Source organism: Rhinopithecus bieti, unplaced genomic scaffold (assembly GCF_001698545.2).
Source record: "Rhinopithecus bieti isolate Rb0 unplaced genomic scaffold, ASM169854v2 scaffold_56806, whole genome shotgun sequence".
Lineage (NCBI taxonomy): Eukaryota > Metazoa > Chordata > Mammalia > Primates > Cercopithecidae > Rhinopithecus > Rhinopithecus bieti.
This window is the reverse complement of record NW_016823424.1, coordinates 900510-970548: the sequence shown is the minus strand read 5'-3', so window position 1 is coordinate 970548 and position 70039 is coordinate 900510. Positions and strand designations below refer to the sequence as shown.

Here is a 70039-nt window from a genome sequence, read left to right as displayed (position 1 = left end):
ACAGGTTCACATTACTGTTAACAGGTGTCAATTATGCCTAATCACAAGAAACACTGCGCTTGGGGTGTGACTGCCCTCAGCATTCCTTCTGGGTGGCAGATGCAGTTTGTCAGTTTGCCAACAACCTGCATTCATGAGACTAGTTTGCAGTTTACTCATATAGCCTCCAGTGGTACACTGAGTTGATCACGACCCTCACTCTTTCCGCCTACAACAATCCACCATTAAAGTATCGTACACAATAGTTTCATTGCTCTAAAAATCCTCCTGTTCCACTTACTCATCCCTTCTTCCCCCCTAACCATTGGCAGCCACTGGGCTTTTGATGGTCTCCATAGTTTTGCCTTTTTCAAAATGTCATATAGTTGGAATCATGCAGTATGTAGCCTTTTCAGATTGGCCGGTTTCACTTAGCAATATGCATTTAAGGCTCCTCTATGTCTGTTCATGGCTTGATAGCTCATTTCTTTTTAGCGCTGACTAATGAAATTCTATTGTATGGATGTACCACAAATTGTTTATTTATTCACCCAATTGTCTATTTAGCACCCATCTTGGTTGCTTCCAGGTTTTGAAAATTAGGAATAAAGTTGCTATTAATATATGTGTGCAAATGTCTATGTGGGCATTAGTTTTCCATTTCTTTGGGTAAATATGAAGGAGTGAAACTGCTGGATTGTATGGCAAAAGTATGTTTACTTTTTTGGGGTATTTTTTTTTTTTTGAGATGGAGTCTCACTCTGTCACCCAGGCTGGAGTGCAGTGGTGCGATCTCGTCTCACTGCAACCTCCGCCTTCTGGGTTCAAGTGGTTCTCCTGCCTCAGCCTCCTGAGTAGCTTGGATTACAGGCAAGTGCCACCATGCGCAGCTAATTTTTGTATTTTCGGTAGAGATGGGGTATCACCATGTTGGTCAGGCTGGTCTCTCACTCCTGATTTCGTGATCTGCCCGTCTCAGCCTCCCAAAGTGCTGGGATTACAGGTATGATCCACCATGCCTGGCCTTATTTGGGGATTTTTAAACTATCTTTCTGTTATTGATTTCTAACTTACTTCTATTGTGGTCTGAGAGCATGCATTGTATGATTTATATATTTTTTTAAAATTTTGAGGTATGTTTTATGGCCAGAATCTTGGTGAATGCTCTATGTGAGCTTGAGAAGAATGTGTAGTCTGCTCTTGTTTGATGAAGTATTCTAAAGATGTCAATTATATCGAGGTGATTGATGGTGTTTTTGAGTTCAACTATGTCTTTACTGATTTTCTAATAAAAAATCAATATAAATATGTTCTAATATAAAATAGTGTTGATGTCTCTGATTAGAATAGTGGATTCATCTGTTTTCTCCACCCCATTCTATTGGTTTTTGCTTCACATATTTTGATGCTCTGTTGTTAAGCATGTACACATTAAGGATAGTTATATCTTGGAATTAAGGATTGTTATTGACATCTTTATTGTTAGGTAATGCCCCTCTTTCGTACTGATAATTTTCCTTGCTATGAAGTCTGTCCTGTCCAAAATTAGTACAGCTACTTCAGCTTTCTTTTAATTAGCGTTAGCATGGTATGTTCTTTCTCCATCCCTTTACTTTTAATCATGTATGTCTTTATATTTAAAATGGGTTCCTTTTAGACAGCATACAGTTGGGTTTTGTTTTTTGATCCATTCTGACAATGTCTATATTTAAATTGGTGCATTTAGACCGTCACCATTTAAAGTTATTATTGATGTAGTTGGATTAATATCTACCATATTTCTTACTGTTTTCTAGGTTTTACGCTTGTTCTTTGGTTCTTTTTTGTCTCCCACTCTTTTTTCACCTTTTGTGGTTTTAACTGAGCATTTTATATGATTCCATTTTCTCTCCTTTTTAGTATATCTTTAGTTATACTTCTTTTTTTTTTTTTTTTTTTTTTTTTTTTTTTTTTTTTTTTACCTCTTTCAGTGGTTGCCCTAGAGTTTGCAATATACATTTACAACAAATCCAAGTCTACCTTCAAATACCACTATACTGCTTCATGGGTATTGCAAGTTCTTTGTAATAACCAAGTACAGTTTACCCTTGAACAACGTAGGTTTGAACTTCATGGATCCACATGTATGTAGAATTCACAAGATGCAATATCCAAGTTTCATGAAGGGCCAACTTTTCTTTTCATGTAGAGGATTCTACAGGGCTGACTGTGGGACTTGACTATGCCAGGATTTTGGTATATGTGCAGGATCCTAGAATCAATCCCTGGCATATACCAAGGGGTGACCGTATTTCTAATTCCATCCTTACGTCCTTTGTATCATTGCTGTCATTCATTTCACTTACCCATAAAGTACAAACATTGAAGACATTGTTGCTATTATTATTTTGAACAAACATTTATCTGTTAGATCTTATTTCTTCTCTAATGTTTTCCTTTCTTTATGTAGATCCGAGTTTCTGACCTATATAATTTTCCTTCTCTGTGAAGAGCTTCTTTTAACATTTCTTGCAAGGCAGGACTACTGGCAACAAATTCTCTTAATTTTGTTTGTCTTGAGAAAGTCTTTATTTTTTCTTCACTTTTGAAGGATAATTTAGCAAGATATAGAATTCTATGTTGGTGTTTTCTCACCCAACAGTGAATATTTCACTCCAGTCTTTTCTTGCTTGCGAGGTTTCTGTGAGGAAGTGAGATTTAATTCTTATCTTTGTTCCACTATAGATAAGCTGTTTCCCCCCACCCATGGGGAAAATCTTCTTTCAAGATTTTATGTTGTTTATCTTTCATTTTCTACAGTTTGAACATAATATACACAGGGTGTTTTTTTATGTCTGACACTAAGTTTTGGAAATTCTCAGTCATTACTGTCTCCAATATTTATTCTGTTCCTTTCTCTATTTCTTCTTCTAGTATTCCTTTTATGCAAGTTACGTCTTTTATAGTTTCCTCTACAGTTCTCACATATTCTCTTCTTTTTTCTCAGTCTTTTTTTATTTTGCTTTTCAGTTTCGAAAAGCAGTTCTATTGACATACCCTTAAGCTCAGATTCTAATATCAGCTGTGTCTAGTCTACTAATGAGCCCATCAAAGGCGTTTGTCATTTCTGTTATAATGTTTTTTTATCTCTAGCATTTTTTTTATTATTATTAGAATTTCTGTCTCTCTGCTTTCATTACCCATCTGTTCTTGCATGTTGTCTACTTTGTTCATTTGTGCTCTTAGCTTGTTAATCATGGCTGTTTAAATTCCCGATCTAATAATTCCACCCTCCCTGCCATATCTGAGTGTGGTTCTGGTATTTGCTCTGTCTTTTCAAACTGTGTTTTTTAAAATTATTATTATACTTTAAGTTCTAGGGTACATGTGCGCAATGTGCAGGTTTGTTACGTATGTATACATGTGCCCTGTTGGTGTGCTGCACCCATTAACTCATCATTTACATTAGGTATATCTCCTAATGCTATCCCTCCCCCCTCCCCCCACCTCACGACAGGCCCCGGTGTGTGATGTTCCGCTTCCTGTGTCCAAGTGTTCTCATTGTTCACTTCCCACCTATGAGTGAGAACATGAGGTGTTTGGTTTTTTGTCCTTGCGATAGTTTGCTGAGAATGATGGTTTCCAGCTTCATCCATGTCCCTACAAAGGACATGAACTCATCCTTTTTATGGCTGCATAGTATTCCATGGTGTATATGTGCCACATTTTCTTAATCCAGTCTATCACTGATGGACATTTGGGTTGGTTCCAAGTCTTTGCTATTGTGAATAGTGCCGCAATAAACATACATGTTTTCTACCTTTGAGTATGCTTNTTTTTTTTTTTTTTTTTTTTTTTTTTTTTTTTTTTTTTACCTCTTTCAGTGGTTGCCCTAGAGTTTGCAATATACATTTACAACAAATCCAAGTCTACCTTCAAATACCACTATACTGCTTCATGGGTATTGCAAGTTCTTTGTAATAACCAAGTACAGTTTACCCTTGAACAACGTAGGTTTGAACTTCATGGATCCACATGTATGTAGAATTCACAAGATGCAATATCCAAGTTTCATGAAGGGCCAACTTTTCTTTTCATGTAGAGGATTCTACAGGGCTGACTGTGGGACTTGACTATGCCAGGATTTTGGTATATGTGCAGGATCCTAGAATCAATCCCTGGCATATACCAAGGGGTGACCGTATTTCTAATTCCATCCTTACGTCCTTTGTATCATTGCTGTCATTCATTTCACTTACCCATAAAGTACAAACATTGAAGACATTGTTGCTATTATTATTTTGAACAAACATTTATCTGTTAGATCTTATTTCTTCTCTAATGTTTTTCCTTTCTTTATGTAGATCCGAGTTTCTGACCTATATAATTTTCCTTCTCTGTGAAGAGCTTCTTTTAACATTTCTTGCAAGGCAGGACTACTGGCAACAAATTCTCTTAATTTTTGTTTGTCTTGAGAAAGTCTTTATTTTTTCTTCACTTTTGAAGGATAATTTAGCAAGATATAGAATTCTATGTTGGTGTTTTCTCACCCAACAGTGAATATTTCACTCCAGTCTTTTCTTGCTTGCGAGGTTTCTGTGAGGAAGTGAGATTTAATTCTTATCTTTGTTCCACTATAGATAAGCTGTTTCCCCCCACCCATGGGGAAAATCTTCTTTCAAGATTTTATGTTGTTTATCTTTCATTTTCTACAGTTTGAACATAATATACACAGGGTGTTTTTTTATGTCTGACACTAAGTTTTGGAAATTCTCAGTCATTACTGTCTCCAATATTTATTCTGTTCCTTTCTCTATTTCTTCTTCTAGTATTCCTTTTATGCAAGTTACGTCTTTTATAGTTTCCTCTACAGTTCTCACATATTCTCTTCTTTTTTCTCAGTCTTTTTTTATTTTTGCTTTTCAGTTTCGAAAAAGCAGTTCTATTGACATACCCTTAAGCTCAGATTCTAATATCAGCTGTGTCTAGTCTACTAATGAGCCCATCAAAGGCGTTTGTCATTTCTGTTATAATGTTTTTTTATCTCTAGCATTTTTTTTATTATTATTAGAATTTCTGTCTCTCTGCTTTCATTACCCATCTGTTCTTGCATGTTGTCTACTTTGTTCATTTGTGCTCTTAGCTTGTTAATCATGGCTGTTTAAATTCCCGATCTAATAATTCCAACCTCCCTGCCATATCTGAGTGTGGTTCTGGTATTTGCTCTGTCTTTTCAAACTGTGTTTTTAAAAAATTATTATTATACTTTAAGTTCTAGGGTACATGTGCGCAATGTGCAGGTTTGTTACGTATGTATACATGTGCCCTGTTGGTGTGCTGCACCCATTAACTCATCATTTACATTAGGTATATCTCCTAATGCTATCCCTCCCCCCTCCCCCCACCTCACGACAGGCCCCGGTGTGTGATGTTCCGCTTCCTGTGTCCAAGTGTTCTCATTGTTCACTTCCCACCTATGAGTGAGAACATGAGGTGTTTGGTTTTTTGTCCTTGCGATAGTTTGCTGAGAATGATGGTTTCCTGCTTCATCCATGTCCCTACAAAGGACATGAACTCATCTTTTTATGGCTGCATAGTATTCCATGGTGTATATGTGCCACATTTTCTTAATCCAGTCTATCACTGATGGACATTTGGGTTGGTTCCAAGTCTTTGCTATTGTGAATAGTGCCGCAATAAACATACATGTTTTCTACCTTTGAGTATGCTTTGTAATTTTTTTGTTGAAAATGGGTGGAAGAAACTGGTAAATAAGGCTTTAGTAATGTAGTGATGAGGTATGAGGTGAGGGGAGGTATTCTATGATTAGGATTAGATCTCAGTCTTTTAGTGAGCCTGTGCCCCTTGGCTGTGAACTTCACAAGTGCTTCTGAGGTTTTTTTCACCTCTTTAAGTAGGGCCAGCATAGCTGGAGGGAGCTGGGGTTGGGTATGTCCCTTTCTCCAGTTAGACCAGGCTCTGATAAAACCTCAGCAGGGCTGGCTGTGGTTAAATAGTTTTTCCCGACCGCAGACTGCCTTAAGAACAGAATGCTCTGGCTATATCAAAATGATTCTTTGTCTGCTCCCTCTACTGGAAGCATGAGATTTTTCTCACATTTTCTCTGTGAGGACCTAGTGGAGCCTCTGGAGGTAAAACTAATGAGAAAGTATGCCCCTCTAAGACTGGGCTCCCCTGGAATTTTCAACACTCAGACTTATCCACCCGGAGCCTCCGGCAATTTACCAATTACAGCTCAGGGTTTTCTACCCAACTACTGGTTCCCGTGGCGATTTCTCCTCATGGGTTACTACTCTAGTAAGTTAGGATTCTCTGTAATTGCCTCTCTAACTCTCCAGTTGGAAGGCAGTGAGTGGTTTGCCCTGTAACCTCAGTTCTCTGACAGATAAAGAAGAGTTGTTGCTTTTCATTTGTTCAGTTTTTTACTTTCTGTTAGAATGCAGTGATGGCTTTCAACCTCCTGACGTGCCAGACCCCAAACTAAAAGTCCCTCTGGTCTCTCTTGCTCTTTAAGTCGGAGCTGAGGTTTTCTACTCTTTGTTTCCCCTCTTTGCTGATGCCTGCTCCACGGGGCTCCCCTTGATCACCATCAAAAGATCAACAGTTATTGTCACACAGACATGCAAACGTCCTTCTCATGCTTCCATCTTATTACAGATACATGAGTCTGCCATAATTCTGGGACGAAAATGACATATGCCCCCCACTAAAAACTGAAGCTCAATCCGGGTCCACCTGCAGAGGAGGAGTCCTCTCTTCAATTCCCAGTAGTCCTACCCATCATAACTACACTCTGGAGTTCCCATCAGACAAATAAGTTGTCCTTATCTTCCCTTGCAGTGTCCCTGAATGGTGTGTGACGTACCTTCTGATGCATTCTGCATTTCTGCACTGCTTTTCTTTGCTGTCTTTGCCTTCTTTTGTTCTGTTGAATAAAGCAGTTTGAGAATATGAACTTTTCTGTTAGATTGCCTTGCTGACCATGTGCTGGTTTAGAAACATTCTCATCCCACAAACATTCCTCATCTTCGAGGAACTGCCCCTCTCCACATCGACAACTCACCATGCTCCACACCCTCCTCTGTCAGTCAGAGATTCTGTAGGACACTCTGGGTGGATGATCACCAATGTTGTATAAGCCCCAAAAGCTGTTAGGACAAGTTTCCGGTGTGCCAAGCGAAGTCTGTTCTCCTTCCCCAACTGAAAAGCTCCAGGACAGCAGGCTACTGGAAAGGTACCTCACCAGCCTCGAGTGAAGGTCAGCTCTGAGAGGCCAACTAGATGCAAGCTGGCTTGAGACTTGGAGAAGGCATTGCCATCCCAGTCACTTGTGAATAGGGTTGTTCAGACAAAATAGAGAATGCCCAGTTAAATTTAAATTTCAGAAAAACAACAAGGAATATAGAGTAAGTATGTTCCACATGTTGCATGGAACATACTTATACTAAAAAATTATTTGTTGTTTATCTGAAATTCAATCTGAACTGCACATTCTATATTTTTGTTTGCTAAATCTGGCAACCCTGACTGTGAAGTCATCCTGCCTTTATGTGGAATCACAGACAAGGGCACAGGTTGTTGGGCTACTGCTTCGGATTTCTCCTGTAAGGGGCAGACAATAGACAAGGACCAAGCTTAAGACCCTTCCTCCAAATCATCCCCGTTAACTAACCCATAGGTTGCTTAAAAGTTTTGCTCAGTTTCTAACTATTTTTGAATTGTTGAGCTATATATCATTACTGATTTCTAATTTAATATGCCATAATCATGGAACATAGTCAATATGTTTGCAATATTTTGAAGTGTATTGAGACTGTTTTATGGCTTAGCATATTACTTATCTTTGTGTATGTCGTAAGTACACTTGAGAAGAATGTTGTTGTGGGTAGTGTTTTGTAGTTCTTTGTATATTCTGAATACAATTTCATATATATATAAATTATGTCTATATATAATATATTATTTTTATATATTCAAAATTTTCCAGGGCTGTGGCTTACTGTTTTGCTCTCTTCATGCTGTTTTATGAACAAAGTTTATCAATTTTTTAAGGTAAGCTTTTTTCTATCCTATGTAAGAAATTTTTGCCTATCCTCAGGGCATAAAGATATCTTCCGTTTTCTTCTGAATGAATTATTGTTTTACCTTTCACATATAGGATTATAATACAACTGGAATTGATTTTTATCTATGGGATGAAGTAGAAATCATAATACATTTTTCCCATCTAGACAGCCAACTAACCTTGCACCATTTATCAAAAAGACTATCCTTTCTCTATTGCACTGTAATAGTACCTTTGTTGTAAATCAATTGAGTCAATATGTAGTTTGCTTCTAAATACTATANTATATATAATATATTAATTTTATATATTCAAAATTTTCCAGGGCTGTGGCTTACTGTTTTGCTCTCTTCATGCTGTTTTATGAACAAAGTTTATCAATTTTTTAAGGTAAGCTTTTTTCTATCCTATGTAAGAAATTTTGCCTATCCTCAGGGCATAAAGATATCTTCCGTTTTCTTCTGAATGAATTATTGTTTTACCTTTCACATATAGGATTATAATACAACTGGAATTGATTTTATCTATGGGATGAAGTAGAAATCATAATACATTTTCCCATCTAGACAGCCAACTAACCTTGCACCATTTATCAAAAGACTATCCTTTCTCTATTGCACTGTAATAGTACCTTTGTTGTAAATCAATTGAGTCAATATGTAGTTTGCTTCTAAATACTATATACTATCTCATAGGTCCATTTGTCAATCATTTCCCAAGTACCATACTTTCTTAATTACTACAACTTTTTAATAAGTTTCAGTATCTGGAACTATAAGTCTTTCAACTTTATTCATCATTTTTTCTAATTTAATTTAAAGTTCTGGGATACATGTGCAGGATCTGCAAGTTTGTTACGTAGGTAAACATGTGCCATGGTGGTTTGCTGCATCTATCAACCCATCACCTAGGTGTTAATCCCCGCATGCATTAGCTGTTTATCCTGATGCTCTCGCTTCCCCCAACCCCTTTGAGAGGCCCCAGCATGTGTTGTTCCCCTCCCTGTCTCCATGTGTTCTCACTGTTCAGCTCCCACTTATAAGTGGGAACATGTGGTGTTTGGTTTTCTGTTCCTGCATTAGTTTGCTGAGGATAATGGCTTCCAGCTCCATCCATGTCCCTGCAAAGGACATGATTTCATTTCTTTTTATGGCTGCATAGTATTCTGTGGTGTATATGTATCACAGTTTCTTTTTCCTATCTATCATTGTTGGGCGTTTGTGTTGGTTTCATGTCTTTGCTATCGTGAATAGTGCTGCAGTAAACGTGCATGTGCATGTGTCTTTATAATAGAATAATTTCTATTCCTTTGGGTATATACCCAGTAATGGGATTCCTGCGACAAATGGTATTTTTGGTTCTAGGTCTTTGAAGACTCATCACACTGTCTTCCACAATGGCTGAACTAATTTACATTCTTACCAACAGTGTAAAAACTGTTCTTCTTTTTTAAGGTTGTTTTGACTAGTTTAGCTCCTTTTCATTTCCTGTCTTAATTCATTTTGTGCTGCTATAATGGAGTAGCTGAGACTGGGTAGTTTAAAAAACCAAAAATTTATTTCTCACAGTTCTGGAGGCTGGGAAGTCCAGGATCAAGACACTGACAGGTTTGGCTGTCTAATGAGTGCTACATTCTCTGGAGGGGAGGAATGCTATCTCCTCACATGGCAGAAAGCAGAAGAGCAACCTAACTGAACCCTGTGTGAAGCCTCTGAACTCTGAAAAGCCCCGTTTCTTAGTATCATCATGTTGCAATATCCAAATTTTGGAGGCAATACATTTAAATCATAGCATTTCAATACAAATTTTAGAATAGACTCATCAATTTCCACAAAACATCTGCTAAAATTTGATTGAAATTGCATTAAACCCAGAGTTCAATTGGGAGAAATTGATGTATTTACATTATTAAGTTTTCCAATCCATGAAGATATTATGTACCTTTGTTTATTAGGTCTTCTTTAATATTGTCAATGGATCATTTTAGTTTTTTGTTTTACACATCTTTGGTTAGGTTTATTTCTAGGTATTAGATTTTTTATGCTGATAAAAATATCTTTCAAATTTCATTTTCTAATTGTTATTTTCTAGAGTACAAAAACATAATTGATATTTGTATATTGATTTTCTGGTGACCCTGATAAATTCACTTATTAATTCTAGTAGTTTGTAGATTATTTTGATTTTCTATATATACAATTATGTCATATGTGAGCACCTGCAGTTTGCTTTTCTTCTGATCCTGAAGATGCTTATTTCTTTGTCTTGCCTTATTGCAATGGCTAAGATCTCCAGTATAAAGTTGAACAATTGTGGTGGTAATAGTTATCCTTACCCCCTTTTTGCTCAATGGAAAAGGTTCATTTACTATTAAGTATAATTTTTTTTTGTTTTTTGGGATGGCCATTTGATTTCTCTCCCTTTATTCTATTAGTTTTGTGTATTACGTGATTTTTAAAATATTAAACCATCTTGACTGCACTGATGTTTGATTGCTGACAACTTCTAAGCAAGTCCCTTGCTTCTCTTTCCTATTATGCTCATATCTGCGAAAAGCTGATATGAAAACCCAGGTGTTCCGTCCTTTGGCACTGATAGCAACTTCCACCTTCAAACCACATGCAGGCCCCACCCCTAATTACCATTAAAAAAAAACTGATGCCATAAAAATCCCTGCTCACTCAAGCAACTTTTGGACCAGCTTGGAAGTCCTGCCTTGCTTTCCTCAGAAAGCCTTATTATTTGAGTTAAATATCCATTCATCCCCTCTTGGAGTGTGTGTGTGTGTGTGTGTGTGTGTGTGTGTGTGTGTGTGTGTGATGCCATCAGTCTCAATAGCTAAACGAAATTTTGGGTGGCTGTCCATCTTGCCCCTGGAAGGTGGTCATGATGTGACAATCAGTACTGTGAGCCTGCTAGATGTCTAGACGATGACTGCTACCACCAGAGTCTTTTCTTCCTTGCTTTGGCTTCCAATCTAGCTCTGCTGTCTTGCTCTGGGCTGCTGTGTGCTGACTAGGAGGCTCTTTGAGTTGTGTTGCTGCCTGCTGGCAAACTTGCACTTTGAGCTGTGTTGCTTTGCACTGCATTTGCTGAGTTCTGCTGAGCCTCTGTTATAGATTTAACTGACCCAAATCAGAAGTTTCAAAAATTGGCATTTAAAGACAGGAGTATAGGATTGGGGGCCCTCTTAAGGAGGCCCTGGATCATGTTTATCAGCCCAGACCTATCTGTATGTCCCATATTGAATTGTATTTCTTGCTTCCAGCGCAAACTGGGACTGATGCTAAGCTCAGGGGAATGGAGACTGTTGATTGTGTGTCTCCAGCAGGTGCTGGCCCTCATTCTATGGAGTTCTCAGGGAAAAGACGGATATGTGGTCCCTTAAAGTGGTCACTCATGTGGAAGAAGAACAGTTACTATGTGGCATGCTGAAGCCACACTCCTAAAAACAGATGGTGGCCAGGTGCAATGGCTCACGCCTATAATCCCAGCACTTTGGGAGCCCAAGGCAGGAGGATCACCTGAGGTCAGGAGTTTGAGACCAGTCTGACCAGCATGGAGAAATCCCGTCTCTACTAAAAATACAAAATTAGCCGGGCATGGTGGTGCATACCTATAATCCCAGCTCCTAGGGAGGCTGAGACAGGAGAATCGCTTGAACCTGGGAGGTGGAGGTTGTGGTGAGTCGAGTTTGCGCCATTGCCCTCCAGCCTGGGCAACAAAAGCAAAACTCTGTAGGAAAAGAAAAAACAAAAAACCAGAGGGCTTACTAACCAGCGTCCTGTAAAATGTCTTGGCTGCCGTTGCTGCTGTTGCTCCTGTTGCCACCGCTGCCGCCGCCTATGCCTCTGTTACCAGAAAAGATCCTCATCCTCTGGGTTCTATGGAAAAACACGCATGGCACAGCCAAAGGGTTAATTCAACTATTTCCATGGGGGAGGCCTTGAACCCTGACAATACAGATTTGAGGCTCTTTGGAGGAATAAATATATAAATATGAGCAGAGTAGAGAGAATTCCTTGCCTGCCAAATTATATTCAGAAACCACAAGAAAGAGAGAGAGAGAGAGAGAGAGAGAGAGAGAGAGAGAGAGAGACTTGAAAACGGGGAGAAGAAACAAAAAATTAAAACAAAGGTCCATACTTTGATACAATTGGAAATCCGAAATTGGCTAAAATAATTTATACATCTAAAAGATAAAAAGGCATGCAGCTTGTCTTGGTGTCTCCACCACATAAATTCTTTCTTTCACATCTGCTGACATACAATAATTGACGATTCTTCATGGCCTTAATCCATACTGAAGCTCAAATTATACTTATACTTGGGGATCCTATCAAATTTAAACAAGGTACCCCTGTAATCTTGGGGAAGTTACTGAACACAAAATAGAGAACAAACAGGCATGCCTCACTTTAATTAGCAAAACTACTGACTTGCTTAAATTTCCCACGATCATAGCATCCTCTAAAGTATCCCACAGTGGGCATGGACAGTCTGACCCAATAAGTCATAAATTAAAATTAAATCAAATCCTTGGCATTTATAAGTTGGTTTGACAAAATGGAACACCATGGGCCTCCCCAACCCCTAGTTAAAATAGTTAATATGCCCCAGTGTGAATTAAAACAGGACCTTTAAGGAGTGAAGTCCATTAAATAGGATCTATTTAGAGAAGGGTTGTTTATGTCCATTGTTTTTTCCATCAACAAGCTAATTTGGCCTATTTTTAAACTTGGAAAAAATGAATGGTGCCTCACAGTGGATTACCACAACCATAATGTCATGGTCATGCCTACTAAGGCTCCATACCCAACATTATTGGAATTATTGACGTATCCAATCGGCAGCTGGTAGATATTTCCTTCTTATGGATTTGGCTGTCGAATATTCTGTTGAGTGCCCATTGCAACAGCCTCTCAGTGACAACTCGCTTCACCACCAAGGGCGCTTGATGCAGCTTTCCTAGATACTCAGGAAGTGCCTCAATGAGTCTGCCATGACATGCAATTTTTGCAGTCAAGCTCTTAAATGCATCTGACTTTCTCCAGGAGCACAGATATGATTTACATTGCTGAATCCTCCTCCAAAGAGATGCATTTGATACACTCATTCAGGACATATAGATACCAAGGAGCTCAGAAAAAAAGGGTGTGCCATTGTCCCACAGATCATGCAAAGTCCTGCCACCTCCATTAAATTTCAGAAATTATTTGGTAAACCAAGAGCTACTCTATCCCTGACACTGTCAAAAAATAGCTATCGAGCATCTTAGTGCCCACAATTTTTAGAATAGGCCCAACATCTTTTAGGTCTTTTGAGGTCCTGAAGGCAACGTATTCTTCATTTACAAACTTTACTTAAGGCCAAATATGCTGCTACTTGCAAATCATCTCACCTTGCATAGGCCCCTCTTTAACAAAAGGCTCTAAAATCTGTCTAAATTGCAGTACAATGCACACGCCCACTAATGCCCTCCAGAGACTCCTTCATTGTAGAGACTTTACAATCTCTGTGCTTCTTGGAGTCTCGGGGCCACCCCCGATAGCCACTTTCCCTTAAATGTTATTCCATTCTCCCTGTGAATCGTCAGAAGAACCAATCACATCTGGGTAGACTGACCCTCATGGTATCTCTAGGCTGATTGTAAACCTAGGAGAAAAACAATTCTGCACACCAGCTTATATTATAAAAGCATTTTATTGAACACACTCTGGAGGTAGTTAGAACCAGAACAAAATTTGGGATTGGGGTGGGGATTCTATTTTGACAATTTAGATTTGGGAATACTTTGGGTTCTTGTGTCAGCAGGGACCATGCTGTGGGAAACCTAAAGGCTGATTTGAAGCAGAATATAGAACTGTGGCAAGGAAGACCAGGGGCTGGGAATTGGGTTCTCCTGGGAACCAAAGAATGTGGTTCTGCAATGGGCTTGGTCTAGACTACTCTCCAGAAAAGGATAAAGCATGGCTTGAGCAACTGCCTAGAAGAGGCAGTCTCCGTGGGCTGGGTTGCTGCACGTGGAAGGCAGTGACTTGCAGCAGACTCTTAGCTCTTGAAGCTCTTCCGGGAGGAGGAGGTGGTGGAGACAAATTTGACGCTGGAGCTGCTACCCCCACCACTGCCAAAGCCCACCCCCATGCTTCGGCCACTGCCTGCACTGAAGCCAGAGCCCCCCACGCTGAGCCCACCGCCTAGGCCGACACCCCCACTGCTGCTGGAGTAGTAGCTTCCGCTGCCACCTCCGCCAAGACCTCCACCGAGGCCGCCGCCAAGACCTCCACCGAGACCACTGCCATAGCCACTGCCACCGCCATATCCAGAGGAGACACTGCTTGTGACAACAGCTGCAGGGAAAGGAGGGAGGACTCAGTGAGACCATCTGCCAGGCTGATCCTGCATGGCCCACTTATTTGATCTGCTAGTGCTGGAGCACTCTACAGGGCCCCCTTTATAGAGTAACAAGCAAGGCCCAGAAGAACTGTCATTTAGTTAAGGTCCCTAAAAAAGTGGGTGAGCATAAGAGGCAAGGTGCTAGGTACTGAGGGGAGCTAGGTACTGAGGGGAGTGAGGTACTATAGGGAGCTAGGTACTGAGGGGAGGGGAGCTAGGTACTGAGGGGAGGAGCTAGGTACTGGGGGGAGCTATGTACTGGGGGGAGCTAGGTACTAGGGTCAGGGCAGGGGATAGTGTCCAAGAAGCATAGGATGCATGGCTTACCCTTTAAGAGATAAGACATGAACCACATTGTTTCCTGTCCCAATCTGTCCTTCCCTTCCACCACCCATACCTTACTAAGTGTATTATTATAAATTACCATATGCTGAGATGGGAAAGATTTGGACCTAGAAACAGCAGAATTTTGAGTTGGCCCTAAATATATCCCATATTATTGTTGTTGTTAACGTCTGTTCAAAGCTACTTACAGATGTTGACTGGTCCAACTCCTTCTCCACTGAGTCTGAAAGGAGAAAAATTGAATTAAGGGTTAACAGCTCCCAAAAAGACAGCATTAGTCTATGTGGCTAACTCCCATCCTCATGATTCGAGTTCATTCCATAAGCCAGGAGTCTGTATGCCCAGAAGCTGCTTAAGTTAAAGGAAGGGAGAATTCTCCCAAGGGACTTTCCAATGAAGAGGGATTGACCTAGAAACAAGTTGTTAGGAAAGAATTATAATTCACGTTCTCCTACACCCACCATAGGGAAAGCATAAGAGATACGGGAAATATGATTATGTCAAAAGCAGTTTTTGCCTTGTAGGAGTTACATTCTGTGAGAGAACTTGGCATGGACAAAAATTCCTCAAACAGAAAGTAGTCAATGGGCAGTGTCAGAGGTTGAAGCAAACCATAGTTTGGCAATCCAAAGGTAGGTGAGTTTAACTCAGCTGGAGTAAACATGAAAGGCTTCCTGAAGGAAGGGGTACTGGAGGACAAGTGGGGATGGAGGTGGGCATGATGGATATTGAGGCTGAGCAAAGAACGTGGGCAAAAGCAGAAAAGACACAAGTGTCAAGACATGTTTGCTGAGTTGCTCAGGTGCCTGGAGGACAGGCAGCACCCAGGAACACTATATTCAGCCATATGGCCACGAGTCAGACTGAAATAGTATTGATGATGTGTCTTTATCAAGCACAAGTCACTGATCACGTGTGTGTGTTGTACACCCCACAGTGGAGCAGCTTCGCTTTATCAACTGAGGGCCATCTTGAATCTTGAGTTCATGCTGTCTGCTCACCTGCACTCCTCGCCCTCCAGCAGCTTGCGGTAAGTGGCGATCTCCACATCCAGGGCCAGCTTGGTGTTCATGAGCTCCTGGTACTCACGCAGCAGCCGGGCCATGTCCTGCTTGGCCTTCTGCAGGGCCTCCTCCAGCTCGGCCAGCTTGTTTCTGGCATCCTTAAGCGCCAGCTCCCCACGTTGCTCAGCATCCGCAATGGCGTTCTGCAGGTTGGCGCACTACAGACAGAAAGGAGGAGAGTGGGGTTGCTTGGGTAGCTGAGCTGGGCCTGAGGTGTCTCCTTCTGAGATTCTGGGTCAGGCAAACCAAACTATCATGAATCCCAGACAGAAACCAGTACATCATGGGTGGCAGGACATTGAAACACTGGTACTGGATCTGGCTCCGTGTGTTTAGCAAAAGTAAAACAAAATAAACAAAACAAAATAGATGTCCCTTTTAGAGCTCAGGCCCCCTCCTTGCCCTCTTTCAATAACACCTTACCTGTTTCTTGACATTGTCAATCTCGGCTCTCAGCCTCTGGATCATCCGGTTCATCTCAGAGATCTCATGCTTGGTGTTACGGAGGTCATCGCCATGCCGGCCAGCTGTCTGCTGCAGCTCCTCATACTGATGCGGCCAGGAAAGATAAAACATTCTGTTTATATGAGTGGGAAGAACTTTCCCAAAGTTCACAGGCAGTGAGTTCTAAGCAGTGGCAAGTAGTCTGGGGCTGGTTCAGGCTCTTCCAAGGTCGAGCCAGTCTGGTGCTTTTGTTCTCCTGGAGACACTGGTATGAGATTCAGAGTGAGATTCTTTCTCAGGTCCTTGGGTTTAGATGGAAATTGTCTACAGGGCCATTCCTATAAAACATCCCAATGGGCCTCAGCAGGTTCCAGGAACCCCATCCTTAGTGTCATCATGGCCTAGAATCCTAGACATGGGTGTGTCCCCTCACTCAGGAGACAGTCATCAAAGCACCCACCTTGGTCTGGTACCAAGATTCAGCTTCAGTCCGGCTGCGGTTGGCGATCTCTTCATACTGGGCCTTGACCTCGGCGATGATGCTGTCCAGGTCCAGGTTGCGGTTGTTGTCCATGGAGAGGACCACGGAGGTGTCAGAGACGTGCGTCTGCATCTGGGACAGCTCCTGCAGGGAGTTTTGGAGTCAGTCATCTGGTTCTGTGTTATGTTATTTAAGGTCAGTTCCATTCAAATCTTCCACTCATTGTGATTTGACAACTTGAGGAAAAAAACCCACCCATGTGAAAAATTTAGATAAGTTTCTTACCGCATCAAAGAACATCTTCATGAAGTTAATCTCATCCATCAGTGCATCGACCCTGGCCTCTAGCTCCACCTTGTTCATGTAGGCAGCATCTACATCCTGGGGAAACAGGGATGGTTGGCACCGCACACACCCTACTTAAGTGAGCACCATGCTTAGAGAGCATAGCTGCAGGCTGCTGGTTCTCTCCCACCCACACGCACCTTCTTCAGCATCACAAACTCATTCTCAGCAGTGGTACGCTTGTTGATTTCATCCTCATACCTGTTGGTGAAAGGGATGGAAAGTGTTTGTCAGAGAATAAGCAACAGGTAAGGAGTCTTTATTTCACAGTCAACTGTAAGCCTACTTTTGCAGTGGGAAGGGGCTTCTCCTCATAGGCGGAGAGGGAGGGGACACTGGTAGCATGGGCCTCTGGCCAAGGTCCTTCCCCATTTAAATACTGCTTTCTCTGTAACTGCCTACTATACAGTTCTATTATTGCTCTAATTCAGTTGTTTCAAGCAGATTCCTGCAGAAAAGCTGCGCTGTTTCTCCCCCGCTGCATTACCTAGTCAATTTCTCTAGTGTTCTTTTTTGAGCTTTCAGAGGCTTAAAAAAACAAATAAACAAACAAAACTAAATCTAGCAGCCTAGTTGCTGGTTCATAAGACTAAAGAAATTATTTGAGCCACCAAGCTGGGTTGTGTCACCAGCTCCTGCTTTGAGACAAATCTATCCAAAGGCCCATGTACCGGAGAGGAAAGCCCCAGAGAGCAAGCCTTACATCAGGGCAGATTTCACCAGGTAGTGCCAAGGGCACAGAGCATGTTGCTCTGGCTGTTGGCTAAGTTCCTTGCAGAGGGCCTGAGCCTGGGGCTGGAACTTTCTAAACATGAGCCTGGCTTGTGTTTTTGTTTGTTTGTTTTAGTACTGGAGGTGTCCATGGAAGGTATATCCTCCCAGTGCCCAAGGAAGGCATGGTAGTAGACTAGTAATGAAGCCTATCTGGTGCCAAAAAGACACCACCCTCCCCTGTGTCCACCCCCCACCCCAACTCACTTGTTCTTGAAGTCTTCCACCAGGTCCTGCATGTTTCTCAGCTCTGAGTCCAGGCGGCCCCGTTCCCCGACGATACTGTCCAGCTGCCTCCTGAGATTGTTGATGTACTGCTCGAACAACGGCTCCAGATTCTGCCTCACGGTCTTGGTGCCCTGCTCCTGCAGCAGGGTCCACTTGGTGTCCAGAACCTTGTTCTGCTGCTCCAGGAACCGCACCTGGAGGGGAGCAGAGTTAGAAGATAGAGAAACTTGGATTTCATGTTCTGTGATCAATTCACTAAGGTGCCTCCCATCTCTTTCTGTCCCTCTGAAGCTTTCCTGTGCACCGTGCCTGGCCCTGGGCCCCAGGAGGGGAGGAGCAGACTGAGACACCCAAAGTCACTTTGCCAAAGGGAGATAGGACACCTATCCAGGGCACAGAAAGCACTAGGAGTGCTGCTTGGAGTGTGTCCCAGCTCAGCGGTGGCTGCAAAGGCACTCAGGCTGTTGCCCATGCGCTTGTCTAACTTCCTGTCCAGTCAGCCCCGTTATATGTGGCATGGAATTCATCCCTCTGTCCAACAGTTGTCAAGAGGCCCTTGTGAGCTAACCTCTGAATGGGAAGAAATAACTCTCCCTTCCCAGCTGCCATTCTAATTCAGAATGCGTCCACAAATCCAGGGCACAGAAACAAATGAAAACACAGAACTGTGCAACTATAAAGGTATTTACACAAAGCCAAGACATCTTCCCTCTTCTCCCTTTGGCATTTACTTCAGACCCACAGTGATTTTTTACAAAAGATCGTAGCTCACCTTGTCGATGAAGGAGGCGAACTTGTTGTTGAGGGTCTTGATCTGCTCGCGCTCCTCGGTCCTCACCCTCTGGATGCTGGGGTCGATTTGCAGGTTGAGGGGAGTCAGGAGACTCTGGTTGACAGTGACCTCTTGGATGCCTCCAGGGGGGCAGACAGGAAAGCCAGGGCCACCGAAGCCACCTCCAAAGCCAGCTCCGCCACCGAGCCCAAAGCCACCACCAGCTCCACCGCCGAAACCAAATCCACTACCAGCACCACCTCCAAAGCCATAGCCGCCTCCAGCACCAGCACCAAATCGGTTCCTGAAGCTGCCACCGCTAGTGCTGATGGATATCCTTTTGGAGCCCCCCAGATTGTAGAGGCTCCGGCTGCCATAGCCACCCGCTCCATAAGCACCCCCAAGGCTGACCCTGCCGAAGCCACCACCGCCACCCCCGGACCGGGACACAGAGGTGAAGCTGGTACGGGAGACAGACGGGGTGATGGCAGAGGCGGTGCTGAAGCTACGACTGCCCCCACTCCGGAAGGACACACTTGACTGGCGAGACATGGTGGCTTGTTCCTGGTGGAGCAAAAGAACCGGGCACTAGTGGGCTGGGAGGTGCTGGAGAGAACAGAGCTCAGCAGGATGCAGAAGGTGGCTCTGTTACCCAGGAACGGCAATGCCCCCTTTTTATCTCCTCCAGAACTGGGCTGGGCGAGAGAGCTGTCGAGCTGTGAATGATTAAGTGGGCTGGGCATGCCTGGGGGGCAGCTGTGAGCTCACCCGTCACACCTGCACAGTGGTGTGGGGTGCAAACACTTTCTTCCTGGCAGGCTCTGCTCACTTAGAAATAACCTTGCCTTGCAGCACTGATCTCTTGGCAGCAAGTTGGTGATGCAGCCAGCAAGTATATCTTCACCATAGAGGCTGGGGGCTGTGAGCACCCTAAGAAGGATGCCAGGAAGTGAGGGGGCATTGGCATGGCCAGTGTCCTGAGGATTCTTACAGGACCAGAGGTATTGACAACCATCCCAGTACGGTACATGCTGAGCATCTGCCCTTCCAGTTTGGGGAAGCTGTCCATCAGTGGCGGGCAAACGATTCCCCATAGTGATCTGCTCTTACACTTTTCCAAGCAGCAGGTTGCTGCAGGGTTTTCCCCTCTGGGAAAGGCAATCTGTAGCCTTATATCTTGGTTATGTGCTAGAGGGAAAATAGAGTTTCATCCTTTTCTGCACAATTTCTTTCTTAGGGAAGGCACAGCTATCCCGGAGCCCACTGGGCAGATCTGCCTGCAAGGTTCAGGCCAGAGAATGTGGGAAGCCCTCAGCGCCCCTATAAACCACTTTGATCTCTTTAGGGCCAGGTTTATCCTTCCATAGCTCCTCCTAACTCAGCATTTGTTCTGCCCTTTGACCTTTTCCTTGCTCTTTGGCCTGGGCAGGACTCTGTGGGGGGCTTAGGAAACCCAGAGATCCCATGGAATCCCTTAAAAAAAAGTCTGAGACTCATGGGCTATAGCGTATCTTTTCGGGGATAGCTACTCTGCCGGCTCCCCAGCCCCCAAGGTGTGTTCCAGCAAGCTCTATTCTACTAGGGAAGAAATGAGTCATCGTATGTGTTGATACAGGCTGAAGGCCGCCACAAACACATACCTGCAGGAGCTTCTAATCTCATCAGGAACATGTTGAGAGTCTGACGGCCTGTTATAACGGCGAACCACCCTGTTCCAAGCAGCGGGACTTGCTCTGTTTTCTCTATGCTGCAGCCCAAAGTCTCCTTCAGGGCCAAGGCAATGGAAAACGGGATTCTAAGTCTATGGATTGTCCTGCCAGAAAGGCTAGCCAGAGCAGGCCTGTGGGCCCAGGCAGCTGGCATGACAATCTGCCAGTTGCTTTAGGGAGGGCCCTGTGAGATCCCCTCTGCAAAACTTGTCTGGGGGGTTGTGGCACCAGGTGGAGGTAAGGGGGTTTCTGATGAGGTTTTAACACACGTCTGTTCTAAACCACACCCACTCTTTTTGTCAGCAGATCTGAGTGGGGTCACCTCTCTGCCATCCCCCAAATAGAAGCAGGGCTCTCAGGCAGGACAGTGCTTGGGCCGTTCAGAGCTGCGGGGGGTAGGGGGGCCCTGTGGCCCGAGGCTGGAGGTAGGAATGCAATGGGGATGGGTTCAAAGCCTCAGGGAGGAGGGGCTATATTCTCAAGAGTAGAAGAACAGGACCTGATCCAGGCTCAGGAATCTCTCACCAGGGCCTGCGGTTGGCCACAAGGAAGCCAAGGCTGTGGGAAAATGATTCCCTGGTGCTGAGGATCAGCTGAAACAGTGACTTCTCACCAGAGAGCTGCGATGAGCAAGCAGCTGACAGGTCAATCCCGGCAGACAGACCAATGGCTGGAGCCGGTCTTACAGGTCTTGAGCAAAGTGGTTTGGGTGGCCTCCCTGGCTGGAGTGTTTCTGAGACCCTCAGAGATGAATTGTGCTGAGTTCACCATTTTCACATTTTGTTGCTTTTTGGAGAACAGATGTGAGTGTCCTGGAGGCCTGAGACATACCAGGGGACCCTTGGCTCCTGATAGAACAGAACAGGTCCAAGCTTGAAGCAAGTGTCTGAGGTCTCATAGTGGGATGCTCCCTCTCCACTCGAAGATCGCTGTCGGGGTATGTCCCCACCACCACATACACTCACAGGTCCCAGATACAGGCCTCACTGCCCTCAGGGAAGCCCCACCCCTCCTGAGACACTGGGACATTCTCTTCTCCCCATTCATTCTCCTCCCAGCTGTGTTGTGAAGAAAGAGGACTTGGCAGAGCAGGAATGCGTTCTGGCTAGTCTGAGGATTGCTAGAGTGTGCCAAGCTCAGATCCATGTGCCAGGGACCAACGGTGAGTGTGTGGCAAGTAACTGTGGCAGGGACTGTGTGGGTGCTCCACGGGAGAAGCAGCAGCACTCTTCTGTCTGAGCTTCATGGGAATCCTCCCGTGAGCGGGCAGAGCAGCCCCTCCCTCAATGCCAGACCTGGACAGGTATAAATAATGGAGCCGCTCCCGGTGGGGAGCCAGGCACCAGCACCACTGCAGCTTGGGAGAGTCCCACCCCAGCCTGGAATTTCACTGTGGCAGGAAGGGAGGGATTGTGTTAAGCTCACCAGGGAGCTTTTCTGCTGGGCACCCCACAGAGGCAGTTCCCAGGTTGGGTGGGACATGTTGCTCAGCTTCTCCTCTGGGTGCTGCTTTCCTCGTCAGCAGAAGACAGTGCAGGGCCCGCCCTGCTGCTCTCCCCATCAGAGAAGGGACAGTAAGCCGGCTGCCCTGGTCTGTCTCATAGAGCTGTGTGGGGAATGCAGGACCCGGTCAGCATTTCATACACGGAGAAGCCCTTCACAGACACCAGGGAGAGGGTGGTATCCATTCACGGAACAAGGGTTAGGCAAATCCTGCCATCCTAGCCCAGGATTCCTTCTCCTCAGAGCCTCCACTCCAATCTGTAGGACTCTAGTAGAAGATACATTGAATAGAGCATGATAAATAGAACATGTTCAATAGAACAGCATTTGTACATAACCTCTAAGTCTCCCCCAACAGGGCAGTCTCCAAGGTTAGGGAACACCTCTGCATGGCCCACACTCTCAACCCAGCCTTGGACACTGGAGGTGTTCCGCAGATATTTTTTGGGTTGAATTGACAGACAGAAAATCCTTTTCCTCCGCTCCTTCCCCAGATTGTTATGTGAAGCCCACAATGGCAAGAACCTCAACTGCTTTTGCACCAACCTACATCTACATATTATACGTAACAGAATGTATATACATTATATATATTCACATATATTTCTGTGAATCCCCCAGCCCTATGCTGAGTCCCAGAGTCCTGTCCATCTGCCTTTGTCTCTGGGTCCATGTCTACAGGATGAGTCTCTTGTCCCATTCACACTGGGTATGCTCTATGTTTAGGATTTAGGATTTAATCCAGCGTTTAGGATTCTTTATTCCTTAGGCTTCCCTCCATCCTTCTTCTCCCCTTGCCCTCATCCTGAGGCCGTTCTGCATCTGAGCCCACTAACAAGTAGCCTGCACATGCCACCCCAGCCCCCAGGCCCCTCCAGGAGAGAAAGAAAGCTTTAGTGGCCTCAACGTTGCAGCCCTTCCACCTCATGCTTGTTCAGCACAAACAGTGGGGAGCAATAGTTGAGGTGTGAGTCACCCTATTCACTGGGCTATGGTTGGCAGCCCCATCAGGGAGGCTGCAGCCAGATTCGCGGGTTAGGGAAGGGCGGATGGAAGAGCAGGCCAGCCCCAGATAACTCTTCACAAAGCCCTGGCCTCGGGGGGATTGAGGGAAGAATTTTCCTGCCTCCACCCAAAGTCAGTGGAATCTTGCCCCCATCCCAATCCTGGGTCCAAGCTCTGGTCCTAGCTAGATTCTCAGGATCATAGGGCCCCGAGGGGAGTGGCCACTCTGTGGATCTGCGGAGCTGGACACACCACCCCCTCCCTCATACAGACCAGTGTCTCTAGGACTTTCAGACCCCAGTCTGAAAACCAGCCTAGGTAGAAAGGTAAATGTCCAGAAGTAAAGCAACCGCTCAGCGCTGGCTCAGAGGGCCTTTGGAGGTGACTCCCTGCTGCCATTATTGAGGTCATAGTGACAAGTGACCCCCTGGAGTTGAGTTTTTCTTGTGCGCGGGCTTTGCACACATTGTAGGTCACAGCATAGGTGAAAAGCATGTGGCACCACTCCGGACCATGTCTTGGTCCTTACCCAGTCCTTGGATGGGTCTGGAACCCTGAACAAATTGCCCAACCTCTCACTACATAGTTTTGCCCTGTGGAGCTGGGAGAGAAGGGAGGGGCCTGGGCTCATTGGAGGGGCCATGCAAGCTGGAATTTTAATTTTAAGCTGGCAGGAGCTGAGCAGGAAGTGAGGGGCAGGCCTTCAGGGGGCTGTGGGGAGCTACCTTGGCCCCCATCCCTTAGATTCAGCAGCCTATTGGTCCTTGCAGGAGAGTGTGCAGAGCAGAGCCCTCCGCTTCCCTCCAGCAGGCCCCTGCAAGTCTGAGGAATGTTCTTCCCTTGTTTGAAGGGTGTTTTGCTCATGGCATAAAAACTCTTTGAAAATCCCCCTTGGTTGATTGAAACTATGGGCTGGAAATCAACAAATACTTTAATTAGTCAGAGGGACTAAAAAAGGATATACAGCAAAATCCTCTGCGCTTTGCTTTCTCATACAGGGTGGTTTTATTTTTTAAATAAACACATACATAGGAGTGACCATGTGCCGGGCACTGCCCTTCACACTTTACATATATGAATCTGAAACTGGAGCATGCAGAGAGGGCCTCTTAGCACTTCCTCAGCTTGGCCGTCCAAGGTAGGTGCGAGTATGTCCCATACTCTGGGGATGTGCAGCTTCCCTCTTCAGTGGAGAGGCAGAGACACGACTCATTTACACCAGGTTGTATCCCTGCAGGATCAGAGGCACAGAAGGAAGCTTGCTGACATCCCTAACTCACCCTCTGTTCCATTTCTTCCTGCTACTTTCTGTTCTCTCACCAGTAGCCACAACTGGGAACAGGGAGGCAGAGGAGACGCTGCAGCTGCCCACTCTCTGAGTTTGTGTTTGGCTCAGGGCTTCCTGGTCTTGGCAGGGACGGCAAGTGCCAGAGACAGAGGCTTATTCCCTCTGACTTTCCTGCTTTGGGTGAGCTCTGATCATGGGTGAGGGGCAAGTGGGGTGAATCACTACAGAGGTTGGTAATATGGTGGGGGAGAAAAGAAAGTAAATGACAGCATTGAGACTGGAGCTGTTGCCTCTCCCAGGGCCACCCTCAGGAAATGCGCTCAGCATCTGCACAGTCCTCAAGGCCAGGGGACACCTTGCTGGCCCCAGTCCCACCATCTATGTGAGACTGCGACCCTGTGTTCTTCCCCATTTCCTCCTTCAGACTCCGGGACACACTCACAGCTCCCGTCTCCATGTTCTGTGGGCACCTGTGAACACTGACCTGCTCACTGTCCACTTGGACCAACGATCGCTGTTGAGGGTTTGTGAAAACAGGTTAAGGCTTCTTCCAAGGGAGGCGCAATGTGAAAAGCAACTGAGAAAAGACATCGTGCAGGAGCGTTTCCATTCATACCAGTCATTGAATCAGGTCCTGTTCCACATGTGTGACTTGGCCAAGGCAGGTTCCGTGCACTGGACTTCTGGACTCTGGTTGTGTTACCCTGTGTCCTTCCCCATTTCCTCCCTCAGACTCCGGGACTGCAGACAGGGCTGGGTCTCCTCTAGGATGTCCTTGCCAGACCCAGGATCCACACCACTTGACAGTGACGGGTCACTGTGCAAGGGCTGGGTTAGGGAAGCTGGCCTGACTTGGTTTCAGAGAAAAAAATCAGTCTAGTGATCCATCCATAGAGGAACAGACTGAGTTCAGGGAGGTGGAGCCTAATGCCAAGCCCTCAGCAAGGTGAGGTGAGAGCCAAGCCTGGGTCCTGGTCCTGTCCCACTCGCTGTTGTTGCCCTGCACTGCCCATGTGGGCCTCAGCAAGAGGCTACTTGTCTCCCAATCCAAGGCTGATGTCTCAGTCCCCTTCAGAGAGCCATTTCCCGAGGGCTGTGTGCATGACAGGGCTGACAGGTGACTGTGATGGGTAAGGGTGGTTTTACTGCTCCCCATCCCTCCCCTGTCCAGAGCCCTCATATCCAGGTGCTGGTCTGGGTCTTTGCAGCGAGCAGACTGGCCTTCAAGCCTAAGTCAACACCGAAGCGCGTTCCTCTGAGGCATTTGCCTGCTCTAGGCCATGAGGTGCCACCAGTCTGCAGACGCTGATTGCCCCTACTCCACTGGCTGATGTAAGAAGTGAGAATTCACACATGACTCCTTCTGCCCGTGCCCAGAGCCCCACCGTGCTTGGCTGGGCCTCTAGTCAAACACATATCCTCTGAAACAGTTGTCAAGGACTCCCATTACTTCTTGTTCATTCACAAGTCCCTGGTCCCCAGGGCCTTTCAACCTCACCTCCACTCTCCCGCCAGGTGGATCCCTTCACAGCCTCAATCCCATGCCTACTGGTTCCCGATTTAATGTTAGAGGGTCAGTGGTCAGTGCTGGTTCTGCCTGCTCCCTCCCTCCCTACACTGTGCCTCCCCACTCCCATCTTCTCTGGCACAAAACATGAAACAAGGACCCAGATGCCTTCTCTGGCAGTCTCTTGCAAATGGGGGAGATGTGGAGATGTATCTGATGATTTCTAGACAACTTGTCTCTCTGAAGTTCTGGACTTTGATGACCCCAAAAAGCTCACAGCATGGGATGAGCCTGTGCCCCCAATATGCTCAGTGGCTTGGTGAAAGATGTCAGCAATCACCACACTTGGGTGGCACTGACTGTGAGCCAGGCATGGTTCTGGATGTATCAACTCATTTACTCCTTACAGACTCATGGGGTGCGCCTATTATGATCCATGTTTTGCAGATGAGAAAACTGATGCCCAGAGAGGGTAAGCAACTGGCAAGTGACAGAGCCTAGGTATGAGCCCAGGCAAGGGTGTCTCCAAAAGCCCTTGTCGTCACCATTGTGGACACTCGGATTCTCAGTGCAGGACTTGTGATGTGACTCTGAAGAGGACGACTTCAGCAGAGGCCTCAGTCTCCAGACAGCCTGTGAAGGCAGCAAACAGAGAGGGTCCCAGGTACCACTCAGCAGTCAGTGTACCTCAATATCTTCCAGCAACCCCAAGAGAGAGGAACCCTATCCTGGAGCATAGACAGGAGAGGAGCCCTTGGAGAGTCCCTCCCTTCTCTGGACTGCCAGAACCCAGGGCAGGGCCACTAAGACTCTGGGGCAACACTCAGGGGATTGGGGTTCCCTATAAAATCCTATATAGTGTCCTCAGGGGTGAAGCTTGGGGTTCGTCTGCCACCCATCTCCCTCCTACCCTAGCACCAGGCTCAAGGTAAAGCCCAGATGCCTCCTGGGGCAGTCCTTCCAGATGCCTGAGATGTGGCTAACAACTGCTGATACCTCCTAATACCTCGGGGGTAGCCTGGTGTCTTGGCCCAATCTTCAGCAATTCCCTCTATTCCTCACCTCTCCAAACCCCACAACCACTTATGGCCAAGACATTTAAACAGGGCCCTGCAACACTTTGTTCAGGATGAGCATAGGCCATGATCTGGAGGGTATGAAATGTAACGACCCAGCCTGAGTGTTATTTGGCATTTTGGATCCTTTGGGATGGGCCAAACCATCCTGTGGCCTCATGGAGCCTGACCAGCTCCTTGCATGAGGCTGCCCCACTTAGAAAAGAAATTAGCACCATTCACTGAGATATATAGCCTCGTTGCTTTTGGTGACACTGGACCTGATTTCCTCTAGCCCTTCTTTGAGGTGAATGGACACTGAGTGCTTAATGTGTGCCTGACATTGTGCCAAAATGTAGCATGCATTATCTTACTATTCAGGTTATCCACAGGTGATCAGTACTAGTTATTATTCCCATTTTCTGAACCTCAAAAAGGAACGTGTCTTACCTAAGTTCATATGGATAATACTTGTCAAAACTGGAATATGATCCCAGTTCTGGCTGCTCCTAGAGCTTATGCTCTCAACCAGCACATAAGGGGAAGTGCTGAGGGGACCCTGAAGAGCCAGTATCCCTATAAGCAACATCAGCAGCCCATATACTGAAGTCACGCAAATAGACATGCCTCTTAAACAAAATGATATGCTCCTCTGCAAACCAGCTTTGACACAGATCTGCCATGCCACCACCCCTCCTAACCAGATCGCCACCTCTAAGCCCCAAGCCCTACCCAGGAAGAAATTCTGGGGGTGCCCCTAGGGTCATCAATGCCACAATGCCCCCTGCAAGATGGAGCTGCGAGCTCTCTGGATCTGTGAGGCCCAAATGCTCTCCACCTACCCATCAGCCTTCCCAGGCAGGGCTGTGCCAAGGAGTGAACAAAAGCTCCATTCACCATGACCCTCTCCCCGCCCCCACCATGCCCTGCTTCCCTCCTCGCCTTGCTTCCCTCCTCAGCCACCTGCCCTGGGAGTCCCAGCCAGTTTCTCAGTCTGCTCTGAGGGCTTGACCCAGCCATCAGCCTCCTCATCCCCAGGCCATCCTGGAAGAGAGGGCCTCAGTGTCCAGGGCTGGGGAGACACTCTGCAACAACTGATGCCATGCAGCAGATGCCATGACCTGTCTAGGCCTCTCGGGCAGCTGACCCGGGCATCCCCGAGGGCTGGGCCCCCTCACTGTGGCGTCAGCCACGGCCTCCTGCAGGTTGGCACACTGCCCTCAGCAAAGAACAATAACATGTTATGGTCTGCAAGTCCTCAGGTACAACATGGCTCCATTGTTCTGAGTCTGGAAAATGATCTCACTCACCCTGAGAACCAAGGTTCGCCCCAGTCCTTCAGTGAAGTGGGGCCCTCCTTTGCCCAGGAATGCACAGTAGCTTCCTATTGGCCTTATCCTCAACAATGTGTTCTTCTGGGACCCCTTCCTCATCATCCCTCCTACTATCTATGATAGGCAGAATAATGGCCCCCAAAGATGTCCCCATCTTAATCCCCAGGAACTGTACATCTGTTATGTTACATGGCAAAGGGAGATTAAGGCTGAAGATAGTATGAAGGTTGCTAACCACCTGACCTTAAAATAGGAAGATTATTCTGAATTATCTGGGTGGGCCTAATACAATCCCAAGGGTCCTTAAATGTGGAAGAGGGAAGCAGGAGATTGGAGTGACACTGTCTGGGGTGAACTTGATTCCCTGTTGCTGGCTGTGATGAAGGGAGGAGGGCAATGAGCCAGGGAATGCAGGCAACTTCTAGAAGCTGGATATGCAGGGAAGCAGACTCTATCCCAGGGTATCCAGGGGAAGTCAGCGCTGCCAGCACCTTGATTTTTGCCCAGAGAGACTCTGACCTCCAGATCCATCACATCTTAAATATGTGCCGTCTTACCAGAGTTTAGGGTAACTTTATTACAGCAAGAACAAGAAACCATGTCTAGACACATCATCTCTATCTAGATTCCGCTGCGGCCAAGGGAGCCTTCTCTTTCTCCGCAACACTCAGGAGACCCTCTTTCACCTTCCCGGTCTCCTCCCCTGGCCCTGCCTCCCAGCCTTGCCTGCCCTTCCTTCATTGTGAATTCTGCTCCTGGAAGCTCCCTCCAAAAGGTGGCCTCCTCCTGAAGACCGCTTTTCATCTCACTTACTTGCCCACTCCACAGACCTCGCTGACCACCACTGTGTAGCTGCAGGCATTGGATTAGGTCTATGGAACAAGTGAGCAGGCAGCCTTCACTATCTGCTGGGAAATCCGCCAGGATCCTCTGCGGGACGTGCGCTTTACTGCCCCAGGGCTCTCTATGCATTTGAGGGTTTTGTCCACTCAGATCGAGAGCTCACTGTGGATTGGGGCCCTGAGTCCACCTTCCTCAGTACCGACTTTCCCTCCTCATCCCTCCACATTCCCTTGCCCCGAGGCTCAGCAGGAGCTGTGCCCTGTGCTGACTGCCAGGCTCAGGTGCTCACTCTCTGGCTGAGGGGAAGAAGAACTGGGGCTGGAATTACACCCACCCTTTGGCTACTCTTTGATAGCAGTGAGCCCTCAAATCCATGGCTGCTCCACCCTGTGGTCTGGTGAAGCACACCCCACCTTCCCAGCCTTCTGGTTTCTGGAGGGGATTGGTCTGCCAGCAGCTCAGTGGCCTCATTTCCCAGGCAACTGGCTCCGCCTATTGCTGCTTTTGTCCACTTTTGGTTCTTCTCCCATCCATGGCTGCTAGATACAGGTTCTCACTCTGGAAAGGCCAAGGAAGGCAAGATGGCAGCTTGCAGGGAAGAGTCTGGTTGGTGAGGCATGTGTCTGTCCTAGAATATGACACCATAACTGGGATTTCTCTGAGGTCATTGCCCTGGCAGACAAATGTAGACATTTCCTGAGAGGCCCAGCTCCTGTGGGGAGGCAGTGGAAACCAGCCAGATGCACACCTTCCCTCCAGATAGTCCCAGAGGGCTCAGTCTGAAAGAAATGGACTCTGTCTGTCTTCCCAAGGCCCCATAGCCTTCTTAGTTGGCAGAGAACTGTGGCGCCTTTTGTGTAGAATCTTGACAGAGTCTACTCATTGAAGAGAAGAGGGGCATGCCAGATAGGCTTATCTCATTATGACCTCAGCAGGGAGCACAATCTAAAGACAAAGGATTTGCTCTGAAAATCTGAAAACAGCTTTGGCCTGCTCAGGAATTCTGTCCTGCACTGCACCCTACACCCTCTCTACTCCCTCCAGGAAATGAGCATGGCGGGCCCCACTGCTGGGGGACAGCTCTAGATGAAAGTGGAAGGGACAGAGTAGACAAAACCTTGACTTTCTTCCCTGAGGAAGCCAATCCAACCTGGAAGTTCTAACCCCAAATCCTGGGGTTCATATTAGCAAATTGACCCCCACCTTGTGAGTCAGTGGGGCAGGTGCCTCCAAAGGCCTCCAGCACCATCGATTACCTGCTGCAGTCAGGTTCCAGAGCCCGGGCTAGCCTTGGGCTGGGCAGCAGGTTGGCCCCAGGCTTCCTTCCTATCCTAGGGGAAGGCCCCAGGTCTTCTCCCTTCCTTCTTTCCTTCCTTCCTTCCTTCCTTCCTTCCTTCCTTCCTTCCTTCCTTCCTTCCGGCTCAGGTCCAGCCTGCAGTTGTTTTCCATGGACATGAATCCTAAGATGACTGAGGCAGGCTCTGTTTCCAAAACCTTCCTGAGGGCTGAGAGCAGGAGCACATCAATCAGGCTTGAGTCTATACTCCCTGGTCCCATTCATCTTGCTCTGAAGCAGAATTGGCCTTCAACCAGCCTGGGAAGCATCTCTCATCAGGCACGTGGCTGGGCCCTAAGTGACACCAGCCGCCTGGTCGCAGACATGCTCCACCTGCCTCTGAAAGGCAGTGGCTGTGTCTCCCTTCCACCTCCCCTTCCTGTAGCGCCACAGTCGCACTGTGCTTGCTGGGAGGCACCAGAGAAATGGAGCTCACCACGCACGCACTAGACCCACAGTTCTCATGGCCAGCGTGTTCTTCCTCGCTGTGAGTTGAAATCTGCCTCCCTCTAACATCCACTTCCATGTCGTTGTTCTGCTCTGTGGAGTATCAGAGAAGAGGATCAGACCCTGACAGTTATTTACATGTTTGTGGGCATTTCTTGGTCTCCCTCCTCCAACTCCAAGGACACTGACTCCTAGGGAGAAGACGTGGTTAAATCCCAGGCTGCCTGCACCAGCAGCTTCCTGACCTAGATCCTCACAGCCCTCAGGAGTATCTGCAGCCCTTGCCACTAATGCAAGCCTAGTCTGGGATTGCTGGCCTCTCCAGCGGTGCCCCTTCAGCCCTCTTTCACATTTATATGACTCAAATATTTCCCAAGCTACGGTCATTCAAGGGCCACCATCAGAAGTTTGCCTGTATCCACAAACCACTTGTCCTGTTATTTTCTTTAATATGTATCCTGTTTAATTGGCTTACATATTTACGTAGTATATTTCTTTGATAAGGAAACTCTGTTAACTACTGACTTACATATCTTCTAATATACATCAAAATCATGCCATGACCATAACACAGGCTGTGTCATGCAACCTGAAGTGATTTTGTGTGCCTGCAGCAGCATACCCTTTCTGCCCAGGTAGCTTGGCTTTGCTGCATCTGCCCTGCCCTCTGCCCCTCCTCAAGCCTTGGCCCCAGAGTCTTTCTAACATAGCTCTGGGCTCCTCCTTTGTGTAAGTAGTTTTAGACATAGACCTTTCCTGTTTCCTGGGTCCCTGTTCATTCTCCAGCCTAGAAGGCCAAGCTTTTCCCTTACTCTCTTATCTCAGGCTTCTTCTCCCGCCGCACAAGGAACTGCCTCTGCAGCACTTAGGAGAGGGCTGGGTTGTGGAGCCAGGGTCCACACCTGGGCCGCCTTAAACCTCTGAGTGTCCAGCTATGTGCCTGGATGAACACACACCCCTGGCGCAGAGTCAGGGTGGCATGGGGGAATCTCTGTAATGACACCATCAAGGGGCTGGAAACCACAAATGAGCACTTGGAAAGTCGTACTGCAGCCCTTAGAGGGTGAGAGGGTGAATGTGGCAAACTGCAACTTCTGACCAGGCCGTCAAAACAACAGGGGCTGTGGGCGGTTCAGCCTGGGTGTGTTGGGGAAGGGGGAGAGGGCTGTGGTGCCCCACCCTACCCCACCCCACCTGTGATAGGTGCTGCCTACTGAGAGATGCTGGGAACCACTCTCGCCACCCTCTGGCAAGACCTGGGACAAATACCTGAAAAGCTTCTCACCCTTCTCACTTCTAGCGCACTTGGTTCCTCCCTCGGTCACGGAGCCCCTTACTTGGTTTTGACCATACCTGCAGTTCCTGCCCAGTCCCAACGGCTGACTCCAGCTTCACCCTTTTCCCTCTCAGACCCTTATTGTTGGCCCCACACAGAGTCCCCCTCTTCTCTGGAAGCCCTAAGGTCCCCTGCTACTCCAGGACTTGGTTCTGTGTCTTCAGGTGCTGGATCTGGGACATGAGAGGGAGGCAGTAAAATTTCTCTCTCCCTCGGTAGGAGAGAATATGGCTGGCCACTTCACCCTGGTGGCCCTAAGCATGTTTCATTGTCCCTCTGGCCCTAAATTTCCTTATTAATATAAATTGGTGTGTGTGGGGGGTGCTAATAGGATTGTTGAGTATTTAATAAGGAAATATCCTTAAAGAACATAGCTCATGGCCTGACACACAGGAAGCCATCAATGAACCATAGCGATGATCCCTATTCCCACCTTGAAGGTTTATCTTCGTGTTTGTTTCCCGTTCCCATCTCCTTGACGGGCTCTGCACCTCTCCTTTCCTATCCCATCCTCCTGTCCTTTGACACCGGAAGCTTGGCCTGGGTGCCTGGTTCTCCTCCAATTGGTGTCCCAAGTGTGGGCGCTGTCTCCAAAGTCCCCTTAGACTTGGTCAAGAGGGGCCCCTGCCTTGGGCCTTCCAGCTTCCCTTGTTCCACAGAGCAAGGAGTCTACAGGGCCACAGGGGCATGCTTGGGGTTAATTCTTGAGTCCCCAGTGAACCCCTAAAAATTACCCACAATTTCTAGGGTATGTATCTAATAATGGTAATAATTTATTGTTATAGCTAACATTTATTGAGGTCTTACTATGGACCTGGGATTTTATGTCTCAAACAAAATGATGCAAAGTATTTATTATTATTATTATTATTACTGTTATTGTTATTATTATCCTTGCTTCTACCGAAGCGAAAAGAGACACAAAAAGATTAAAGAACTTGCTTAATGTGGCAGCCCTGCTGGAGGCTGGGCCCGGAGCCAGGTCCCTGACCCATGCGAGGCATCACTCCCGCAGGATTGTCCTCACCATCATCATTGCCATTCTTGTTCCTGACTGTCAGGAGTTCCTGGTATTTTTCCACATGCTTCCCCTTCTCCATCCCTTTTGGTGATTTTCTGAACATTGTGCAATTGACAGTGTGGTCATATTCCCATCATGTAGATGAGGACCCTGAGGTACAAAGAGGTGGCATGGAAAATGCTGAGACAGGGCACAGATTTGATGCATTTCTCAGTAGTCTGAAGCAATTGAGAAAAGTAAGTGCAATGCAGTAAATCTTTCATGGGGCTAGCTTGACTTCATCTAAGGGGCTGAACTTAGTCTGAGAGAATATCCTTCCTACTGTTAAACTATCCTTTTCTTTTATGCAATTATGACAGTAGTGGGTGGTGATTGTTGCACTCTTAATGTCCAATTTTGGCAAAATAAAAGGCTGGCTCTCTGGAGCTCCAAAGCAACCCCAGCAGCTGATGTGAAATGCTGCTTGATGATCATGGACTCCCAACGTCCAACTCTAGTGGTCTGGAGGCTCTGGGGCTGGCTCAGGGCTCCTTCACTGCACATCTCTTCCAGCCAAAACATTTACCCAGGGACACCTATGCTGGTCACAAACATGAAGGATGCTCAAAGGTGGTGGCCCTGCCGCCTCCCGCTGAGTTGGGAAAATGCCTTCTATTACCCTGACCGTGGATTAAGGGGTCTCAGATCCAGAGAGCCCTGAGGCTGAGCTGGACTTGCCTGCGAGGATGTACAGAAGGAATGCCCCAGCCTTTCTGGCTTCAGAGGGTGCAGTGTCCCCACCAACTCTTTTCCAAACCTGCCTCAGCCTGCATGGGGCCCCTTTCCCTGGTACTCACTTTGTTTGCTTGAAGGAGAAAATCGAGAAAGAATCTTCCCTCTACCCTCCCTTGTCCCAGCCATCCCTAAAGCAGTCCGGTGTTATGATTCATCCACCTTTTATTTGCTTCAAGGATTTTCCATGGCAACTCAGAGGCCCCGCTCTTCCCATTTGGCTGGATTCCAAGACCATCAAAGATCTATTCAAACCAAAAAAAAAAAAAAAAAAAAAAAAATCAGGATTGAGTGAGGGCAGCTGGTTCCCATTTGGTTCAGCTGTGATCCTGAAGTTTCTGTGTTATGGTGTAGCCTTCATTTCTGGACCATCAGTGGATTTCTCTACCACTTTCACTAGCACCAGCCATGGGCTGCAATTGTACTCTAGTCAAGGACGGAGGGAACAAGAAATAGTTACGGCAGAAACCTGGGCTTGAAAATGCATCTCTCCTTGAGCTGGCACTGTGAGAAGGCCATGGCTGAATGAGGGGGCATTAGAGAGTGAACCTTGGGTCAGGCTGCGGGCCTGGGAAGGCCAAGGGTAGGGCCAGATGGGAAGACAGTCCTCATTGCTGGCCGTGGAGGGAGTGAGCTGTTGGGAGCAAGGGCCTGTGTGGCTGGAGGGTGGAGGTCAGATGTCAGGTAGAACTTTTCTAAAAAGGATGGGAGACATGAGGATGACCAGGATGGCTGTCTCCAGCCTGCTGGACCACCACACCAATGTCTGAAGAAAGGCCAGCGCCTGGAAGAGGCCACTTGCACAACAGGCTCTGTCTCCTCTCTGCCTCTCCAGACCTTTCTTGCTGGTCTCAAGTTTCATTCTGATGCTTCTGCTCCCAGTTTACTCAGCTCAGGATAAGCTGCCCATCCCAGTCTGCTCCAACCTCTCTCCCTCCAAAGTCACGCCCACCCTCCGCATCCCAGCTCCACCTCAGTCCACCACCTCCTGTGTCTCCCAACTCCTCCTTGTCCCCATTGCGTCCTGTGGGGCCCACACCTCCTCCACTGCTCTGGCCACCTCTGAACCAGGGCTTCAAGGAAAGCAAAAGTGGAACTGGGTCCTAGGCACTGTCCAGACACCCCCAACACTGACAGGATCCACCTCCACGGCCTGGAAGTGACAATGGGCCACAGCCTCTGCAGGCAGCCTGCAGTAGGAAAGCCCAAGGAAAAGGGACCCAGCCAGTGCCTGGGACCCAGAGACATCAGGCTTTGGCTGATGGAATATGACAGACGTACCAACAGAAAATGGGCAGGGAGCCTGCAGGGCATCATGGGAGGGTGAAAAAGTGCAGCCGCTGGAGAGGCAGGGGCACAGAGTTCCCATCCGGGGAGGCAGGGCAGTGGTGTGGAAAGAGTGTGGGTTATGGAGAGACAGACCTCACTGGATTCTGGCTCTGCAGCCCTGGGGTTAGTATGTCTCTGCCTTGGGAATAAGAACACCCATCTCAAAGGGATGACGCAGGAGCTGAGCCCAGCCTCCAGAGCCTGGCCCATGGAAGGTGCTCCATAAACATCAGCTTCCATTTCCCCTGCCTGGTACTCTGGGTTTGAAGTGCAGGACAGGCCATGGGGGCGAGGCTCTGCAGATGGAGAGAAGTAGTTGAGCAGTGGCCAAGGCTGGGAGGCCTCCACCACCTCGGCAGGACCCCCAGGTGCCATGGGGAACCTGCTGCTCTCCTCAGTCCATGAGGTGTCCTGAGGGTGCCAACCTCCGTGTCTACAGCCAGCTTGACCCTCTGTGGGGTCTGATAGTTTCGCCTCTGTGCTGCTGTGTCTGGCTTGGCCTGCTGCAGGCACCCTCCAGCTGGGTGTCCCAAAGACCAGCTCCTGTCAGTGTCTGCAGGGAAAGCCTGGAGTCAGAACTGCAGGGAAACCCTGGAGTCAGAGGAGAGACAGGCCATCAGCTCCTGCTGAGTGCAAACAGGTGCCAGGCACATGCTGGGAATATGAAGGTGAAGGCAATCCAGTCTCTGGTGACTGACACTGGGAGAGATGCCAGAAAGGACCAGCAAGTCCTTTCTGTTGGAGTAACTGAAAGAGAGAAGGGCTCTCTCCCAAGCAGCACTGTCTGCACTTGAGGAAACAGACTCTACAGCAAACAAACTATGACTCTCCTCCTCTCCCATAGTCCTGCAACCACAGCCGCCTCTGCCTTTAGATACCTTCCTCACCCCGCCCCAGCCCTGCAGCCCTGCCCCAGGCTCCCTCTTGCACCAAGTGCTCCTGCTCAATGAAGCTGTCCAGTTGCTTGTAGTGCTGTCTTGGGCCAGTCTCTGTCCCCAGCCCAAGAGATGCTCCACCTTGGGATTGACTCACTGACATTTTGTTCCTGCTGGTAAACTAAACGGAGCATTTCCTGCTATATAGTACGGAGGCCACCCTCCATCAGGACACCCGGGTCTTGTGAAGAGTCCCTGCAGCACTAGTCCTCTTCCACATTTACCCTGTGATGGCCTCTTCCTGGAACCTTCCAGGTGGGAGAAGCAGGCAGGTGGCAGCACTGCCAAGGACGAACTCCTGTCCAGATTTGTGAGCCGGAGACCTGCACCCACTCTCCTCCCCGTGGCCCCCTAAAAGGCAGACAATACACAGGGTATCCTTGAGGTCTAGCCCAGGGTGGCTATAGATAGGCTGGGGCTCTGATTCTCAATTTTTTCATCTATATAATGGCCGTAACAACAGTCCTTCACTCCCAGAGCTGTTCTTAGGCAATGGGTATGAAAATGCTTTGTAAACTGTAAAGCAACAGATAGGCACCCATCAGAAGAAAAATATGTACTATTACTTTCTCCACTGGTTACTGTGGCGGACATTACTAATCAATCAAACCATTCTTTCCATCTGTATCTGGATGCTACCACAGCATCCCCCAAATCACAGTTTAGGCTGATGGCTCCCAGCTCTGGCTGCTCATTAGAACCCCTTTGCTGACTTTTAAAATATACCAGTCAGTGCTTAGGCCCTACTTCCAGTAGCCTTACTTAATTGGTTTGGAGTAGAGGCTTAGACATCAGTATTTTTCTAAGTTCCCGGGTTATTTTTCAGTCTGTGTAAACGACTAGTACTCTTGGCAGCCATAATCAAATTACCACACAGATTCACATGGTGGCCACCTTGCCTGCTAGGCATTGTCATTATTCCCTTTCCTCAGATCCCTCACTTGCTCCCAAAATTGTCCATCAAGCCCTGAGCTCTCATGCTGGAACCTGTCAAGCTGATAGCTCAGGCCCCTACCATGGGCCCCAGTGCTGGGTTTCTGAGTCTCCTGCAGGAGGCTCCAGTCTCCAGCACTTTGTTTTGTGGCTCTAGAAAACAGACTCAGAACCCAGGATAACCCTGCCCACTCAGGAGACCTCTGTGAGCCCTGGAGCATAAAGGGAATTCTTCCCTCCCTCCTCAAATCTGTGTGATAAACCAGCATCATCTAGAGAAGCCTCCACCTCCACATTTGGAATCTAGCCACTTCTTTTAGCCTCTCAACTGGAAAATTGTTTCTGCTATCCAACCTCGGTCCCTACTGTTGCAAAGGCAAGAGGCTAGCAAAGGCAGCGGGTGTGCATGGTGACTTCACCGAGGAAAGGGCAATGTCTGTGCCCACTACTGAACACACACACACACATGCATGCACACACACACATGCCTCACCTTATCAACCAAGCTTGCAAACATGTTGTTGAGCCTTATTCCACTTACCCACCTGCTAGATTGTGGTGCTGACAGGTTAATGACAGCCAGGAGTCTCCGGCTCCGACCACCTCCTGGGCAGGGGCTTTTGGGCCTTGCCCTAAGTCCCAGTTACTACTCTAAATGTCCTAGATATCGACTCAGATCATCTGTCCCTTCCTCTGGACCCTCTGTCTTCCTTTTCCATTATACTTGCTCTTCTTGCCCCAAATTCTCATCCTCTGATCCCTCTCTAGCCCAGCCCCAACCCCAGGCCTCCCTGTTCCTCCATGAAACTGAAACCCTCTTCCTTCCCCCAAATGACGTCATTAGTGTGGCTACCGTGAGACTAGATGGCTGCCTACTCACTACAAAGACATTGGTTTCCCACCCACCTGCAAATGCTCTGCACCTCCTACTCCTCCCCTGCCCACCCCAGACACAGAGCTGGCCTGGGGAGTCTGTGTGTTCACTCTCCTTACACCCCTTGCCAAGGCAGGACTGGCCATCACCATAGTGGTTCTGGGAGGTAGGATAAGAGTATGTCTGGGGCAGTGCCAATGCCACAGTCACTGAAATTCATAGCCCACCCCCACCCCATGGCGGGACCCCAGCTCGCTCCTCCGTACTCCAGCCCCGGCTTCTAAGACTTGTTACTTATCTTTCCATCAGAGAGGCCCAGAGTGTGGGACTCCTACCTGCTGACCCCTCAGGAGGCCAGGCCTCTGAGCAGAGAGGAAAGGGCCGGACAAATGCAAATACCTGTGCACTAAGCCCACCTTCCGATGAGGAAAGGTGCAGTCTCAGAAAGAGGCAAGGTCATGTCAGGAACACGACCATTTCTGTCACTGGACACAGTTTGTGCATGTCCATCTGCTGAAGCCTCCAGCCAATACATGCACACGCTTTCTGGGCTTCTCCTTTCCCCCCTCCCTGCCCCTTCTCCCAGACCATGCTCCACACCCCATTTGCCTCCTGAAAATTAACACAGACGTACAGGCTGCATGGGCAATACACAGTGATGTACTTGTGTGTGTGTGTGTCTGTGCTTCGTGCATTCATGAATGTACATGGTGTGCGCTCATGTGAGTGAATTGCGGTGCATGGGTGTATTTTGAATATTCAGAGACCAAGCCATCAGATTGTGCTGTTTATTGAGGATGCAACAGAGGAAGGCTGTTAAGAATAAAGGAAAAGTGAACAGTCCTGCTCTTCTCTGCTTCTGGGTGCAGGTGAGTGGAGAAAAAGGCCTTGAATTGCACTTGGTCCCACTCAGATCTGAGACTGAGCTAGATGTAGGGGTGGGGGCTGGGCCACTCTGGATTGTTTGTCCTTCAGTCCTCCTTTTCTTGAACCTAGAGCCAGCTCCTAGCACAGGCAGGAGCTATGCTAGGCCTCAGTGTGTGCAGGGCCTTGGGCAGAGACCCAGGGAGCACAGCAGAGTAGTTAGCAACTGAGCCAGAGGCGGGGTAGAGGAGGAAAGCTGGGAGCCAGGACCTGGGCTGGTGGTGTAGCCGGGGGACCGCAGCCAAGGAGTGAATACGGTGTGTGCAGGGAGGAATTTCACCAAGTTTGGTCATCCAGGCCTTCCCAGGCTCAGGAAGACACAGACTTGGAGAATCGGGTGGCCAAGGCCAGTGCCAGGTGTATGGGAGCAGGACCAGCAGTGTGGAGATGGAGCTGAGAGTGGGCTATGGGAAGTACAGTGTGGGATCCAGAGCCAGGTCATGGAATGAGGCAGGGCCCGGGGCAGTCTTCTCTACCGACTGGCTTTCTTGGAAGGGGCACTCAGGCTGGAACCCTTCCCCAGGGTGTCTTTGTAATCGCTGGCACTGCCCCGGCTCCTGCCCTCCCCACCTCTCACGCTGCACACTCCAGAGATGCAGCTGCTGCTGTTGGCCACGTAGCCGCCGCTGACCGTGCTGGGCCGGAAGCCATAGCCACTGCCGCCACTGGTGCTGCTGATGATGGCTGCAGGAGGAGCCGAAGCCAACACCCACTCAGGCAGAGAGCTAGGGAGGCCTCCTTTACCCAGGGCAGACAGGGCTCTTCTTGGAGGAATTGAGGGGGGAGGCGCACATCGCTCCCTCCCCCTGGGGAGAATGTACCAAAGACAGCTTCCCTTGTGCTCTGACCTTGGCTTGCTCGGCTTATACCCAGTCTGGCTGAGTCTTGCCCCATTAATGCTCAGTGGCCCAACTCCTTGATCCAGGTACCAATACCCCTATCTGTCCTCCTGGACACCCATCCACTGCCCTTTCTATTAGCCTTTTTGCTAAACTTTCCAGCCTCCAATCTTTCCCTCCTGCTAGCTGTCCCACAGCAGGCATCTTTCCCAAGCTCTGGTTTAACTCTTTTAGCCCCGCTAAGCAATGCAGTGATCTGACATGGCCAGCTTGACCTCTGAGATCCCTCATTCTCTCATTCCCTCAGCCCTCCCTACTTCCCTAGCCCAGGTCTGATTGCAGTTTGCAAACCTGACCCCCTAAGCCTCACACAGACCCATGCATCATTTTTCTGCCACATGACCCTTGTTTTCCCATGACAATAGCTTTCTCTTGCTGCCATCCCCTAGGAACAGAAAGTCGGAGGGATAAGAATGAAGGAGGCCTGGCCTGGGAGTCAGGAAAGCCGATTCTGGCCATGGCTCTGCCATCTGGCTTTGTGATCTCAGGCAAAACTTTTCCCTCTCTGGTTCTTAGATCCCTCATCTACACACACAGGGTATCACTAAGGTCCTTTCCAGTCTGCAGATTTTACAGTTTTAGGTCAAACCATACAAATACTTACAGATGCTGACAGGGGAGGGAAATTCTCCTGACATCCTGTTAAGGAGAGAAATAAAATAAGAGAGAGAAGTCATTCAGCTCACAGTCTCTTCAAAGCTACTGCTGTCCCCAGCCTGATGTGGGTTTTTGAACCCAACAGGCACCTGTTGAAATTCCAAAGTTTCTTTGATATAAATAGACCCTGAGAAGTTTTGGAGACTACCGCCGAATCTTTGGGGTAACCAGACAGTTAGACAACAGTTTACAAGAGGTGCACACATGGGGGCAGTGTATCTGCCTCCCATGTGTCAAGTCCACACACCAGCCTGCCCATCCCTGTAGAGCCCTGGGGAAGCTGGGGTGGCGGCCCCAGCACACCCTCAACAAGCCCATGTTGCACATGGACAGATGAAGAAGAGAGAACAAGAACGCTTAATAGAGTAATGGGTTTTTGCAGGGAGCAGGGTTGTGGATATTTCTAGTATGCCCGGGAAGAATGAGCAAATCTGTGTAGCTTACCGCATAGCACAGTGCCTAAGCAAGCTCTCACAGTCTATTATGAGTGGATACTCATGTCCACTCGTGGTAGTATTATTACTATCGTTATTTCTATCCTCATCACCCCACCACTTCCTAAGAACTCGTGTCTTCTGGATTGAGATGTGTTAGGGTTTCTCCTTTGGGTCTTCCCAAACCCCTGGGGTCCTCCTGCCTGGGCACGCCCCACCCACCTGCACTCCTCGCTCTCCAGCAGCTTGCGGTAGGTGGCGATCTCCATGTCCAGGGCCAGCTTCAGGCTCATGAGCTCCTGGTACTCGCGCAGCATCCGCGCCAGCTCCTCCTTGGCCTGGTGCAGGGCGCCCTCCAGCTCGTCCAGCTTGGCCCGGGCATCCTTCAGGGCATTGTCTCCCCGCTGCTCAGCATCAGCAATGGCCGTCTCCAGGTTGGAAGCCTAAGGAAGGAATTGGTGAGGTCGAAAAACTGGGAGGAGCCACTGCGGCTATCCATATCCAAATCCCTCTGGGTCCTTAGAGAGAGGCCCGTCTCCACCCTACACACCACCACACTTCTTTTGCAGCCAGAGCCCGTTCTGGGGCTGGCGCATCCCTCCTTAGCTGTAGCCCCATTCCCTGTGTTGGATGTGTGGGTGATGGAAATCATGCAGCCCTGCCCTCCTGAGCGCCACTTTAGTTCAGCATAAAGACATTTATTCAGCCATATTGTACCAAGGGCACAAAATGAATGACAGTAATGCTCTTGAGTTGTTTAGGTCAGGGAGGAGAGATGGTTGAATACACTGTGTTGGCAGACGCAAGGGCAGCAGCTGCCCAGGAGCATGGCACCACAGATGAGGGGGACAAGGAAGGGCATACCTCAGGAGCAACTATTATTTGCCAAGCACTTAGTGTATGCCAGCACCATGCTCAATACTGTACATACCATTGACATAAGTTAGCTCATTTAGTCCTTACAACACCTTGTGACGTGAGCAGAAGTAACCTGTCCAAGGTCACGAAGCAACTAAGTGTTAAAGCCCACAAGAGAATAGAAGGAGCACTGGACTAGGAGTCAGGAGACCTTGATTCAGATCACAGCTCTGCCACTTACCAGCTGTGTAACCCCCTTATCCTCTCTGAGCCTCAGTTTCCTCATCTGTAACAACAGCGAGGGCAACTGTTGCCTCTCAGGGTCTTGGTGAGGATGAAGTGTGGTCCAAGAATAGGTGCCGCTGCCATTGTTATCATATATGTACATCTTGTGCCTCACCTACAAGCCGAGGCTATATCCTATATTCCTGGGAGCAGTCCCTAGCCAGTCCTTAACAAGGCACCTTAATGGGTGCTCCTTGAGCCCATTTCTCCATCTCGGTCATTAACTCCACAGATGTTTATCAAGCTGCGACTATGTGCCAGGCACTGTGCTAGATGCTGGGGAAACAGGGCACAAAGCGGCCAGCTCCCTGCCCCCTTTCAGTCTAGTGGCAGTGTCAGTAATAACAGGAAGTGTGACAAGTACGGGGAAGCACAGGTGCAAGGAAGGCACATCGCTGGGGGGAGGTCCTAGCCCAGTGCCGAGGAGGCTTCCTAAGGAGGGGCTTCGAGGCCGAGGTCCTTGGAGTGAGTCAGAGATCAGTAGCCCCCAGGGACGTCCTGCTCCAGGTGTTTGAGGCAGTGACCTCACTGGTCTCCTCTCTTCTCCCAGGCAGCAATCTGGGAAGCCGATGTTCTCAGCAGCTCATCTCCCCTCCACTCATGCTTCCCTGCACTTGACCACAGGCCAAGGCCAAGGTGCTCTCACCTGCTTCTTCACATTCTCGATCTCTGAACGGATTCTCTGGATAAGCCGAGTGAGCTCCGAGATTTCATTCTTGGTGTTTTTGAGGTCGTCCCCATGCCGGCCAGCTGCCAGCTGCAGCTCCTGGAACTGGGGACCCCAAAGTGCAGAGTCATGAATGTGTCGTGGGAGTGCATGTATCTCGGGGTCAGAACACAGCAGACACTTACCGGGACACTGCCTCTATTCTGGGCATGATCTGTCCCCGTCTGCTGCCTGCTGGCATCACCCTCCCTGGCCCCGCCTCAGCCCAGCTCACCTTGGTCTGGTACAGGGCCTCAGCCTCGGCCTTGCTCTTCAAGGCGATCTCCTCATACTGGGCGCGCACCTCGTCGATGATGCTGTCCAGGTCCAAGTTCCGGTTGTTGTCCATGGACAGGATGACGGACATGTCACTGATGTGGGACTGGATCTGAGTGATTTCCTGCAGGGGACATAGGGATGGTCTCTCAGCTCAACCACTGTCAGAGGCCAACCACCTCCCTCACACAAGATGAGCAAATTCTGGTGATGCCATCTTGGAGGCTGGAACCCAGGGCTGTTGCCTTCCAGGGTTGTTTGCTTTGCAGCAAAGTAAGTTCCCTGCTGGGCCCAGACAGATTCCCACTGCCATGTAGCAAGGGCCTGGCCCATTCCCTTCCCGCTCAGAGGGTGGAGACTGAGGAGACTTGCAAGGCTGATGCAGGAGATGGATGGCTAACTGAGGGGTCTCACTGAGGGCTGGGGCCTCCATGTCTCCCGCAGCCCCTAGAATAGAGTTTAACCCACCAGCCTTCCCCAGATGAACCGAGTGGACAGACAGACTTACGGCTTCAAAGAGACACCTGAAGAACTTGATCTCCTGGTCCATGGATTCCACCTTGGCCTGCAGCTCCACCTTATTGGCGTAAGCCGCATCCACATCCTGAAAGATGCCCCGCCATCCCCGTCACTGCCGGTACAGCCAAGAAGGCAGCAGCCACCCCTGCCTGGCTCCCTGCGTGAGGAAGGAGTCACTCTCTTCTCTTTACCTTGCCTTGGGAAAGGAGATAAAGGAGCAAAGGCCCAGCCCCACCCCACCCCACTCTGGGAATCTGAAGTGCCTGTGGTGGCTGAGCCGGGTCCCAGGGCTGCAGGGGAGCCCCTGAGTCTTGTCCTCTGTATTCTTCTCTGTGTTCGAACCACAGCCCCATTGGACATGCAGTCAGGCGTCCTCTCACTGGCACTCTCCCTGTCTTTTCATTCTTTTTTCTGGATAGTCTTTCATCAAGCTTTTCTCTGCCTTCACCTCACTCTTCCTGAATCAGTTTACCTCAAGGGGGGCTAACAGAGCACCTTAGCTGGCTCCATTCCTCCAGGTCCCAGGCCAGCCCCCAGGATTCAGGGCCTGCCTTCCTCTCACCTTCTTGAGCAGCACAAACTCGTTCTCTGCTGCTGTCCGCTTGTTGATTTCCTCCTCATACCTGTGGGAATGCGAGGGCCCATTGGTTAATATCTCTCACTAAAAGCTCTTGCTTGCACAGGGCAGAGTTTGAGCAAGGAGCAGCATATCCATCAGAAGATACAGGTGCTGGGGGCCGCAGAGTACTGGGCAGGGGTGAGTTGAGGAAGGCTTCCTGGAGGAGGGAACATGCTAACCAGTTTGGAAGAATGAGACTGTTGAAGATCCAACTTGGCAAATGAGGAAGGAGCACATGGAGCAAATGCCCTGTGGAACTTTCAGAGGAAGCAAGATGTGAACTGCCCTCCCCAAATTTGAGTACAATTTTGCAAAGGACAAAGTGCTTCAACCTGCATTTTCTCAGTTACCCCTGAGAGCAGTCTTGGAACCAGATGCACTTAACCCTCCTCTTACATGGGAGAGGAACGTGAATGGTTTCCCCAAACAGTCCCTAAACTCAGAGCCAGAGATAACCCTCTGCCCACTGCCCAGCTCACTGGGCATTTGTCCTAAGAGTCAGGCCAGAGGCTGGAGGAGCAGAGAGCGAGTGCCAGAGTTTTGTTGGGGTGATTCTGCTTGGTATGACCAAGAACAATGCCCCCCACCGACCTCCAAAATGTTTAAGCTGGGGTGACTGCCAGCGGTCCCTCAGAAGGACAGCAGCAGTTGTCCAGTTACAGGGGGTCTCCCCCTGCTCACCTCTTCTTGTAGTCCTCCACTACGTCCCGCACATTCCTCAGCTCTGAGTCCAGCCTCACCCTGTCCCCGGACAGCGTTTCCAGCTGCTTCCGCAGGTTGCTGATGTAGCCCTCGAGAATGGGCTCTAGGTTGTTCTTGCAGTTGTTCAGGTCCAGCTGCTGCAGCAGCTCCCACTTAGTCTCCAGCACCTGGTTCTGCTGCTCCAGGAACCGCACCTGGAACCCAAATCCCGGAAACTGCTGAACCCCTGTGGTAATAGTCACACGTGTCTCTCACAGGGCATTGTGCAAAGCCTCTATCTGCATTTTCTCCTCGCTAGAGCTGAAGGAGGTGGACAAATCATTACTCTCTGCCGCAAAGAAAAAAATGAGATGCAAAGCAACTTAGCTTCTTTCCAAGGCCCAACAGTTTAAGAAGCAGTGGAGCCCGGAACTGAACCTAGACACGTGTCCCTGTAACCCGTGCATCCAATCACCCAGCACCCACCATGGCCGCACCAACTCAGGGCATGGCTGTGGTTGAAAATACCAGCAGAGAAGCCAGGATGGGTCCATCATTCTGGACAGATTGACCATCCTGAAGAACAAAGTCTGCTCTTCATTTCAGGGCATATCAGAGCTCACTAAGGCTTGGGCCAAGGGCTTCTAGGGATTTTAAATGCCTGGAGCAGGCACCAGCTTCATCTTTGCTTATAGCCTCTCCTCTCCCTCGTTGGTCCTGCTCCCCAGAATGATCTCTACAACGAGCACGACACATGGAACACGATGGACAGATGGAGCTCCTGATCCCATTGCAGCCCCTCACTGAGCCAGGAAACCGACCAGAAGGAGTGGTCCATACACACCTCTTGTTTGGTTTTTGGGGATGGGGAGCACAGTTTTTTAAAATGTGACTTCCCTTAAGCTACATGAGCACAGCTACTGCTCGAATAAGGTTGTCTTCCTCCAAATCAGAAACACAAGACATGGGAAAACTATCTAAGAAACAGTGTTGAGATGGAATTATTCCCTGAAAATTTGTCTCTAGCCCATCATCCAGCATTTGGTCTGGTTTAATCAGTCCTGAATTTTCATGTGATCTACAAAGCTGAGCATTAACCACAGAGTAAACCCTGCATCTGAGACACCACAATACACACCTGCACTACTGAACACATCTGGATGCCAAAAGGATTTACCCGTCTTCTCTGGCTGCCTGAGGTTAAGGGACTGAGCTCTGGAGACTGAAATAATTTGGGAACTGTCCAAGCCTTTCAGCCTCCTTCCCCTCCCTCTGGGCAGACCATCTTTATAAATAAGATGTGACTGTCCTCATGTTCATCTTTCTTCCCATGTCTCCAGACTTTATCCCTCAAGGTTTTGACCACCTGAGCCAAGAATCAGTCCACTCCCATCCCCCAGACCCCAACTCAGAACACTTTGATCTTCCAGATATGAAAAGGCTTAGAAGAATAAGAAGCCACAGAGCCAGTCCTAGCCCCTGAGGCTGAGCCGCGGGCAGCAGGGACTCCTCCAGGCAGGAAGTCTGAGCTGCAGGAGCTAGCTAAGATCTGATGGCCACATGACCGTCTCACCCATAGGCTTTGTCCCGGGTTGACCAGTCCTTAGTGCCTGACTGTCACAGAGCCAACACACCCCTCCAGTCTCCTCCTCTGGGTCTGGAGGCAAAAGGTTGAGGGTCCAGCCTCACCCTTCCCTTTCCCCAAATGACCTTGGGAATGCCATTTACCTACATGCCTTCAGTGACTCATACAATAGGGATAATTATTTATTCTCTGCCAGAAGTCGGGGGCCTATCTGGACTGTATTATCTCTTCAGGTCTCTAGACACCTTTGATTCCTCCCCGAAGCATCCCTCCTCCACCTTCTGGAGATAAGAAATGAGAGTCACAATCACAATCATTTTTGTAGTACTTAGTGTGTGTCAGGCTTATGACAAGATCTTCACCTGCATTTTCTTTTACAAGCCTGACAACAACCCCAAGACAGGGGTTATTATCCCCATTTTAGAGATGAGGAGATGGAGACACAGACAGGCAAATAACCTTCCCAGAGCCACGCAACTGGCCAGTGGTGATGCAAGAGCACTGTGGAGTCCCCTTCCCCAGTGCCCTCTTCTGCCTCTCAAGAAAGTCTTCAACTGACTGGAGCAAATGCCCACAGCAGACATCCATGAATCAGAGGGCTTGAAGTGGCCCCTTCCTGCTGCTCCTGATCCGCTGGGCAAGTGACTAATGGGCAGGACAGCGTGCCAGGGGAGGACAGGCTTCCCTGCTTACTCTGGGTGAGACTGTCTCTCACAGGCCTTTTCTGCACACGGCCTGCAGGCCCAGCAATGGCACCAAGCTAGCCCCCAAGAGGAAGGACCACATCTCCTGCTGGGAGCCCTGAGAAGCCTCTGCCAGTGGAAATTGACCTGCCTCTGTTTTCTCTCTGGAAAGACAACACAGAGAACCTTATACTGGTCACCCTGTTGATGGGTTGTGCCTACCTTGTCCACAGTAAAGGCCTCCTCACATTTAACCTCAATCTCTCCTTCTGTAACAAAACCTTACGTTCCAAGAAGAGAAGAGGAAGGCTGTTCACAGGTTCCCCAGGTCCTGGAAGACCCACCTTGTCGATGAAGGAGGCGAACTTGTTGTTCAGAGCCTTGATCTGCTCTCGCTCCTGGGCACGCACTTTCTGGATCTCGGGGTCCAGCTCCACGTTGAGGGGGGCCAGGAGGCTCTCATTGACGGTAACCTGGTGGATGCCTCCAGGTGGGCATACAGTTGGGCACACAGGCCCCAGGGCCACACTGCCAAACATGCTGCCAGCAAAGCCGCTGGCCCGGCCCCGGCCAAATCCATAGCCTCCACTCTTCCCACTGCCACTGGCCACATTGAGGGAGATGCTCCGGGCTCCCCCCAGGTTGTAGAGGCTCCGACTGCCAAAGCCCCCACTGAGCCCTTTGCTCCCTGCCCGGAAGGAGGATGAGCTGCCCCCCGAGAGCACAGCCGAGCAACCACTGAAGCCCCCCTTGGTGGCAGCTCCTGACTTGCAGGTGAATTGGCGGCTCATGTTGCTGTTGGAGACAAAGCTTAGATGCAGGAGGGAGGAAGGCAAAATCCCAAAAGGTTCGCTAGTTGTAGTGAGGACTGTCAGGTGCCTTTATATGTGCTTGGCACTGGGGCTTGTGGATGGGCAGTCAAGAGCTTAATTCATGGGTTTGGCTTGCCTGGGAGCAAGAAGTCATTTTCTCTATGCTGAGCTAGAGATCAAGCCCTCCCCACCTCTGAAACAACATTTAACCTTCAAATTGCTGGGCTTGCAAGCTTTGCTCATGTAATTTGGGTCTTATCTAATTAACCTGCTGTTATAGAGTAATTTGCCCCAGGCCCCAGCCTCTCCAGGGGGATGTCACTGGCACTGCGCCATCCCTATCCTGATTAATCTTCTCTGGGTTGTTGGCTTCCTCCTGGGGATACAGCAGATGAAGACAGGGTGAGCTTTCGTGGACCGTTCAGGACACTGGGTATAGGACCAGGGCCTCCAACTGTTGTTCTCCTCCTTCCTGGAAAGAGACTGATCATTCAGGCATCACCTCTCCCCAGGCCTCCTGGAAATATAACCCATAGAGGGCAGCTACTCTCACTTATGGGGTATTAGGAGGTGGAGTGACACTCTCCCTAGCATGGGACAGGAGCAGCCCAGGCCAGAGCCAGCCATGGGCACTATCCTCACTTCACCCCTCTCAAACACCCATAATAAAGCAGGCTGGAGGCTTCAAACACTGGAGAAAATGAGGAGGAGAAAAGCAAGATGGAGTTGGGGCAGGTGGCTGAGAAATTCAGGGACTCGACTGGAAGGAGGTACAGAGAAGAAAAAGAGAGAGGCTGGCCCATGGCCTGGAGGGTTGCAGAGATTCCCGGGTGGTCCGTTTCATCATTTCTGTCTCTCTTCCAATGTGTATCTGCTAATAAGACTAGGAACAACTTGAGGACAGTCATCATCTATTAGAGTTCAAATAAAGAAGCTGTTATCAACATGAAACTTAACTCCTATTGCATCTCTCCAGGCCCAAGTGGGCCAAGAACAAGGCTGGCTGAGCCCTCCACAGGAGTGCAAGCCTCCAGGCAAGCTCAGGCCAGAAAGACCCAATGGGGTGACCCAGTAAGCATGATGTCATTCTACTCCAAACAGTCCTTTGATGTCAGCCCCAGAGATGCTGCAGGCCCTGCATCCTAGTCACTGGCTCCCATGATGGGCCCCAGCTACTCCCATGATCTCCGTTGCCACTGCAGCCCTATTCAACCCAAGGCAGCTCTGTCCCTGAAGATCACTCTTGCCCAGAGATCCCTGCTGGAGCCCCATGGGTGAGCTGCAGCTCTTGGCTGGGTGGGGCACTGGGGGGAAGAAAATCTGGAGACAGGCTGGTTTGGGGCTCTCTCTCACATTGTTTAGGGGAAGAGCCTGGACTCCAGTCCCTCCCACTCCTCTGCATTCCTTCCTCTACTCTTGCCCCTGCCATTTTGTCTTCTTCATTCTTACTAAAACCACCAGAAGTTTTCTATCCTTCCTTTCTGTCTTTCTCACCTTCCCTCCTCATCCCTCTCCATCCCTCCTCATCCCTCCCATCCATCTTCCCTCCGTTCTTCCCTCTCAGCCTTTCGCCATCTCTTGTTTTGTCACTTCCCTATCCTGCTCTCCTCCAGGAGGTCTTCCTGCACCCACACTGGCCAGGTCTGAGCTCTCCTCACCTCCTTCCGCTCTGAACACATCCTTAGCACGTGCTGGAGGGGCTGCAACTCTGTGACAGCTTCCATGGGGCTCCTCTGAAGCCATGTCACATGTCATCTTAGTTTTTCTTTGTAAGGCTAGTAAAGTCTTCTCCAGATTAGAGACCACTTAGTGTACTCTGAGTTGGAGCAGGGACCCCCTCTTAGGGGCCTGCAGGTCCCCTCAAGCATGGAAATAAAGGAAAACCTTGAGTTCCTTCAGGGGAAATTCTGGGCACCTTGCTAGCCTGGAGAAATAAATAAGCAACTTGATAAGCAAGAAAGTAACAGTAACCCAAAACAACAGCCACGAAAGCTAGAATCGTGGGATGTTTGGTTCCAATAGAAACTAAAGACAGCATCTTAACATATGTCCCTGAGTTGTTTGTCAGAAACCCAAACCCCACCAATAGGGACGCCTGGGCGCATAGACCTCAGATAAAGGGACACCGGGCACTAAGGTCTGACCACCACTCTTTGTTCTAAATTTCTTTCCAAGGGAACTGGAGACTGTCACACTCACAAACCAGAGGTAACATTCTGTTCTACTGACCCCAAATTTTTAAACAAAGTTTCTCTTCCTTAACAAATTGCAAATTGGAAAATCTTTGAATCTATTTATGATCTGACCTGTAAGCTCCCACTTAAAAACATCCTGACCAAACACCGCATGTCCTCACTCATAAGTGGGAGTTGAACATTGAGAACACATGGACACAGAGAGGGGAACAACACACACCAGGCCTGTTGGGGGATGAGGGGTGATGGGAGGGAACTTAGAGGATGGGTCAATAGGTGCAGCAAACCACCATGGCACACGTGTACCTGTGGAACAAACCTGCACGTTCTGTACAGGTATCCTATTTTTTTTTTTAGAAGAAATAAAGAAAAAAAAAAAAAGACATCCTGCCTTTTTAGGCCAAAGTCAATGCGTAGCCTTCATGTATTGAGTTTTGCCTGCAACTTCTGCTCTGCTGATATTTACCCCGCCTTTAAAGCCTCTGATCTTCAAGCCATCGGGGAGATTGAGACTTCAGCATTAGCTGCCTGGTCGTTCTTGCTTGGTGCCCTGCAAATAAATGCCTTCCTTTCCACTGCTGCAAACCTTTGTGTAGATATCAACAATACTGGATGTCTCATGTCTAATGGCCAGTGTCTTCCTGGGCCGGGCAAGTGGACTCCAGTTTGGTTCTAGAATTCCTGCCTCCCTCCCACCCTTCCTTTCTTCCTTCGGTGGACTTCTACTGAGTGTCTGCTGTATGCTGGCACCATGCTCAGCACGGGGGACACAGGAGTTGGCAGTGTGCACTGAAGACTTGAAGGTTTTCTAGAGCTCTTGTGTGTGGTCCTTCATCTCTGGCTCTGCTGGCTGCATTTCTCAACATGCATGGCAGAGCCCTAGCCCAGCCTTCAGTGTCCCTGCTGCAGCTGCAGCCAACCTGACCCATCCCACAACCTCCTTCTTCGATGCTCCCTGCTCTGGCCAAGGACATCTCACCCACTGGCCCCACCTTCAACTACCTCCAAAATTTTTCCAAGTTATTCTTACTCAGCCTGGAACCCCTTCTCTCCCGATCTCCTCTGACCCCAATCCCACTGCTCTTCTGAACTCCTGCTTAAAACACTGGATTTTGCAGTCTCCCCTCCCCAGTGTCCCGACTCCTCTGTCCATTGACACCCATGTGCAGGTTGCTGTTTCCTAGGGCCTGGGTCCTGGGTCCTGGGGAGGGTCCCATGGCCACAGTCAATTCCTCCCTCTGTGCCTTCCCTGAGAGCCCAGGACCAGCCTCTAAACACCCCCTCCCAGGTACAGGAGAACCAATGAATAGCCCCTTGTTGGAGAAGCAACAAAACAGAGGAGAGTCAGGGCGTCTTTAGGGGGCTTCTAGCTGTGTGTCCACCTGGAGTGGCACCAGGTTGGAGACCAGGCTGCAGGGATCTGAATTCCACACCACCACTCAGCAGCACAGTTTGCTTGGTCTCGCTAAGCCTCAACTTCCCCAGCTGTAAACGGGAAATAAACTCCTGGTAGGATAGTTGTGATGATGACACATATTAATCCATGGAAAGTGCCTACTTTATAAAATACATAATAAATGTTATCAGCAACTAAAGCAGAGAGCTCAGTAGAATTGAGGAATTGGCCTATTCTCCCCTCTCTCGTTTCTCTCCTCTGGACCAGCACATTCCCATGCAGTGTCATCTGATGTTGGAGGAAAGGGAGGGAGTGGGGTTCCCACAGGCCCCAGGCTCAAAGAATCTGTCGACTCAGACCCTCCTTGATATTGGAAAATTCACCGTTAAAAATAAAAATAGTAGGCCGGGTGTGGTGGCTCATGCCTATATCTCAGCACTTTGGGAGGCCAAGGCAGGAGGATCACTTGAGGTCAGGAGTTCAAGACCAGCCTGGCCAACATGGCAGAACCCCATCTCTACTAAAAATATAAAAAAAGAAATAGCCAGGCATAGTGGCTCGTACCTGTAGTCCCAGCTACTCGGGAGGCTGAGGCAGGAGAGTGGCGTGAACCCAGGAGGGGGAGCTTGCAGTGAGCCAAGATCTAATCACTGCACTCTAACCTGGACGACAGAGTGAGACTTCATCTTGAAAAACATAAATAAATAAATAAATAAATAAATAAATAAATAAAACAGCCACCATCTAATAAGTGCTAGCCAAGTACAAAATTCAGTAGGAGGCACTTTACAAACATTATAGCAGATCTTTTGGAATTGATCCTTTCATCAAATATTTATTGAGCACCTACCAAGTGCTGAGGGGCCATAAAAAGTTTCCTGCCCTCAAAGGACTTAGTCTCTGGGTCCCTCCAAATGCCAACACCCCTGGGAGAAGCAGTTCATCAAACTATTAACAAGTGGTTAACACCTTAGCATGAATTAGTTAATCAGACACTGGCCATTAGGCATGAGACACCCAGTGTTTTTGATGAGGCCATTGATACAGAAGGAAGGAGAGTTGGGGACCTCCCACAGGAAGGGAGGGCCTAGGTGGGGCTCCTGAGGTGCCTGTGTTTTTCTGGAGGGAAAAACGGGGAGACTGAAGGAAACCAGGACAGGGCCACAGCTCACCAGGGGACAAAACCCCACTCCCCTAGTCCTGCTTTAACTGAGATCTGGGAAGATTTAGGGGTGGGAGGAGACAACACCCCTGCTTGGGGAGCCCTCTGGCCTAGTGGGGAGGCAGGATGTGAGCTGCCCATCTGACTCTGTCTTTCTTTCACACCCTCCATGGGAGGGGGTCCAGCTTTCCACATGAGAATTGAATTCTGAGCAATGTTTGGGCAGGCGTGGACATCTCTGGGCCAGTTATACCCATCTGTGAAACTGTCAGGGGAATGTGTCATATCAGAGGATCAAACCCCCAAGATACCAGGAACATCTGGCTTGGACATTCAGGAACAAATTAAATGGCTTGTTACGTTACATTTGTGTGGCCCTTGGTTTTATTGCCGCATGTTTTATTTGGCTTACATGTGTAATTTGTAGTTTTCTTTGTATTGTTGTTTCTGTGTCTGTGATGATAACAAGTTTGACACATTTGTGTGTGAGCCCACGGCTCTAATTTGTATCTTGTTCTTTCCTTTCAGCACTCTTGGGTCTGATAAGTCTGGAGAGAAGGCCTCCAAGAGTAAGGCAAGAAAACTAAGTACAATATAAGAGGGTAGTTGCTGGGCAAGTGGATACGGGAATGCATAGACGTGGGGACACTAAACCCTCAAGGGCTGCCTGGAGGACGGAGTTTGGATCCCAGTCTCTTAAAGGAAGAAGGCTTGGATGGACAGGCATGGGCGTGGAGGGCCCTGGGTGGCAGGAGGCAGGTCATTTGTGAGGAAAAGATCCACCAGGCTGGAGCAATTATGAATAAAGGACAACTTTGGGTGGGGGACTCTAGATGCCAGGCTGTGCACATGATGGGGCGAGTTATGGGGATCCGTTGAGGGCTGCTGAGCCAGAGAGGGCCTGAGCAATCCGTGTTCGAGGCAGCAGAATCCAGGTGCTATGTGGACAGGGTTGGTGGGGGTGGAGGGAGGCTGGAGGCACCGAGAGAGGGGCAGGTGGTTCTTTGAGCAAATAATTGTCTCCAAAGTTAGAGAGAATGAGCTGAGCTATTTGGATGACATCAGCCCAGGTTCTGCCAGCCCTCCTCAGCAGATGGACCCAGGAAATGAGCATGTCATCTATGTATCCCCCAGAAGTGCCCCTCCTGGCACCCCCTCATCTTCCAGTGGTTTCAGATGGGCAGGGCATTCAGCCCAAGCCAGCCGATGGAGCACAGTGCCGGGGGCCTGGCCACAACCCACCACTCATCAGGGGACAGGACAGCTGGTCAGCATTTTTGCAGCTGCCAAGGCTGTGGCTGTACCCACCCCAGAGGAGCTGGGATATAAAGGACAGGAGGGCTGTCCTGCCAGGCACGGCTCGCCTCCCATTCTGCTGTATTTCTGACAGAGAAGGGTCATCTGGGGCTGCCCCTCTCCTCATTTCCTCCTCACTCAGCTCCGTGGCTGGGAGCACCTCCTTTGAGCCATGCTCCAGCCCCACGCCAAGCCTCTGGTGAAGTGCATGGACTTGAGACTCTGAGGACCCAGGTCCCAGTCTTGTCTTGGCCACTCACGAACCATGTGACTGTGGGAAGGTCTCCTACCTTCCTAAGCCTCTGTTTTCACATCTCTAAAAATGGGGGTATCAACACCTGCTCCACCTACTCCCCAAGGTGGTTGGGAGGCACCTTGTCAATAAGAATAATGGTGACAATGATAATAATAGTAGTGGTTAACACATATACAATGTGAATGCTGTGAGGCATCCTCAGCGCTTCACATGTATTAATTCACATAATTCTCACAACAGCCCTATGAGGTAGGTACCATTATTGTCCCCACTTTACAGGTGAAGATGCTGAGACACAGGAAGTTAAGCAGCTTACTCAAGAGAGTAGCTCAACCAGGATTTTTTTTTTCTGTCGCCTAGGCGGAAGTGCAGTGGCACGATCTCAGTTCACTGCAACCTCTGCCTCCAAGGTTCAAGCGATTCTCCTGCCTCAGCCTCCCGAGTAGCTGGGGATTACAGGTGTGCGCCACCACACCCGGCTAATTTTTGTACTTTAGAAGAGATGGGGGTTTCACCATGTTGGCCAGGCTGGTCTCGAACTCTTGACCTCAAGTGATCCACCCACCTTGGCCTCCCAAAGTGCTAGGATTACAGGCATGAACCACCGAGCCCAACCCTCAACCAGGATTTGAGCCAGGGTTCAAAGCCAGGCAGGCTGGCTACAGTCTGTGTCCTTAGCCTCCACACCATCCTGGCTTTCTTGAGTGTAAATGTCTAGTGCCCCTGTGTGTCCTGTTCCCAGGTGAGCATGCCCACCTCTAACCCTCACCAGCTCTGGTCTCTGCTCTTTCCTGTCCCTCCGACACCTGAACCACAGTGTGAAATGCTGAGCTCATCACTTTCTATCCCTAATGTGCCCTCCCACTCGATGACTGCCCACATCCCCACTCACCCAGGTGCTCCCCACCCTCAAGAAGTCACCTACCGTCTCTTAAGGCAGTCGTTCTGCATCTATTGCCAAAGCATGGCCCAGGCTGACCCTCATCCTCTCCCCTCTGGAATTCTGGCTGCAGCCTCTTGGGTGATCCTCCCACCAGCCCACCCTATAAGCCCACGGTTTCCAGGATCGACATTTCACACACTCCTGTCTTCCTGTCACAACCCTCCAGCCAGCCACATCTGACCCCTCAGTCCCCTTTTCAGCCTTCTTTGCTCTTTTGGAGAAAATAGATGTGATTTCAGGACCTGGGTGAGGATGGGGTTGGGGATGCTTGTGAGGCCCTGGCATGTTTCTTACGGGCAGCTTCCTTTTTCCTGATGTCATGCTCTGGGCTATTCTCCCAGCCTCCTGCCTACCAAGGCAGGACATAGCTACTCCAAGAAGCCTCCCCTAAGCCCTCCCGAATTCCCCTGGTATCCACCCCTTCCCTGTCAAAGTCAGGCTGCACTTCCTGCCGCTCAGATTCTGGGTGCATCCCTCCACCCCAAAATGACCAAAGGCTCCAGGGCTTGATGCATGAACTGTGAGTGCTGCATGTCTTACCAGCTGATAGATATGTTCCAAGGCATATCAGAAGATGTGTGTGCACATCTGTATGTGAATGGCTGGCAGCAGAACAGGTGTCCAGCCATTATGAACATGGCTGTCCTGGCTGTCCATGGCTGACATCTCTGATTGGTCAGTGCCTGCTTGTACCAGCTGTTAAATGTTTTGCATCTTCCATAGACATCAGCTTTGTGAACCTACAGCCTCATGTCTATGCATGTGTACATGGGTTTCTGATGACAGTGCACCTGATAATTGCTCCCATCTTCTATTAGCTGTTGCTTTCAGACCCCTGAGTCTCTATTATTCTCCATTAGTGGTTTCTAAGAGGGAGCCGATTGTCCCTTTTTCATATATTTTCAATATATTCTTTTTCAATAATAGCTATGAGAGGAGGGAGCAATGCAGTGACTCCCAGCTGGTGACCAAGTGAGGGAATCAAATTCATTTACTCATTCATTTAACATCTCTGAGACCATGAAAGCAGGAGAAGTCATGACAGCTTAGACCTGAAAGAACATCCCTTCCCCAGGGCAGGAACATGGCCAAGGTGACTTTTCAAGGTCACAGAGGATGCATTTCAATGAGACTTTCTCTCCCAATGAACACAGATTACTCAGTTAAAGCCTCCTGCTATGCCAAGTTTGGAACCTACAGAGAATGTTTAGAAAAATCAGAAGATGGGAAGGTTAGAGGCAGAGGGAGAGGCATAGGAAGAAGCTGCAGGAAAGGGTGGATGAGGTCCCAGGAGACAGTGCACAGACACCGATTGCCATATTCTTTTGTGTTCCGTGATCCATTTGACATTTACTAATCAGACTCTCTGTGCCAAGCATTTGCCACATACCGGGATAGAGGAAGACACCAGCCTGCCTTTGAGAACTTCTCAGTCCAGCAGATAGATCTGCCATTGCAGATCCTTGTAGCTTTCATTAAATCCCAGGTGGAGAGAAGATTCCAGTAGTACCTGGGTTTTGTGCTCACTTGAGCTATGAACCAAGATAGTGAGTTTGGGAACTTAAGCAAGATTTTGAGTGTCCACTTAAAATCCTAATCCAAGAATCCAAGTCACTGTGCAGAGGCCATGACCCTGGCAAAGAAAAGAAATATTGCAGTTTGTTGGCCTCGCATGCTTCAGCTCAACAGGCATCAGCAAGGGCTGTGAGAGCCACTCAAGGGCACTGAGTTGCTCTTCATGACCAAAGTCTGAGACTCAGGTGGTTAGTTAAGCCAGCACTTAATTAGCCGAGAGAAAGCCAGTGGTTGCCCTCAGCTGGGTGGCGGCCAAGTGTCCAGAGACATAGTCAGCTCTTGGCCATCAAAAGTCCAGCTCCCCCAGGCTTGCCTTGGCCAGTCAAAACAAGGGTAAGTGGTGTCTGTCCCCCTGCTGGCCCTGGACAACTCTGTCTTTATGCCAGGCTGCGATTTGCCATGTGGTAGGGAAGGCTGAGAGCAAAGTCCAGGGATACCGTTTCTCTGGCTTTTTCTCTGCTGCACTCCCAAATTTTCTTTTATTTTTTATTGGGGTGAGATTCACATAACATAAAATTAACTATTTAAAGTGAGCAATTCAGTGGCATTTAGTATGTTCACAATGTTGTGCAACCATAACCTCTGTCTAGTTCTAAAACATTGTCATTACCCCAAAAGAAAGTCCTGTGCCCACTAGCACTCGCCCCATTTCCCCTTCCCCAACTCCTGCAACCACAAATTTGCATTCTATCTGTATGAATTTACCTATTCTAGACACTTCATGTAAATGGAAGTACATAATGTGTGGGGTTTTTTTGTTTGTTTGTTTGTCTTCTTTCCCTTAGCATAATGTTTTTGAGATTCATCCACATTGTGGAATATATCACTAAGTCATTCCTTTTTGTGGCTGAATGATATTCCATTGAAAGTATATACCACAATTTTTTTTTTCTTTCATTGATGGACTTTTGAGTTGTTTCCACATCTGGCTATGGTGAATAGTGCTGCTGTGAACATGCATGTGCATGTGTATGTTTGAACACCTGGTTTTAATTTTTTTTTTAATGAGACAGGGTCTTGTTCCGCCACCCAGGCTGGAGTGCAGTGGCACAATCACGGCTCACTGCAGCCCTGAACTCCCAGGCCCAGGTGATCCTCCCAGCTCAGCCTCCCAAGTAGCTGGCACCACAGGCATGCATCACCATGCCTAGCTTTTTTTTATTTAAGAGACAGGGTCTCCCTGTCTCCCTTGCCCTGGGTTGCCCAAGGGCAACCTCCCTTGCCCAGATTGATCTCAAACTCCTGGGTTCAAGCGGCCCTGCAGCCTCTGCCTCCCAAAGTGCTGGGATTACAGGGATGAGCCACTGGGCTCAGCCATGTTTTCAATTATTTTGGCTTTATATCTAGGAGTGGAATTGCTGGGTCATATGGCAAATCTGTTTAACTCTTTGAGGAATTGCCAAACTTTTCCACAGTGACTGAACCAGTTTACATTTCCAACAGCAATGTGTGAATGTTCAAATTTCTCCACAATCTCATGGCATTCATTATTTTCTGTTATTTTTATTATAAATCATCCTGGTGGGTATAAACTGGTGCCTAGTTATGGTTTTGGTTTACATTTCCCTGATGACTAATTATGTTGAGCATCTTTTCCTGTGCTTCTTGGCCATTGTGTATCTTCTAAAGTAAGTTTATTAAAATTACTTTCTCTTTTGTTAACTGAGTTGTTTGTTTTTTTATTGTTGAGTTGCAAGAGTACTTTATATATTCTGGATACTAGACCCTTATCAGCTCTATGATTTTCCAATATTTTCTTTCATTTGGTAGGTTGTCTTTTCACTTTCTTGATAATGTCCCTTACTGTAAAGAAGTTTTTAACTTTGAGGAAGTCCAATTTATCTAGTTTCTCTTGTGTTGCTTGTGCTTTGGGTGTCATATCTAAGAATTCATTGCCAAATCAAGGTCACAAAGATTTCCCTCTAAATTTTTTCTACGAGTTTTATGGTTTTAGCTCTTATATTTAAGTTGTTGATTCACTTTGATTAATTTTTGTATATGGTGTAAAATAGAGATTCAACCTCATTCTCTGGCATGTGGATACCTCACTGTCTCACCACCGTTTGTTGAAGAAACTATTCTTTCCCTTATTGAATGGTCTTGGTACCTAGGTCAAAATGGCCATAACTATAAATAATTGAAATTAACAATCGCCTGTGGTCCTGCCTCCATGATTTCTCTTCTTGAGCTTCAAAGTACTCTCTAACTGAGTCCAAAAGCAAGAGCACAGTCACTCCTGTGCACCTCTCAGCATCTTCATAATCCCAGGTGGCAGAGAATCTCTCATTTCTCAGGTGGACTCGCTGCAGCCAGGGAGGCTGCTCCTACTGCCCACCTCAGCACTCTAGCAGAGGACACACTGTATCACATCTGCTTAGCCCTGCATCCCTGCATCCAGAGCCACGTGCACATGCAGCCGTCACAGCCCAGCAGCACCAGCTCAGGTGTGCCCAGTAGTCAGGGGCATGCTGCACGGCAACCCTGAGAGAGGTGATTTCACGGAGGCTCATGTATTAATATTTCTCCAAAGGCCATTTCAGGTTGTGGGTCTCATTCCCTTTCTCACCTCAGCCCCTCTTACTGGGTCCCTCACTGGGAATGAGGTCTTTTGGGAAAGACAGAGCATCAATGCTAAGAAGGGCCTTAAGGGTATCTGGTCCAAAGGCTCTAAACCTGGGGTGCATGACCCAGGGAATCCATGGATGAGCTGTGGGGATCTGTGAACCTCTGGACATGCAGTAGACTCTGTCCACATTTCAGGGAAAAGATCCATGGCTTTCATCAGCCCTCAAAACGTTCATGACTTACAAGGTTAAGAACCACTGTGTATAACAGGTGACTAGTTAGTGGTAGAGCTGGAATGGAGCCTCCCATAACTCCCAGAGCACTAGTTCAGTATCCACAGTGGCGGCAGTGGTGACATCAGAGGGAGACATTTGGGCAGAAAGCCCAACACACTCTTGGGCTCTTGTGCTTCCCACGGTTTATTGCACCCTGGCACACACAGACGAGGACCTCCTTAATACATGAAAGGCACAGGGAGGTGAATGGAGGCCACTTCTTAGGCCAGAGGCCCCATCCTCCCAAGGCCCATCCCCATTATCCTGATACCTGTAGAGGTGAACATCTTCGGGCACACCTGTGACCCAAGAACAATTTGAAAGCTGCTAAGATGGCTAGACTCTGGCGGCCACAGCAAATCCACCCAGCCCCACTGCAGATTAAGCATCTCTAATCCAAAAGTCTGAAATCCAAAGTACTCCAAAACTTTTGGGCACTTTATTTAAAATTTGTATAAAATTATCTTTAGTCTATGCAGAAGGTATATATGAAACATAAATGAATTTCATGTTTTGATTTGGGTTCCATCCCCAAAATATCTCATTATGCACATGCAAATATTTCAAAATCCAAAGTCAGAAATGTTTCTGGTCTCAAACATTTTGGATAAGGTATACCCAATCTGTACTGACTTTGGAAAATCTGAGATCTCCCACCCCTTACTAAATAAGCACATGAAAGCCTGTGTCCAAATTACTATGTTGCTGTGATTTAAATTATCTCTCCAGGAGCCTATGTGTCCATCTTTCTGGTTATTTAATTAAACTCTCCTCCTCCTCCAGGAAGCCCTCCTTGCTTAGCCTCTCCATTCCAATCACTTCTTAGCATTACTGCCCTAGGGTGCCCTTCCCTGATTTACACGAGTATGTATCTGTCTCTTCCAGCAGCCTGAGATTGCCTCCAGAGCAGCCTCGTCTCAGTTGGCCTGCAGCTTCCCGGCAAGAGTCCTGCACACTTGCTGGGAAGAAATGGAGGGTGGCACATCCTCACTAGAGGGTGGAACATTCGGAAAGATTGACAGACTGACAGAAGCATACCTCTGACACCACTCAAGGACAGTTTATTGAACATACAGCAGAAATTCAGAGTATTTAACTTAAGCAAAAGAGGAACTAGTTGTTACCATTCTTAGGAATATTTACACTCTGAGCCACGACATCTGGACTAGGCAGTACCACCCAGGGACAGAAAGGCAAGCTCCACTTACTGAGCTCAGCTCATGGCACCGGAAATTGAGAGTCAGAGGCCATGTAGGACACAGCCCCAGAGAGATGGCCGAAGACAAATCACATACCCACAGTCCTGACAAAAGGCGATGTAATTACGCTGCCCTCATCAAAAAGAACGGTGACGTTGACAGTCCGTTTGTTAAAGAGGCAGTGACATGCCACAGAAAGAGCATAGACCTTGGTGTCGGCCAGGCGCGACTCTGGCACGTAGGTGGGTGACTGGGGCCAATTCTGTAGCCTCTTGGGATCAGGCTCCCAGTCTGTTCCAATGATGCTGATCACATCTTCTTTGCAGGACTGGATGAGAATTGGAGGCAATGCGTCTAGGGTGCCTGGTGTCTAGTGAGTGCTTGACAAATGATGGTAGCTATTGTGGATAATGAAGGAGGTGGTTGGGTGACACAGGCTGGCAGAGAATCCCCAGTACACCTTCACTTGACTTTGTGGAGATGGGTGCAGCTGGTGGTCTACAGATGTACACATGGTGTCCTAAATATTGGCGTCATCCTGCAAAGTTGTTTCTGGTGGAGCAAGTAAAGGCTGTCTAACTTCTCACCACCTGGTTACAGGTCTCAAGTCACCCCACCGTGCTGGCAGGGGATGTAAAACCTCTCAGGCAATAGCTAATTTGGCCTAAGCACAGAACAAACCAGTCCCTCCCATGTCCTCTCGCTCCTTCCCTCTCTCTAGGGATGATCACAGCTTCCTTAGGGCCAAGAAGGTTATAATGGCTTGTACCTCCAAAGCCTCCTGCCAGCCCAAGGCAGCAAGGAAAATAACAAGTCGTTAGTCCACATGGGACCTAAGGAAACAGGGAAGGTGACTGTGTCAATCAGAGCTTGAGAGTAAAAGCTAAACCACAGTGCGGACGGTCGAGTGTACTACAGATGGTTTTAAAACTCAGGGGCTGGGAACTTGGGTGTGGCAGACACCTTTGGGAGTGGCAAAGTCACCTCTTCTTCCAGGTGCTGAGGTGGATGAGGCCATGGGTCTAACGGGTGGCTTTCCTTGCTGGGGTGCTGCCTGGGGTGTTCTTGCTCTGGGAGTCCTTGAGGTCTCCCCCTCGCACCTCTTTGGTCTTGGTCTGCCCGCTCTGGGTGGTGCCAGAGCTGCCTGCCATAGTGCTGGCCCCAAGGTCAGCACCCGCAGAGCTGGGGTGATGGTAGCTGTAGCTGCTGCTGCTGATGACGGCTGAGGAAGAGGGGCCAAGAGCAGGGGAGAGGAGCAGTGTCAATCAGCAGGTAATAGCTATGGTAAAGGCTGTCCGCGAGGGCTTCTCTACAACAACACTCTATTTAATCCTCAGAACGACCCTCAGTAGTCAAGAAGCACTACAGAGATGAACTGAGAGCCTATTATGGGCCAGACCTTGTGTGAGGTGAAGACCCCATAGGACAGATACAGTCCCTGCCCTCCTGGAAATTCTAGGAAAATCCATGTCCACCAACCCTTTCTCCAAATGACAACACCCCAGGGGAGAAACAGGAAGGGAAAGGGTGGGCATGACCTCAGTCACTATTTCATAGGATGAAAAAGGAGAACGTTTCCTTTGAAGCCCAAGAATCTTCCCAAGACAGTAACAGAAGCTTCTGGGTGGGGTGAGACAATAAATGGAGGTGACATCACTTTGTCCCAGGGTCCCTGGCTTTCCCAACCCAAGGCATCTCTCAAGATACTCACAGATGCTCACAGAGGATGGATTCTCCCCAGACATCCTGTGAGACAGAAAGTTAGAGAAAGACAAAAACTCAGTGTCGAGATTCCACTGAACCTTAATGGGCTCCTGCTTTTATACGTGCATCATTTAAACTCATCCTTATAACAACTTATGAAATTGACACTATCACCTTCATCTTACAGATGAGAAAACAAGAGGCCTGGAGATATTAGATGATTTATCGCCACCACAGCACTAGCATAGGGTAAAGCCAATAATTAGCCCCTGCTGTACAGCCAATCATTAGCCCCAGGTCTGTCTGAGCCCCTGGTTCTCTTCACAGCGGCACACGGCCACCTATGCCTCATGGCTCATGTCCGACAACCCCTTGCAGGAAGCTGCCTCTGAGTTCATGAAATCACCACATCCCTTGCCTGTATTGGCACAAACGATGTTCTCCAGGTGGCCCCTCAGCCAGGCAGGAGCCACCCCAAGTCCCTTCTCACACTTTCCCCTCCACCCCGGCCACCTGCACTCCTCGCCCTCCAGCAGCTTGCGGTAGGTGGCGATCTCCATGTCCAGGGCCAGTTTCAGGCTCATGAGCTCCTGGTACTCGCGCAACATCCGCGCCAGCTCCTCCTTGGCCTGGTGCAGGGCGCCCTCCAGCTCGTCCAACTTGGCCCGGGCATCCTTCAGGGCATTGTCTCCCCGCTGCTCAGCATCAGCAACGGCTGTCTCCAGGCTGGCACACTGACAGGCAAAGAACAGAGAGACCCTCAGAACAGAAAATTACATTTAGCTCATACCGGTGAAATAGAACAGCACCCTTATTTTGCAGATGGGGCCCTAGGTGACAAGGAGTAAAAGCTGCAAAGTCAACACCAGAACTTTGTCTCTTCTATTTTCTATTGCAGAGGAATATTCAAAGCTGTTGTCACATGAAGCTGTGGAGGCAGTTGCATTTCAGGAGGTCAGAAAGAAATGTCGATGTTTGCCTGAAACTGGAGGCCACCAGCATCTGCAGATTCAAAATACTCCAGGTTCAGGAAAATCATACCCGATTCCCCAGCAAGGCCAGCCCTGAGGGTGAGATGGTATGCCACGGTCCCACTGCGATCAGATTCCTGCTGCAGGACCTCTCGCCAGTGGGGATCCTTCTGATCTGTTAGGATCCAGATGAGTGTTTCTGGACTCCAGCACTCCAGGGAGGGTCTGCCTGAAGGCTCCCACATCTGGCCTTCCCTTAGAGCAGGAGGGTAAGGCCCTCAATTATAGGCACAACCTCAGAAGCTGGACTCTGATGAACATCTGGGGGCACTGCGATGCCTGGTGCTAACAGAGGGGGAGGAACTGTGCTCATGGAATTTGTGAATCGGCGAAACGCAGAGTCGTAGAGCTGTCCCTGTGTTCCCCTGCAGAGCATGGAGGGTGGTGGGGATACCAGAAGGAGAACAGGCTCAGATCTTGCCACTGGGCAATTCTGTCACTAGTGGAGCAGACCTAGTTCTCACAGAGGTCACAGGAAGGATCCTCCAGCCTCCAAAATCATCTCCCCACTGATGCAGTGTTTAAGATTTGCTGCTGTCAGGTAAGACAGCCCCCCTCGCCGGCCCAGTAATATGGAAGTAGTACCGTGGCACAGGGCAAGGAAACTCAGGAGGGCTTCATCGACGGCTGTGTCCCTCAGTCGCCAGACCATGCCCCACTCCAAGGGCAGGAACCTGGTGTGGCCACAGAGGTGCCTGACGTATACCCCCTGCACCCCACACACATTCCGTGTCCAGTGGGAGGAGGAGACAGAGGGTCTGCCCTCAGAGGGGACACCCAAAGGGGACATGGAGCAGGTTCCCTGGACACAGAAAAAGTCTGCAGAAGAGGAACCTGGGTTCTAATCCTAGCTCCATTCATTACCAGCTGGGGGCTCTGGGCAGGTCCCTTCCCCTTCCCAACTCAGTTGCTTTATCTGCAAAATGAGGAGTCAGAGAAATAGGTTTGAAGCTCTTCCCAGTTCTGGGCAGGTACCAGCTCTGATGGTGGGGTACCAAGGCAGGGTGGGAAAGGGGGACTGTGGGTGGCCAAGGGACCCCTAAGCCTGGCAGGGGAAATTTGCTTGTTCCCAAAGGGCAGGCCCCATTTCCTCATCCCAGAGTTTCCCATGGAACCCGAGAGTTCTTTGTGGGGCTGCTGCCCACCTGCTTCTTCACGTTTCCAATCTCACACCGGATCCTCTGGATGAGCCGGTTCAGCTCCGCCATCTCACTCCTGGTGTGTTTCAGGTCGTCACCATGCTGACTGGCTGCCAGCTGCAGCTCCTGGATCTGGTTTCCCAGAGATAGGAAGTTGGCAGTGAGACAAGGGCACTGGGGAAGGGTCTTGTAAATAAGCCACCCCTGCCACCCTGACTGTTGGTGGGATTTAACAGAGCTGAAGAGGAGTGCTGGAACAGGGTCCTGGGGGCCCAGGTAAGGAGTTTTCTCCCTGACAGCCCCAAAGCAGTTTACCCAAAGCATAGTTTCATTACTCAGAGGACTCCCGGCCTTCCATTTCCTTTTGAAAGTCTTCCCGTGTGGATCAGGAAAGAGCTACAGGCTTCTCCTTCTCCCACTCGCCACCAAATTCACCCATGGTTACGCTCCTGCAAGTCTGTGATTCTCCCTCTGCCCTGTGGCAGCATACCCCCATTCCTATAAGTGTATTTGTTTTACCACCTCAATTCTTTCACATGCAACAGAGAGGGACAGGTAGTTATTGGATGGAGGAAAGAAGTGAGGGATCCTCTCTGTTGCATATATTCAATCCATACCAGTTTCATGATTTATCTTTGATAACAGGCTCTGCTGAGAATTCATTTTGTCCTTGAAGCCTTGGTTGGAACCATTCTTTCATTCAGCATGCCCACAAAAGTATTCCTCACATTCACTGTGGAGGTGACCCTTCCCAGGAAGCGAGGGGCCGCTGTGGGAGGAGACCCGTTTGGTGCCCACCTTGGTCTGGTACAGGGCTTCAGCCTCGGCCTTGCTCTTCAGGGCGATCTCCTCGTAATGCATGCGGACCTCGGCGATGATGCTGTCGAGGTCCAGGTCTCGGTTGTTGTCCATGGACAGGATGACTGAGGTCTCACTGGCATGAGTCTGGATCTGAGCGATCTCCTGTATTGAGAGAGGAAGACAGACTCAGCAACCCCCTGGCTTCCCTCTTCTGCCCCGTTAGTCTTCTGGGCCCACAGTCTCTGGCCCAATAGGCTGCTAGGATCCACGGGGCCAAAGTAGGGGGAAGAAGTGCCCTCTGGGATGTGTCTGCAGAGCTGAGGGAGAGCAGCTCACAGCAGCAGGAACCCCTGCAAGTAGCAGGTGTCTGCGGGCACATGCAGATGGGTGAAGAATGCATTTCCCACAATCTCGCAGAATCCAAGGATCTGTGCTTTGTAAGACCTCACTGGGTTATCTTTTCCTGCCTGTGGGCAAGGCCATTATTGTGGTCGAGATCAATTTCCTCCCGCATGTGTGGCCTCCAAGGACCAGCATCCTGCACTTCCACGGTCTCCTGGTGCAGGATTTTGACCTTTCCACCAAAACATCTTTCACTGTGTTGATCCCAAACCTTTCCTGTTGGCATCTCCCTGAAAGAGTTGAGAAGGAGGCAGGGTGAGGGTGAGGGGACAGGAGTGTCCTTACCGCATCATACAGACACTTGAGGAACTTGATGTCTTTGTCCAGAGAGTCCACTTTGGCCTGAAGCTCCATCTTGACCGTGTAGGCTGCATCTGCATCCTTCCAAGAGGCCCCAGAGTCATTGGTGGATGCAACCCTCATCCATAGCTGCCCTGCCCAACCCCTGCCCCAAAGCCATCTGATTTTCTACTTTCTACCCACAAAGGAAAGCTCACTCAATATCCATTTCTTCTCAGACTCCCTGAAGCTTTGGGAATAGGGAAAAGAGGATGTGGCAGCTCTGTTATGCCTGGAGAAAACAAAGCCCAGAGAGGTAGTAGGTTTCCTTAGGTCACACAGCAAGGCTGAGCTGGACCAGAGTTTCACAGTTCCCAGACCTGAATTCTCTGTCTGTCTCTGTCCATTTCCCGAGTGTGTGTCTTTCCTCTCCAACTCACTGGAGGCCAGGACTATGACTCACTCCACCCTCACCAGGCGCCAGCTCCCTCCCCAGTCGCCTGGGCTGAAGTCCTGAGCAGAGTTGTTAAGATGGGGGTGAGAGAGACCCTAATAAGGAGGCTCTTCCCTCCCTTACCTTCTTGAGCACCACAAACTCATTCTCTGCTGCTGTGCGCCGGTTAATCTCCACCTCATATCTGCCGGCAGGGAGAGAAGATAGCCTTACCCCTCTTAGCCAAGGAACTTTCTCTTCCTGCTGGCCAGGCAAATGTTTGGGATGCAGGGTCCCTGCAGGGTCTCTGGGGTGAGCAGTAAGAGGCTAGTGACAGGAATAAGATATCCCTGAGTTGCCTCACTTGCCTCCTACTTTTTGCATGTTAGGAAAACACCCAGGTGACACCAGCAACTGAACCTTTCAGTGGGTCAAGGAGCACAGGAACTGCTTCCTATCAACCAGGCAGGAAGTTATCATCGAACAGGATAGGCCCTTCCCCCCAGCCAGAGAAGGGGATGTGAGGTCCTGACCCTGGAGGGTACACCCCAATCTCCTAAAAAATAATGGCACAGAGATCAAGTAAGCCCAGAGGCACAGGGAACATGGTCTGTGACCGTCGGGTGGGGCCTGCTCACCTCTTCTTGTAGTCTTCCACCAGGTCCCTCATGCTTCTCAGCTCCGAGTCCAGCCTCACCCTGTCCCCGGACAGCGTCTCCAGCTGCTTCCGCAGGTTGCTGATGTAGCCCTCAAGGATGGGCTCCAGGTTCTTCTTGCAGTTGTTCAGGTCCAGCTGCTGCAGCAGCTCCCACTTAGTTTCTAGAACCTGGTTCTGCTGCTCTAGGAACCTTACCTGGAACCCAAATCAACAGACACCTGGAACCACAATGGGTGCAGTCATGCCCCGTGGACACACACCATTGACTCCCCAGGTTTGCCACAGATTGTTGTAGTCATTTTGCTCACGTCTTGACTCTCCACCTTTGACATTCCACACAAACTAGACCCTTTACAAGTGCTCATTTCCTAGCCTTCTGGAGAAGCCATCAGTGAGAACTCACTCAAGGAGATTCCACAGCTTTCTTCTATTGCTTGGCCCTGGTCCCAGGGGATGTCTTTCCTTATGTCTCAATTAAGTGTCTCTTCCTGTACCATGAGCCCTTCCCTCTGAACACTGTTGGATTCTATTAGCCTTTCATGTTTGTGGAAATCAGCCGTCCTCAAGAAACCCATCACTTTTTTGTCAAGGAAGGGCTGCTTTTTACCCAGCTTCCCATCCTGTTCTCCAAAATCGCCAAAGAAGTCAATATATTCATGTATTCTTTTGTCTTCCGTGGCACACAGACCTACTCTCCTTCTCTAATGATGAGGAAGCCCTTCCTGAGGCCCAGCTGCACCTTTCCAGCCACAATGCGCAGTCCATTCCCAGGCAGCAGGAAAACTGCTCATGGCCTCAGGGGGCTGCCTCATCCTCCTCCTATGATACCCACCTTGTCAATGAAGGAGGCGAACTTGTCGTTCAGCGCCTTGATCTGTTCCCGCTCCTGGGAGCGCACCTTCTGGATCTCAGGGTCCAGCTCCACGTTGAGGGGGGCCAAGAGGCTCTTGTTGACAGTGACCTGGTAGATGCCCCCAGGCGGGCACACGGATGAACAAGCAGGCCCCAGGGCCACACTGCCAAACATACTGCCAGCAAAGCCACTGGCCCGGCCCCCTCCATACCCAGAGCCAGGCCTGAAGCTGTAACCTCCAGACCGAACGCTGCCACCAGTCACATTGAAAGAAATACGCTGATTCCCTCCGAGGCTATAGAGGCTCCGACTGCCAAAGCCAGCTCCAGCCCCTCTGCCAGCTGCACAGTAAGAGGCCAGGCTACCCACAGCCTTCCTCGGCACCACTGCTGAATGCACACTGAAGTTGCCCTTGTCACCACCGGACTTGACGTTCAGTTGCCGACTCATGGTGGGAAAGGTGGAGTTGACAGAGCTGGAGAAAAGCAGTCGCCAAGGGGTAGAGAACACAGTGATGGGGCACCCAGAGTGCTGCCTCCTTTTATCCCTGTTGGGCCCAGGACACCAGAAAAGGGCGTCTCTCTACTATCTCGTTTCCCCTGCTAAAGGGCCAGGAGCCATGGGCAATTTGTAGAACAGAGATCTCCAAGTCCTTTGCAGCAACAAAGCTTTTCTGATAGCAAGTGGAATATGCTGCCCTTGCAGACTGGAGTGGTCTAATTTGGAGTTTATCTGTGCTCCCTAATTAGGGACCTGAAGAGTTATCCCCTGAAGAGATCTCCTAGCTTTATTTTTCCAGTGTTACCTCCTTCTTGCTTAACTATCAGCAAGGAGCAGGGGAAATGCCTGCCTTTCCCCAGAGGAGACTCACCTGAAAAACTCCAGGTTTCTTCCCAAAAGAAACCATCTCCCTATTATAGGGTCTTGTGTGGAAGCTGGAATTTTTACATCTGGGAAAAGAAGACATGGAAAGATGATTCTTCTTGGAAAGGTGTCCTCAAATATCTGGATCTGGGTAAGAAGCTCCAGGGTCCATCCTTGGGCCGTGCTAAGGACCACAGCTGTCTAGCAATGAAGTGGACCCCAGGAAGGAAGAGGAACGACTCTGCAGCATCTGCATGACCCCATCAGGGATATTGTCTAGGGCCTTCTGTGTTGGGCAGGGCCTGTGTGGTAGTGCCCTTGACATTGCCTTACAACGATGAGAATGTTTCCAGCCAACTGCATTTCCTCCAGTTGGACTTTCTCTCCTGGATAAGATTATCTGTCCTATTCTAGGAGGTCAGGCAGGGGCTGGGACATAAGCCCCCACACTACCTGGGGAAACACCCCATGGCTGAAGTCACCAAGGAAAAGGACCCCCTGAGTTTCACTCCCAGGTTCAGGGTAGGCTGTTCTGCCAGTTTCCTGGCAACTTCAGGGAGCACTCAATTTTGGAACAGGAGTATCACCGCTTTATAGCTCAGGTAGTGTGGGTACAGTGCAATGCTAAAAAGTTATTTCGGGGCCGGGCACGGTGGCTCACACCTGTAATCCCAGCACTTTGGGAGGCCGAGGAGAGCAGATTGCCTGAGGTCAGGAGTTTGAGTCCAGCCTGGCTAACATGATGAAACCCCCTCTCTACTAAAAATATAAAAATTAGCTGAGCCTGGTGGCGCATGCCTATAGTTTCAGCTACTCGGGAGGCTAAGGCCAAAGAATCACTTGAACCCGGGAGGCAGAGGTTGTAGTGAGCTGAGACTGCACCACTGCACTCCAGCTTGGGTGACAATTTCAAAACTAGGTATCTGGCAGCTGCCTTCATGCGAGACTCTGACCACTTC

At 49.0% G+C, this 70039-nt stretch overlaps 3 protein-coding genes across 3 annotated transcripts; all 3 read right to left on the bottom strand.

Moving 5' to 3' along the window:
• Positions 1-13728: 13728 nt before the first annotated feature.
• KRT5 (keratin 5) lies at positions 13729-19833 on the bottom strand. The gene is made up of 9 exons (XM_017861430.1): positions 18891-19833; positions 18098-18312; positions 17260-17320; positions 17060-17155; positions 16754-16918; positions 16273-16398; positions 15787-16007; positions 14974-15008; positions 13729-14394 (listed from the first exon to the last, which is right to left on the bottom strand). The coding sequence occupies exons 1-9, from the start codon at positions 19440-19442 to the stop codon at positions 14096-14098; spliced, it is 1770 nt and encodes a 589-aa protein (XP_017716919.1). The 5' UTR covers positions 19443-19833; the 3' UTR covers positions 13729-14095.
• A 19059-nt stretch (positions 19834-38892) lies between these two features.
• Positions 38893-48096, bottom strand: LOC108521559 (keratin, type II cytoskeletal 71). The gene is made up of 9 exons (XM_017861433.1): positions 47587-48096; positions 44975-45189; positions 44237-44297; positions 43664-43759; positions 43115-43279; positions 42820-42945; positions 41253-41473; positions 40544-40578; positions 38893-39724 (listed from the first exon to the last, which is right to left on the bottom strand). The coding sequence occupies exons 1-9, from the start codon at positions 48031-48033 to the stop codon at positions 39513-39515; spliced, it is 1578 nt and encodes a 525-aa protein (XP_017716922.1). The 5' UTR covers positions 48034-48096; the 3' UTR covers positions 38893-39512.
• A 12694-nt stretch (positions 48097-60790) lies between these two features.
• KRT74 (keratin 74) lies at positions 60791-68708 on the bottom strand. The gene is made up of 9 exons (XM_017861432.1): positions 68196-68708; positions 67344-67558; positions 66850-66910; positions 66279-66374; positions 65589-65753; positions 64797-64922; positions 63134-63354; positions 62628-62662; positions 60791-62138 (listed from the first exon to the last, which is right to left on the bottom strand). The coding sequence occupies exons 1-9, from the start codon at positions 68664-68666 to the stop codon at positions 61939-61941; spliced, it is 1590 nt and encodes a 529-aa protein (XP_017716921.1). The 5' UTR covers positions 68667-68708; the 3' UTR covers positions 60791-61938.
• Between the last annotated feature and the right edge of the window lie 1331 nt (positions 68709-70039).

Bases quoted from the DNA above. Each gene is read 5' to 3' on its own strand.
- KRT5 (XM_017861430.1), bottom strand. From the start codon at position 19,442: ATGTCTCGCCAGTCAAGTGTGTCCTTCCGGAGTGGGGGCAGTCGTAGC. The intron at 16,919-17,059 runs GTAAGAAACTTA...AACTCCCTGCAG, and splicing joins TGAAGATGTTCTTTGATGCG to GAGCTGTCCCAGATGCAGAC. The intron at 15,009-15,786 runs GTGAGCAGACAG...TTCTCCTTTCAG, and splicing joins CTGGAGGGCGAGGAGTGCAG to ACTCAGTGGAGAAGGAGTTG.
- LOC108521559 (XM_017861433.1), bottom strand. From the start codon at position 48,033: ATGAGCCGCCAATTCACCTGCAAGTCAGGAGCTGCCACCAAGGGGGGC. The intron at 40,579-41,252 runs GTGGGTGGGGCG...TCTCCTTAACAG, and splicing joins CTGGAGAGCGAGGAGTGCAG to GATGTCAGGAGAATTTCCCT. The intron at 39,725-40,543 runs GTAAGTATTTGT...CTCCTCCTGCAG, and splicing joins TCCCTCCCCTGTCAGCATCT to CCATCATCAGCAGCACCAGT.
- KRT74 (XM_017861432.1), bottom strand. From the start codon at position 68,666: ATGAGTCGGCAACTGAACGTCAAGTCCGGTGGTGACAAGGGCAACTTC. The intron at 67,559-68,195 runs GTGGGTATCATA...TTTGGGTTCCAG, and splicing joins TCGCCTCCTTCATTGACAAG to GTAAGGTTCCTAGAGCAGCA. The intron at 62,663-63,133 runs GTGGCCGGGGTG...TCTGTCTCACAG, and splicing joins CTGGAGGGCGAGGAGTGCAG to GATGTCTGGGGAGAATCCAT.